At 45.8% G+C, this 63487-nt stretch overlaps 1 protein-coding gene and 1 long non-coding RNA gene across 2 annotated transcripts; both read left to right on the top strand.

Moving 5' to 3' along the window:
* Nucleotides 1-28198: 28198 nt before the first annotated feature.
* On the top strand, nt 28199-31286 carry Hmgb4l9 (high-mobility group box 4 like 9). Its single transcript, XM_063280544.1, has one exon. The coding sequence runs from the start codon at nt 30725-30727 to the stop codon at nt 31229-31231; it is 507 nt and encodes a 168-aa protein (XP_063136614.1). The 5' UTR covers nt 28199-30724; the 3' UTR covers nt 31232-31286.
* Nucleotides 31287-38093: 6807 nt separating this feature from the next.
* Nucleotides 38094-56522, top strand: LOC134484173 (uncharacterized). The gene is made up of 2 exons (XR_010061641.1): nt 38094-39523; nt 55080-56522. It is a non-coding gene; the product is annotated as an uncharacterized LOC134484173 (long non-coding RNA).
* The last annotated feature ends 6965 nt before the right edge of the window (nt 56523-63487 follow it).

Below are 63487 nucleotides of genomic sequence, written 5' to 3' on the forward strand. Positions count from 1 at the left end.
TGGTTTGAGTGTGTGTGTGGTGGGTGTGTGTGGTGTGTGTTTTGTGTGTGTGGTGAGAGTGTGTGTGTGGTGTGTGTGTGTGTGGTGTGTGTATGTGTGTTGAGAGTGTGTGTGGTGTGTGTGGTGGGTGTGTGGTGGGTGTGTGTTGTGTGTTTGTGGGTGTTGAGTGTGGTCTGTGTGGGTGTAGTGTGTGTGGTGAGTGTGTGTGTGCGGTGAGTGTGTGTGTGGTGTGTGTGTTTGTGGGGTGTGTGGGGTGTGTGTGAGTGGTGTGTGGTGTGTGTGTGTGGTGGGTGTGTGTTGTGTGTGTGCTGTATGAGTGATGAGAGTATGTGTGCTTTGTGGGTGTGTGGTGTGTTTTGGGTGTGTGGTGAGTGTGTGTTGGGTGTGTGTGGGGTGTGTGTGGTGGGTGTGTGTGGTGGGTATATGGTGGGTGTGTGGTGGTTGTGGGGTGAGTGTGTGTGTGTGTGCTGGTTGTAGTGCGGTGTGTGTGGTGTGTGTGGGCTGTTTATGTGTGGTGGGTGTTGTGTGTGTGTTTTGGGTGTGTGGTGAGTGTGTGTGTTGGGTGTGTGTGGGGTGTGTGTGGTGTGTGTATGTGTGTTGAGTGTGTGTGTGGTGTGTGTTGTGTGTGTTTTGGGTGTGTGTTGTGTGTTTGTGTGTGTTGAGTGTGGTCTGTGTGGGTGTGGTGTGTGTGTGGTGAGTGTGTGTGTGTGGTGAGTGTGTGTGGTGTGTTTGTTTGTGGGGTGTGTGGGGGGGTGTGTGTGTGGTGTGTGGTGTGTGTGTGGTGGGTGTGTGTGGTGGGTATATGGTGGGTGTGTGGTGGTTGTGGGGTGAGTGTGTGTGTGTGTGCTGGTTGTAGTGCGGTGTGTGTGGTGTGTGTGGGGTGTTTATGTGTGGTGTGTGTTGTGTGTGTGTTGTGTGTGTTGTGTATGTTGTGTGTGTTTGTGGTTTCTGTGTGTGGTGTGTGTGTGGTGTGTGGTGTGTGTTTGTGTGCATGTGTGTGGTGGGTGTTTGTGTTGTGTGTGTGTGGTGTGTGTGGGTGTGTTTTGTGTGTGTATGTGTTTGGTGTCTGTGTTGTGTGTGTGTGGTGGGTGTGTGTTGTGTTGGGGTGTGTTTGTGGTGTGTGTGTGTGGTGTGTGTGTGGTGTGTGTTTGGTGGGTGTGTGTTGGGTGTGTGTGGGTGTGTGTGGGGTGTGTGTGTGGGTGTGGTGTCTGTGTGGTGAGTGTGTGTGTGGTGGGTGTGTGTGGTGTGTGTGTGTGGTGTGTGTGGTGTGTCTGTGTGGTGAGTGTGTGTTGTGGGTGTGTGTGGGGTGTGTGTTGTCTGTGTGTGTTATGTTTGTATGTGGGTGGAGGTGTGTGGTGTGTGTGTGGTGTGTGTGGTGTGTGTCTGTGGTATGTTTGTTTGGTGTGCGTGTGGTGTCTCTGTGTGGTGTGTGTGTATGTGGTGTGTGTGTGGTGTGTGTATTTGTGGTGTGTGTGTGGTGTGTGTGTGTGTGGTGGGTATTTGTTGTGTGTGGGGTGTGTGTGTTGTGAGTGTGTGTGGTGTGTGTGTTGTGTGTGTTGTGTATGTTGTGTGTGCGTTTGTGTTTAGTGTGTGTGTGGTATGTGTGTGTGTGGCGTGTGGTGTGTGTTTGTGTGTATGTGTGTGGTGTGTGTGTGTTTGTGGTGTGTGTGTGGTGTGTGTGCGGTGGGTATGTGTTGTGTGTGGGGTGTGTGTGTGGTGAGTGTGTGTGGTGTGTGTGTTGTGTGTGTGTTGTGTATGTTGTGTGTGCGTTTGTGTTTTGTGTGTGTGGTATGTGTGTGTGTGGCGTGTGGTGTGTGTTTGTGTGTATGTGTGTGGTGTGTGTGTTTGTGGTGTGTGTGTGGTGTGTTTGTGGTGGGTGTGTTTTCGTGTGTGGGGTGTGTGGTGTGTGTGTGTGTGGTGTGTGGGAGGTGTGTGTGTGTTGTGTGTGTGTGTTGTGTGTGTTTTGTGTGTGTGGTGTGTATGTGTTGTGTGTGTTGTGTGTGTGTTGTGTATGTCTTGTGTGTTTGTGGTGTGTGTGGGGTATGTGTGTGTGTTGGTGTGTGTGTGGTGTGTGTGGTGTGTGTCTGTGGTATGTTTGTTTGTGTGGTGTGTGTGTGGTGTGTGGTGCGTGTGTGTGGTAGGTGTGTGTTGTGTGTGTGTCGTGTGTGTGTGGTGAGAGTGTGTTCCTGGTGGGTGTATGTGGTATCTGTGTGGTGGTTGTGTGGTGAGTGTGTGTGTGTTTGCTGGGTGTGTGTTGTGTGTGTGGTGTGTGTATGTGTGGTGAGTGTGTGTTGTGTGTGTTGTGTGTGTTGTGTGTGTTGTGTGTGGTGTGTGTGTTTGTGGTTTGTGTGTGTGTGGGGTGTGTGTGTGGTGTGTGGTTTGTATGGTGGGTGTGTTTGTGGGGTGTGTGTGTGGGGGGGTGTGTGTGGTGTGTGGTGTGTGTGGTGGGTGTGTGTTGTGTGTGTCTGGTGTGTGGTGAGAGTGTGTGTGGGGTGTGTGTGGTGTGTGTACGTGTGGTGAGTGTGTGTGTGGTGTGTGTGGTGTGTGTGTGGTGTGTGTGTGGTGTGTGTGTGTTGTGTGTGTGGTGAGAGTGTGTGTGTGGTGTGTGTGTGGTGTGTGTTTGGTGTGTGTGTGGTGAGTGTGTGTGTTGGGTGTGTGTGGGGTGTGTGTTGTGTGTATGTGTGGTGAGGGTGTGGGTGGTATGTGTATGGTGTGTGTGTGTGGTGTGTGTGTGGTGTGTGTGTGTTCTGTGTGTGTTGTTTGTGTGTGTGTGGTGTGTGTGGTGAGTGTGTGTAGTGGGTGGTGTGTGTGTAGTGGGTGTGTGTTGTGTGTGGTGTGTATGTTGTGTGTGTGGGGTATGTGTGTGTGGTGTGTGGTGTGTGTTTGTTTCTATGTGTGTGGTGTGTGTGTTTGCGGTGTGTGGGTGGGTGTGTGTGTGGTTGGTTCGTGTGGGGTGTGTTGTGTCTGTTGTGTGTGTGCTGTGTGTGGTGCGTATCGGTGGTATGTTTGTTTGTGTGGTGTGTGTGTGGTGTGTGTGTGGTGTGTGTGGTGTGTGTGTTTGGGTGTGTGTGTGTGTGTGTGGTGTGTGTGTGTGGTGTGTGTGTTGTGTGTGTGTTGTGTGTGTGTTGTGTGTGTGGTGGGTGTGTGTTGTGTGTGTGGTGTCTCTGTGTGGTGTGTGTGTGTGTGGTGTGTGTGTGGTGTGTGTGTGTGTGGTGGGTATTTGTTGTGTGTGGGGTGTGTGTTGTGAGTGTGTGTGGTGTGTGTGTTGTCTGTGTTGTGTATGTTGTGTGTGCGTTTGTGTTTAGTGTGTGTGTGGTATGTGTGTGTGTGGAGTGTGGTGTGTGTTTGTGTGTATGTGTGTGGTGTGTGTGTGTTTGTGGTGTGGGTGTGGTGTGTGTGTGGTGGGTATGTGTTGTGTGTGGGGTGTGTGTGTGGTGAGTGTGTGTGGTGTGTGTGTTGTGTGTGTGTTGTGTAAGTTGTGTGTGCGTTTGTGTTTTGTGTGTGTGGTATGTGTGTGTGTGGCGTGTGGTGTGTGTTTGTGTGTATGTGTGTGGTGTGTGTGTGGTGTGTTTGTGGTGGGTGTGTTTTCTGTGTGTGGGGTGTGTGGTGTGTGTGTGTGTGGTGTGTGGGAGGTGTGTGTGTGTGTGTTGTGTGTGTGTTGTGTGTGTTTTGTGTGTGTGGTGTGTATGTGTTGTGTGTGTTGTGTGTGTGTTGTGTATGTCTTGTGTGTTTGTGGTGTGTGTGGGGTATGTGTGTGTGTTGGTGTGTGTGTGGTGTGTGTGGTGTGTGTCTGTGGTATGTTTGTTTGTGTGGTGTGTGTGTGGTGTGTGGTGCGTGTGTGTGGTAGGTGTGTGTTGTGTGTGTGTCGTGTGTGTGTGGTGAGAGTGTGTTCCTGGTGGGTGTATGTGGTATCTGTGTGGTGGTTGTGTGGTGAGTGTGTGTGTGTTTGCTGGGTGTGTGTTGTGTGTGTGGTGTGTGTATGTGTGGTGAGTGTGTGTTGTGTGTGTTGTGTGTGTTGTGTGTGTTGTGTGTGTTTGTGGTTTGTGTGTGTGTGGGGTGTGTGTGTGGTGTGTGGTTTGTATGGTGGGTGTGTTTGTGGGGTGTGTGTGTGGGGGTGTGTGTGGTGTGTGGTGTGTGTGGTGGGTGTGTGGTGTGTGTGTCTGGTGTGTGGTGAGAGTGTGTGTGGGGTGTGTGTGGTGTGTGTACGTGTGGTGAGTGTGTGTGTGGTGTGTGTGTGGTGTGTGTGTGTTGTGTGTGTTGAGAGTGTGTGTGTGGTGGGTGTGTGGTGTGTGTTTGGTGTGTGTGTGGTGAGTGTGTGTGTTGGGTGTGTGTGGGGTGTGTGTTGTGTGTATGTGTGGTGAGGGTGTGGGTGGTATGTGTATGGTGTGTGTGTGTGTGGTGTGTGTGTGTTCTGTGTGTGTTGTTTGTGTGTGTGTGGTGTGTGTGTGGTGAGTGTGTTTAGTGCGTGGTGTGTGTGTAGTGGGTGTGTGTTGTGTGTGTTGTGTATGTTGTGTGTGTGGGGTATGTGTGTGTGGTGTGTGGTGTGTGTTTGTTTGTATGTGTGTGGTGTGTGTGTTTGCGGTGTGTGGGTGGGTGTGTGTGTGGTTGGTTCGTGTGGGGTGTGTTGTGTGTGTTGTGTGTGTGCTGTGTGTGGTGCGTATCGGTGGTATGTTTGTTTGTGTGGTGTGTGTGTGGTGTGTGTGTGGTGTGTGTGTGGTGTGTGTGTTTGGGGGGGTGTGTGTGCGGTGTGTAGGTGTGTGGTGTGTGTTGTGTGTGTGTGGTGTGTGTGTTGTTTGTGTTGTGTGTGTGTTGTGTGTGTGTTGTGCGTGTGGTGAGAGTGTGTGTGGTGTGTGTGTGGTGTGTGTGTGCGGTGTGTAGGTGTGTGGTGTGTGGTGTGTGTGTGTGGTGTGTGTTGTTTGTGTTGTGTGTGTGTGGTGGGTGTGTGTGTTTTGTGTTGTGTGTGAGTTGTGTGTGGTGTGTGGGGTTTGTGTGTGGTGTGTGTGTTGTGTGTGTGTTGTGTGTGTGTTGTGTATGTTGTGTGTGTGTTTGTGGTTTGTGTGTGTGTGGTATGTGTGTGTGGCGTGAGGTGTGTGTTTGTGTGTATGTGTGTGGTGTGTGGTGTGTGTGTGTTGTGTCTGTTGTGTGTGGTGTGTGTGGTGTGTGTGTGGTGTGTGTGTGGTCTGTGTGTACTGTGTGTGTGTGGTGGGTGTGTGTGGGTGTGTGTGGGGTGTGGGTGTGAGTTTGGTGTGTGTGTGGTGAGTGTGTGTGAGGTGTGTGTGTTTTGTGTGTTGTGTGTGTGGTGGTTGTGTGATGGGTGTGTGGGGTGTGTGTGTGTTGTGTGTGTGGTGGGTGTGTGTTGTGTGTGTGGTGTCTCTGTGTGGTGTGTGTGTGTGGTGTGTGTGTGGTGTGTGTATTTGTGGTGTGTGTGTGGTGTGTGTGTGTGTCGTGGGTATTTGTTGTGTGTGGGGTGTGTGTGGTGTGTGTGTGTGGTGTGTGTGTTGTGTGTGTTGTGTATGTTGTGTGTGTTTGTGTTTAGTGTGTGTGTGGTATGTGTGTGTGGCGTGTGGTGTGTGTTTGTGTGTATGTGTGTGGTGTGTGTGTTTGTTGTGTGTGTGTGGTGTGTTTGTGGTGGGTGTGTTTTGTGTGTGTGTGGTGTGTGTGGTGTGTGTGTGTGGTGTGTGTTGTGTGTGTTGTGTGTGTGTTGTGTTTGTGTTGTGTATGTCTTGTGTGTTTGTGGTGTGTGTGGGGTTTGTGTGTGTGTTGGTGTGTGTATGGTGTGTGTGGTGTTTGTCTGTGGTTTGTTGGTTTGTGTGCTGTGTGTGTGGTGTGTGGTGTGTGTGTGTGGTAGGTGTGTGTTGTGTGTGTGGTGTGTGGTGTGTGTGTGTGGTGGTTGTGTGGTGAGTGTGTGTGTTCTGGGTGTGTGTGTGGTGTTTGTGGTGTGTGTATGTGTGGTGAGTGTGTGTTTTTTGTGTTGTGTGTGAGTTGTGTGTGGTGTGTGGGGTTTGTGTGTGGTGTGTGTGTGTGGTGGGTGTGTGTTGTGTGTGTGTTGTGTATGTTGTGTGTGTTTGTGGTTTGTGTGTGTGGTATGTGTGTGTGGCGTGAGGTGTGTATTTGTGTGTATGTGTGTGGTGTGTGTGTTTGTGGTGTGTGTTTGGTGTGTGTGTGTGGTGGGTGTGTTTTGTGTGTGTGGTGTGTGGGAGGTGTGTGTGTGTGGTGGGTGTGTGTTGTGTGTGTGTGTTGTGTGTGTTGTGTGTTGTGTGTGTTGTGTGTGTGTTGTGTGTGTGTTGGGTGTGTGTTGGGTGTGTGGGGTGGTTGAGTGGTGTGTGTGTGGTATGTGTGGTGTGTGTGTGGTGTGTGTGTTGTGTGTGTGGTGTGTGTGGTGTGTGTGTGGTGTGTGTGTGGTGGGAGTGTGTTGTGTGTGTGGTGTCTCTGTGTGGTGTGTGTGTTGGTGTGTGTGTGGTGTGTGTGGTGTGTGTCTGTGGTATGTTTGTTTGTGTGATGTGTGTGTGGTGTGTGATGCGTGTGTGTGGTAGGTGTGTGTTGTGTGTGTGTCGTGTGTGTGTGGTGAGAGTGTGTTCCTGGTGGGTGTATGTGGTATCTGTGTGGTGGTTGTGTGGTGAGTGTGTGTGTGTTTGCTGGGTGTGTGTTGTGTGTGTGGTGTGTGTATGTGTGGTGAGTGTGTGTTGTGTGTGTTGTGTGTGTTGTGTGTGGTGTGTGTGTTTGTGGTTTGTGTGTGTGTGGGGTGTGTGTGTGGTGTGTGGTTTGTATGGTGGGTGTGTTTGTGGGGTGTGTGTGTGGGGGGGTGTGTGTGGTGTGTGGTGTGTGTGGTGGGTGTGTGTTGTGTGTGTCTGGTGTGTGGTGAGAGTGTGTGTGGGGTGTGTGTGGTGTGTGTACGTGTGGTGAGTGTGTGTGTGGTGTGTGTGGTGTGTGTGTGGTGTGTGTGTGGTGTGTGTGTGTTGTGTGTGTGGTGAGAGTGTGTGTGTGGTGGGTGTGTGGTGTGTGTTTGGTGTGTGTGTGGTGAGTGTGTGTGTTGGGTGTGTGTGGGGTGTGTGTTGTGTGTATGTGTGGTGAGGGTGTGGGTGGTATGTGTATGGTGTGTGTGTGTGGTGTGTGTGTGGTGTGTGTGTGTTCTGTGTGTGTTGTTTGTGTGTGTGTGGTGTGTGTGGTGAGTGTGTGTAGTGGGTGGTGTGTGTGTAGTGGGTGTGTGTTGTGTGTGTTGTGTATGTTGTGTGTGTGGGGTATGTGTGTGTGGTGTGTGGTGTGTGTTTGTTTGTATGTGTGTGGTGTGTGTGTTTGCGGTGTGTGGGTGGGTGTGTGTGTGGTTGGTTCGTGTGGGGTGTGTTGTGTCTGTTGTGTGTGTGCTGTGTGTGGTGCGTATCGGTGGTATGTTTGTTTGTGTGGTGTGTGTGTGGTGTGTGTGTGGTGTGTGTGGTGTGTGTGTTTGGGTGTGTGGTGTGTGTGTGTTGTGTGTGTGGTGGGTGTGTGTTGTGTGTGTGGTGTCTCTGTGTGGTGTGTGTGTGTGTGGTGTGTGTGTGGTGTGTGTATTTGTGGTGTGTGTGGTGTGTGTGTGTGTGTGGTGGGTATTTGTTGTGTGTGGGGTGTGTGTGTTGTGAGTGTGTGTGGTGTGTGTGTTGTCTGTGTTGTGTATGTTGTGTGTGCGTTTGTGTTTAGTGTGTGTGTGGTATGTGTGTGTGTGGCGTGTGGTGTGTGTTTGTGTGTATGTGTGTGGTGTGTGTGTGTTTGTGGTGTGTGTGTGGTGTGTGTGTGGTGGGTATGTGTTGTGTGTGGGGTGTGTGTGTGGTGAGTGTGTGTGGTGTGTGTGTTGTGTGTGTGTTGTGTATGTTGTGTGTGCGTTTGTGTTTTGTGTGTGTGGTATGTGTGTGTGTGGCGTGTGGTGTGTGTTTGTGTGTATGTGTGTGGTGTGTGTGTGGTGTGTTTGTGGTGGGTGTGTTTTCTGTGTGTGGGGTGTGTGGTGTGTGTGTGTGTGGTGTGTGGGAGGTGTGTGTGTGTGTGTTGTGTGTGTGTTGTGTGTGTTTTGTGTGTGTGGTGTGTATGTGTTGTGTGTGTTGTGTGTGTGTTGTTTATGTCTTGTGTGTTTGTGGTGTGTGTGGGGTATGTGTGTGTGTTGGTGTGTGTGTGGTGTGTGTGGTGTGTGTCTGTGGTATGTTTGTTTGTGTGGTGTGTGTGTGGTGTGTGGTGCGTGTGTGTGGTAGGTGTGTGTTGTGTGTGTGTCGTGTGTGTGTGGTGAGAGTGTGTTCCTGGTGGGTGTATGTGGTATCTGTGTGGTGGTTGTGTGGTGAGTGTGTGTGTGTTTGCTGGGTGTGTGTTGTGTGTGTGGTGTGTGTATGTGTGGTGAGTGTGTGTTGTGTGTGTTGTGTGTGTGGTGTGTGTGGTGTGTGTGGTGTGTGTTTGTGGTGTGTGGTGTGTATGGTGGGTGTGTGTTGTGTGTGTTGTGTATGTTGTGTGTGTTTGTGGTTTGTGTGTGTGGTATGTGTGTGTGGCGTGTGGTGTGTGTTTGTGTGTATGTGTGTGGTGTGTGTGTTTGTGGGGTGTGTGTGGTGTGTGTGTGTGGTGGGTGTGTTTTGTGAGTGTGTGGTGTGTGTGGTGTGTGTGTGGTGTGTGTGTGTTGTGTGTGGTGTGTGTGTTGTGTGTGTGTGGTGTGTGTGGTGTGTGTGTTTGTGGTGTGTGTGTGGTGTGTGTTTGTGGTGGGTGTGTTTTGTGTCTGTGTGGTGTGTGTTTGTTGTGTGTGTTGTGTGTGTTGTATGTGTTGTGTGTGTGTGGTGGGTGTGTGTTGTGTGTGGTGTGTGTGTGGTGTGTGTGTGTGGTGTGTGTGTAGTGTGTGTTGTGTGTGTTTGTGGTTTGTGTGTGTGTGGGGTGTGTGTGTGGTGTGTGGTTTGTATGGTGGGTGTGTTTGTGGGGTGTGTGTGTGGGGGTGTGTGTGTGGTGTGTGGTGTGTGTGGTGGGTGTGTGGTGTGTGTGTCTGGTGTGTGGTGAGAGTGTGTGTGGGGTGTGTGTGGTGTGTGTACGTGTGGTGAGTGTGTGTGTGGTGTGTGTGTGGTGTGTGTGTGTTGTGTGTGTTGAGAGTGTGTGTGTGGTGGGTGTGTGGTGTGTGTTTGGTGTGTGTGTGGTGAGTGTGTGTGTGTTGGGTGTGTGTGGGGTGTGTGTTGTGTGTATGTGTGGTGAGGGTGTGGGTGGTATGTGTATGGTGTGTGTGTGTGTGGTGTGTGTGTGGTGTGTGTGTGTTCTGTGTGTGTTGTTTGTGTGTGTGTGGTGTGTGTGTGGTGAGTGTGTGTAGTGCGTGGTGTGTGTGTAGTGGGTGTGTGTTGTGTGTGTTGTGTATGTTGTGTGTGTGGGGTATGTGTGTGTGGTGTGTGGTGTGTGTTTGTTTGTATGTGTGTGGTGTGTGTGTTTGCGGTGTGTGGGTGGGTGTGTGTGTGGTTGGTTCGTGTGGGGTGTGTTGTGTGTGTTGTGTGTGTGCTGTGTGTGGTGCGTATCGGTGGTATGTTTGTTTGTGTGGTGTGTGTGTGGTGTGTGTGTGGTGTGTGTGTGGTGTGTGTGTTTGGTGGTGTGTGTGTGGGGTGTGTTGGTGTGTTGTGTGTGTTGTGTGTGTGTGGTGTGTGTGTTGTTTGTGTTGTGTGTGTGTTGTGTGTGTGTTGTGCGTGTGGTGAGAGTGTGTGTGGTGTGTGTGTGGTGTGTGTGTGCGGTGTGTAGGTGTGTGGTGTGTGGTGTGTGTGTGTGGTGTGTGTGTTGTTTGTGTTGTGTGTGTGTGGTGGGTGTGTGTGTTTTGTGTTGTGTGTGAGTTGTGTGTGGTGTGTGGGGTTTGTGTGTGGTGTGTGTGTTGTGTGTGTGTTGTGTGTGTGTTGTGTATGTTGTGTGTGTGTTTGTGGTTTGTGTGTGTGTGGTATGTGTGTGTGGCGTGAGGTGTGTGTTTGTGTGTATGTGTGTGGTGTGTGGTGTGTGTGTGTTGTGTCTGTTGTGTGTGGTGTGTGTGGTGTGTGTGTGGTGTGTGTGTGGTCTGTGTGTACTGTGTGTGTGTGGTGGGTGTGTGTGGGTGTGTGTGGGGTGTGGGTGTGAGTTTGGTGTGTGTGTGGTGAGTGTGTGTGAGGTGTGTGTGTTTTGTGTGTTGTGTGTGTGGTGGTTGTGTGATGGGTGTGTGGGGTGTGTGTGTGTTGTGTGTGTGGTGGGTGTGTGTTGTGTGTGTGGTGTCTCTGTGTGGTGTGTGTGTGTGGTGTGTGTGTGGTGTGTGTATTTGTGGTGTGTGTGTGGTGTGTGTGTGTGTCGTGGGTATTTGTTGTGTGTGGGGTGTGTGTGGTGTGTGTGTGTGGTGTGTGTGTTGTGTGTGTGTTGTGTATGTTGTGTGTGTTTGTGTTTAGTGTGTGTGTGGTATGTGTGTGTGGCGTGTGGTGTGTGTTTGTGTGTATGTGTGTGGTGTGTGTGTTTGTTGTGTGTGTGTGGTGTGTTTGTGGTGGGTGTGTTTTGTGTGTGTGTGGTGTGTGTGGTGTGTGTGTGTGTGGTGTGTGTTGTGTGTGTTGTGTGTGTGTTGTGTTTGTGTTGTGTATGTCTTGTGTGTTTGTGGTGTGTGTGGGGTTTGTGTGTGTGTTGGTGTGTGTATGGTGTGTGTGGTGTGTGTCTGTGGTTTGTTGGTTTGTGTGCTGTGTGTGTGGTGTGTGGTGTGTGTGTGTGGTAGGTGTGTGTTGTGTGTGTGGTGTGTGGTGTGTGTGTGTGGTGGTTGTGTGGTGAGTGTGTGTGTTCTGGGTGTGTGTGTGGTGTTTGTGGTGTGTGTATGTGTGGTGAGTGTGTGTTTTTTGTGTTGTGTGTGAGTTGAGTGGTGTGTGGGGTTTGTGTGTGGTGTGTGTGTGTGGTGGGTGTGTGTTGTGTGTGTGTTGTGTATGTTGTGTGTGTTTGTGGTTTGTGTGTGTGGTATGTGTGTGTGGCGTGAGGTGTGTATTTGTGTGTGTGTGGTGTGTGTGTGTCGTGGGTATTTGTTGTGTGTGTTGTGTGTGTGTTGTGTGTGTGTTGTGTGTGTGTTGTGTGTGTGTTGTGTATGTTGTGTGTGTTTGTGTTTAGTGTGTGTGTGGTATGTGTGTGTGTGGCGTGTGGTGTGTGTTTGTGTGTATGTGTGGTGTGTGTTTGTGGTGTGTGTGTGTTGTGTTCGTGGTGGGTGTGGTTTGTGTGTGTGGTGTGTGTGTGATGTGTGTTGTGTGTGTTTTGTGTGTGTGGTGGGTATGTGTTGTGTGTGTTGTGTGTGTTGTGTGTGTTGTTTATGTCTTGTGTGTTTGTGGTGTGTGTGGGGTATGTGTGTGTGTTGGTGTGTGTGTGGTGTGTGTGGTGTGTGTCTGTGGTATGTTTGTTTGTGTGTTGTGTGTGTGTCGTGTGTGTGTGGTGAGTGTGTGTTCGTGGTGTGTGTATGTGGTGTCGGTGTGGTGGTTATGTGGTGAGTGTGTGTGTGTTTGTTGGGTGTGTGTTGTGTGTGTGGTGTGTGTATGTGTGGTGAGTGTGTGTTGTGTGTGTTGTGTGTGTTGTGTGTGTGTTGTGTGTCGTGTGTGGGGTGTGTGTTTGTGGTGTGTGGTGTGTATGGTGGGTGTGTGTTGTGTGTGTGTTGTGTATGTTGTGTGTGTTTGTGGTTTGTGTGTGTGTGGTATGTGTGTGTGGCGTGTGGTGTGTGTTTGTGTGTATGTGTGTGGTGTGTGTGTTTTTGGTGTGTGTGTGTGGTGCGTGTGTTTTGTGTGTGTGTGGTGTGTGTGTGGTGTGTGTGTGGTGTGTGTGTGGTGTGTGTGTGGTGGGTGTGTTTTCTGTGTGTGGTGTGTGTGGTGTGTGTGTGTTGTTTGTATGTGTGGTGTGTGTGTGGTGTGTGTGTTGTGTGTGTTTGTGGTGTGTGTGTTGTGTTTGTTTGCGGTGTGTGTGTGGTGTGTGTTTGTGGTGGGTGTGTTTTGTGTCTGTGTGTTGTGTGTGTGTTGTGTGTGTTGTGAGTGTTGTATGTGTTGTGTGTGTGTGGTGGGTGTGTGTTGTGTGTGTTGTGTGTGTGGTGTGTGTGTGGTGTGTGAGTAGTGTGTGTGTTGTGTGTGTGGTGGGTGTGTGTGGGTGTGTGCGGGTTTGGGTGTGAGTGTGGTGTGTGTGTGGTGAGTGTGTAAGGTGTGTGTGTTGTGTGTGTGTTGTGTGTGTGGTGGTTGTGTGATGGGTGTGTGGGGTGTGTGTTGTTTGTGTGTGTGCTGTGTGTGTGTGGTGTGTGTGTGGTGTGTGTGGGGAGTGTGTGTATGTGGTGGGTCGGTGTGGTCTGTGTGTGTGTTGCCTGTGTGGTGAGTTGTGTGTGGGGTGTGTGTGGCGGGTGTGTGTGTTGTGTGTGTTGTGAGTGTGTGTGTGGTGTGTGTGGGTGCTGTGTGTGTTTGTGGTGTGTGTATGTGGTGTGTGTGTGTGGTGTGTGTGTGGTGTGTGTGTTTGTGGGGTGTGTGTGGGTTATGTGTGTGTGGTTTGTGTTGTGTGTGTGGTGGGTGTGTTGTGTGTGTGTTGTGTGTGGTGAGAGTGTGTGTGTGGTGGGTGTGTGTGGTGTGTGTTTGTTGTGTGTGGTGAAAGTGTGTGTGTGGTGGGTGTGTGTGGTGTGCGTGGTGGGTATGTGGAAAGTGTGTGTGTGTGGGTGTGTGTGTGGTGTGTGTATGTGTGTTGAGTGTGTGTGTGGTGTGTTGTGGGTGTGTGGTGAGTGTGTGTGTTGGGTGTGTGTGGGGTGTGTGTGGTGTGTGTATGTGTGGTGAGTGTGTGTGCTGTGTGTGGTGGGTGTGTGCGGTGTGTGTGTGCTGTCTGTGTTGTGTGTGTGGTGTGTGTGTGTTTGTGAGGTGTGTGTGGGGTGTGTGTGTTTGGGGTGTGTGTGTGGTGGGTGGTGTGTGTGTGGTGTGTGTGTTGTGTGTGTTGTGTATGTTGTGTGTGTGTGGTATGTGTGTGTTTGGTGTGTGGTGTGTGTTTGTGGGTATGTGTGTGGTGTGTGTGTTTGTGGTGTGTGGGTGGGTGGGTGTGTGGTTGGTTGTGTGGGGTGTGTTGTGTGTGGTGTGTGTGTGGTGTGTGTGGTGTGTGTCTGTGTTATGTTTGTTTGTGGTGTGTGTGGGGGGGGTGTGTGTGTGGTGTGTGGTGTGTGTGTGGTGGGTGTGTTGTGTGTGTGTGGTGTGTGTGTTGAGAGTGTGTGTGGTGTGTCTGTGGTGTGTGTGTGGTCATGGTGTGGTGAGTGTGTGTGTGCTGGGTGTGTGTGGGGTATGTGTGGTGTGTGTATGTGTGGTGAGTGTGTGTGTGGTATGTGTGGTGTGTGTGTGTGGTGGGTGTGTGTTGTGTGTGTGGTGTTTGTGGGGTGTGTGTGTGGTGTGTGTGTGGTGGGTGTGTGTTGTGTGTGTATGTGTTGTGTATGTTGTGTGTGTGTTTGTGGTGTGTTTGGGTGTCCTGGGTGTGTTTTGTGTGTGTGTGGTGTGTGTGGTGTGTTGTGGTGGGTGTGGTGTGTGTGTGGTGTGTGTGTGGTGTGTGTGTTGTGTGTGTGTGAGGTGTCTGCGTTTGTGGGGTGTCAGTGGTGTGTGTGTGGTCTGTGTGTGCTTTGTGTGTGGTGTGTGTGTTTGTGGGGTGTGTGGGTGGGGTGTGTGTGCGGTGGGTGGTGTGTTTGTGGTGGGTGTGTGTTGTCTCTGTGTGTTGTGTATGTCGTGTGTGTTTGTGGTGTGTGTGTGGTGTGTGTGTGGTGTGTGTGTGTGGTGTGTGTGGTGTGTTTGTGGGGTGTGTGTGTGGGATGTGTGTGTGTGGTGTGTGGTATGTGTGTGGTAGGTGTGTGTTGTGTGTGTGTGTTGTGTGTGTGGTGAGTTGTGTGTGGTGGGTGGGTGTTGTGGGTGTGGTGTGTGTGTGTTGACTGTGTGTGTGGTGGGTGTGGGTGTGGTATGTGTGTGGTGTGTGTGTGAGTGGATGTGTGTGGTGTGTGTGTGGTGGGTGTGTGTGGTGTGTGTGTGGTGTGGGTGTGGGTGTGGTATGTGTGTGGTGTGTGTGTGGTGGGTGTGTTTTGTGTGTGTGGTGTGTGTGTGGTAGGTGTGTGGTGTGTGTGATGTGTGTGTTGTGTGTGTGTGTTGTGTGTGTGTTGTGTGTGTGTTGTGTGTGTGGTGTGTGTGGGGTGTGTGTTGTGTGTGTGTTGTGTATGTTGTGTGTGTGTTTGTGGCTTGTGTGTGTGTGGTATGTTTGTGTGGTGTGTGGTGTGTGCTTGTATGTGTGTGGTGTGTGTTTGTGGTGTGTGTGTGGGTGTGGTGGGTGTGTTTTTTGTGTGTGTAGTGTGTGTGTGGTGTGTGTGTGGTGGGTGTGTGTGGGGTGTGTGTGTTGTGTGTGTGTAGTGTGTGTGTGGTGAGAGTGTGTGCGTGGTGGGTGTATGTGGTGTGTGTGTGGTGGTTGTGTGGTGAGTGTGTGTGTGTTTGCTGGGTGTGTGTTGTGTGTGTGGTGTGTGTATGTGTGGTGAGTGTGTGTTGTGTGTGTTGTGTGTGTTGTGTATGTGTTGTGTGTGGTGTGTGGGGTGTGTGTTTGTGGTGTGTGGTGTGTATGGTGGGTGTGTGTTGTGTGTTTTGTGTATGTTGTGTGTGTTTGTGGTTTGTGTGTGTTTGGTATGTGTGTGTGGTGTGTGGTGTGTGTTTGTGTGTATGTGTGTGGTGTGTGTGTTTGTGGTGTGTGTGTTGGGTGTGTTTTGTGTGTGTGTGTTTGTGTGTTGTGTGTGTGTTGTGTGTGTGTTGTGTGTGTAGTGTGTGTGTGGTGTGTGTGGTGTGTGTGTTGTGTGTGTTTGTGGTGTGTGTGTGGTGTGTGTTTGTGGTGGGTTTGTTTTGTGTCTGTTTGGTGTGTGTTTGTTGTGTGTGTTGTGTGTGTTGTATGTGTTGTGTGTGTGTGGTGGGTGTGTGTTGTGTGTGGTGTGTGTGTGGTGTGTGTGTGTGGTGTGTGTGTAGTGTGTGTGTGTGTTGTGTGTGTGTGGTGTGTGTGTGTGGGTGTGTGTGGGGTGTGGGTGTGAGTGTGGTGTGTGTGTGGTGAGTGTGTGTGAGGTGTGTGTGTTGTGTGTGTTGTGTGTGTGGTGGTTGTGTGATGGGTGTGTGGGGTGTGTGTGTTGTGTGTGGTGGGTGTGTGTTGTGTGTGGTGTCTCTGTGTGGTGTGTGTGTGTGGTGTGTGTGTGTGGTGTGTGTATTTGTGGTGTGTGTGTGGTGTGTGTGTGTCATGGGTATTTGTTGTGTGTGGTGTGTGTGTGGTGTGTGTGGGGAGTGTGTGTATGTGGTGGGTCGGTGTGGTCTGTGTGTGTTGCCTGTGTGGTGAGTTGTGTGTGGGGTGTGTGTGTGGGGTGTGTGTGGTGTGTGTGTTGTGAGTGTGTGTGGTGTGTGTGGGTGCTGTGTGTGTTTGTGGTGTGTGTACGTGGTGTGTGTGTGTGGTGTGTGTGTGGTGTGTGTGTTTGTGGGGTGTGTGTGGGTTATGTGTGTGTGGTTTGTGTTGTGTGTGTGGTGGGTGTGTTGTGTGTGTGTTGTGTATGGTGAGAGTGTGTGTGTGGTGGGTGTGTGTGGTGTGTGTTTGTTGTGTGTGGTGAGAGTGTGTGTATGGTGGGTGTGTGTGGTGTGCGTGGTGGGTATGTGGAAAGTGTGTGTGTGTGGGTGTGTGTGTGGTGTGTGTATGTGTGTTGAGTGTGTGTGTGGTGTGTTGTGGGTGTGTGGTGAGTGTGTGTGTTGGGTGTGTGTGGGGTGTGTGTGGTGTGTGTATGTGTGGTGAGTGTGTGTGCTGTGTGTGGTGGGTGTGTGCGGTGTGTGTGTGCTGTCTGTGTGGTGTGTGTGGTGTGTGTGTGTTTGTGAGGTGTGTGTGGGGTGTGTGTGTTTTGGGTGTGTGTGTGGTGGGTGGTGTGTGTGTGGTGGGTGTTTGTTGTGTGTGTTGTGTATGTTGTGTGTGTGTGGTATGTGTGTGTTTGGTGTGTGGTGTGTGTTTGTGGGTATGTGTGTGGTGTGTGTGTTTGTGGTGTGTGGGTGGGTGGGTGTGTGGTTGGTTGTGTGGGGTGTGTTGTGTGTGGTGTGTGTGTGGTGTGTGTGGTGTGTGTCTGTGTTATGTTTGTTTGTGGTGTGTGTGGGGGGGGTGTGTGTGGTGTGTGGTGTGTGTGTGGTGGGTGTGTTGTGTGTGTGTGGTGTGTGTGTTGAGAGTGTGTGTGGTGTGTCTGTGGTGTGTGTGTGGTCATGGTGTGGTGAGTGTGTGTGTGTGTGTGGTGTGTGTGTTGAGAATGTGTGTGGTGTGTCTGTGGTGTGTGTGTGGTCATGGTGTGGTGAGTGTGTGTGTGCTGGGTGTGTGTGGGGTATGTGTGGTGTGTGTATGTGTGGTGAGTGTGTGTGTGGTGTGTGTGGTGTGTGTGTGTGGTGGGTGTGTGTTGTGTGTGTGGTGTTTGTGGGGTGTGTGTGTGGTGTGTGTGTGGTGGGTGTGTGTTGTGTGTGTATGTGTTGTGTATGTTGTGTGTGTGTTTGTGGTGTGTTTGGGTGTCCTGGGTGTGTTTTGTGTGTGTGTGGTGGGTGTGGTGTGTTGTGGTGGGTGTGGTGTGTGTGTGGTGTGTGTGTGGTGTGTGTGTTGTGTGTGTGTGAGGTGTCTGCGTTTGTGGGGTGTCAGTGGTGTGTGTGTGGTCTGTGTGTGCTTTGTGTGTGGTGTGTGTGTTTGTGGGGTGTGTGGGTGGGGTGTGTGTGCGGTGGGTGGTGTGTTTGTGGTGGGTGTGTGTTGTCTCTGTGTGTTGTGTATGTCGTGTGTGTTTGTGGTGTGTGTGTGGTGTGTGTGTGGTGTGTGTGTGTGGTGTGTGTGGTGTGTGTCTGTGGTGTGTTTGTGGGGTGTGTGTGTGGGATGTGTGTGTGGTGTGTGGTATGTGTGTGGTAGGTGTGTGTTGTGTGTGTGTGGTGTGTGTGTGGTGAGTGTGTGTGTGGTGGGTGTGGTGTGTGTGTGTTGACTGTGTGTGTGGTGGGTGTGTGTGGGGTGTGTGTGGTGTGTGTGTGTGAGTGGATGTGTGTGGTGTGTGTGTGGTGGGTGTGTGTGGTGTGTGTGTGTGGTGTGGGTGTGGGTGTGGTATGTGTGTGGTGTGTGTGGTGGGTGTGTTTTGTGTGTGTGTGGTGTGTGTGTGGTAGGTGTGTGGTGTGTGTGATGTGTGTGTTGTTTGTGTGTTGTGTGTGTGTTGTGTGTGTGTTGTGTGTGTGGTGTGTGTGGGGTGTGTGTTGCGTGTGTTGTGTATGTTGTGTGTGTGTTTGTGGCTTGTGTGTGTGTGGTATGTTTGTGTGGTGTGTGGTGTGTGTGCTTGTATGTGAGTGGTGTGTGTTTGTGGTGTGTGTGGGTGTGGTGGGTGTGTTTTTTGTGTGTGTGGTGTGTGTGGGGTGTGTGTGTGGTGGGTGTGTGTGGTGTGTGTGTGGTGGGTGTGTGTTGTGTGTGTGGTGTCTCTGTGTGGTGTGTGTGTGTGTGGTGTGTGTGTGTGTGCTGTGTGTATTTGTGGTGTGTGTGTGGTGTGTGTGTGTGTCGTGGGTATTTGTTGTGTGTGTGGTGTGTGTGTAGTGTGTGTGGTGTGTGTGTTGTGTGTGTTGTGTGTGTGTTGTGTATGTTGTGTGTGTGTTTGTGTTTAGTGTGTGTGTGGTATGTGTGTGTGGCGTGTTGTGTGTGTTTGTGTGTATGTGTGTGGTGTGTGTGTTTGTGGTGTGTGTGTGGTGTGTTTGTGGTGGGAGTGCTTTGTGTGTGTGTGGTGTGTTTTGTGTGTGTGTGGTGTGTGTTGTGTGTGTGTTGTGTGTGTTTTGTGTGTGTGGTGGGTATGTGTTGTGTGTGTTGTGTGTGTGTTGTGTATGTCTTGTGTGTTTGTGGTGTGTGTGGGGTATGTGTGTGTGTTGGTGTGTGTGTGGTGTGTGTGGTGTGTGTCTGTGGTATGTTTGTTTGTGTGGTGTGTGTGTGGTGTGTGGTGTGTGTGTGGTAGGTGTGTGTTGTGTGTGTGTCGTGTGTGTGTGGTGAGAGTGTGTGCGTGGTGGGTGTATGTGGTGTATGTGTGGTGGTTGTGTGGTGAGTGTGTGTGTGTTTGCTGGGTGTGTGTTGTGTGTGTGGTGTGTGTATGTGTGGTGAGTGTGTGTTGTGTGTGTTGTGTGTGTGTTGTGTGTGGTGTGTGTGGTGTGTGTTTGTGGTGTGTGGTGTGTACGGTGGGTGTGTGTTGTGTGTGTTGTGTATTTTGTGTGTGTTTGTGGTTTGTGTGTGTGGTATGTGTGTGTGGCGTGTGGTGTGTGTTTGTGTGTATGTGTGTGGTGTGTGTGTTTGTGGGGTGTGTGTGGTGTGTGTGTGTGGTGGGTGTGTTTTGTGAGTGTGTGGTGTGTGTGGTGTGTGTGTGGTGTGTGTGTGTTGTGTGTGGTGTGTGTGTGTTGTGTGTGTGTGGTGTGTGTGGTGTGTGTGTTTGTGGTGTGTGTGTGGTGTGTGTTTGTGGTGGGTGTGTTTTGTGTCTGTGTGGTGTGTGTTTGTTGTGTGTGTTGTGTGTGTTGTATGTGTTGTGTGTGTGTGGTGGGTGTGTGTTGTGTGTGGTGTGTGTGTGGTGTGTGTGTGTGGTGTGTGTGTAGTGTGTGTGTTGTGTGTGTGTGGTGGGTGTGTGTGGGTGTGTTTGGGGTGTGGGTGTGAGTGTGGTGTGTGTGTGGTGAGTGTGTGTTAGGTGTGTGTGTTGTGTGTGTTGTGTGTGTGTGTTGGTTGTGTGTTGGGTGTGTGGGGTGTGTGTGTGGTGTGTGTGTGGTGGGTGTGTGTTGTGTGTGTGGTGTCTCTGTGTGGTGTGTGTGTGTGGTGTGTGTATTTGTGGTGTGTGTATTTGTGGTGTGTGTGTGGTGTGTGTGTGTGTCGTGGGTATTTGTTGTGTGTGTGGTGTGTGTGTGGTGTGTGTGTGGTGTGTGTGTTTGTGTTTAGTGTGTGTGGTATGTGTGTGTGGCGTGTTGTGTGTGTTTTTGTGTACGTGTGTGGTGTGTGTGTGTTGTGTGTGTGTTGTGTTTTTGGTGGGTGTTTTGTGTGTGTGTGGTGTGTGTGGTGTGTGTGTGTGGTGTGTGTTGTGTGTGTGTTGTGTGTGTTTTGTGTGTGTGGTGGGTATGTGTTGTGTGTGTTGTGTGTGTTGTGTATGTCTTGTGAGTTTGTGGTGTGTGTGGGGTATGTGTGTGTGTTGGTGTGTGTGTGGTGTCTGTGGTGTGTGTCTGTGGTATGTTTGTTTGTGTGGTGTGTGTGTGGTGTGTGGTGTGTGTGGTAGCTGTGTGTTGTGTGTGTGTCGTGTGTGTGTGGTGAGAGTGTGTGCGTGGTGGGTGTATGTGGTGTGTGTGTGGTGGTTGTGTGGTGAGTGTGTGTGTGTTTGCTGGGTGTGTGTTGTGTGTGTGGTGTGTGTATGTGTGGTGAGTGTGTGTTGTGTGTGTTGTGTGTGTTGTGTATGTGTTGTGTGTGGTGTGTGGGGTGTGTGTTTGTGGTGTGTGGTGTGTATGGTGGGTGTGTGTTGTGTGTTTTGTGTATGTTGTGTGTGTTTGTGGTTTGTGTGTGTGTGGTATGTGTGTGTGGTGTGTGGTGTGTGTTTGTGTGTATGTGTGTGGTGTGTGTGTTTGTGGTGTGTGTGTTGGGTGTGTTTTGTGTGTGTGTGTTTGTGTGTTGTGTGTGTGTTGTGTGTGTGTTGTGTGTGTAGTGTGTGTGTGGTGTGTGTGGTGTGTGTGTTGTGTGTGTTTGTGGTGTGTGTGTGGTGTGTGTGGTGGGTTTGTTTTGTGTCTGTTTGGTGTGTGTTTGTTGTGTGTGTTGTGTGTGTTGTATGTGTTGTGTGTGTGTGGTGGGTGTGTGTTGTGTGTGGTGTGTGTGTGGTGTGTGTGTGTGGTGTGTGTGTAGTGTGTGTGTGTGTTGTGTGTGTGTGGTGTGTGTGTGTGGGTGTGTGTGGGGTGTGGGTGTGAGTGTGGTGTGTGTGTGGTGAGTGTGTGTGAGGTGTGTGTGTTGTGTGTGTTGTGTGTGTGGTGGTTGTGTGATGGGTGTGTGGGGTGTGTGTGTTGTGTGTGGTGGGTGTGTGTTGTGTGTGGTGTCTCTGTGTGGTGTGTGTGTGTGGTGTGTGTGTGTGGTGTGTGTATTTGTGGTGTGTGTGTGGTGTGTGTGTGTCATGGGTATTTGTTGTGTGTGGGGTGTGTGTGTGTTGTGTGTGTGTGGTGTGTGTGTTGTGTGTGTGTTGTGTATGTTGTGTGTGTGTTTGTGTTTAGTGTGTGTGTGGTATGTGTGTGTGGCGTGTGGTGTGTGTTTGTGTGTATGTGTGTGGTGTGTGTGTTTTTGGTGTGTGTTTGGTGTGTTTGTGGTGGGTGTGTTGTGTGTGTGGTGTGTGTATGTGTGGTGAGTGTGTGTTGTGTGTGTTGTGTGTGTTGTGTGTGTGTTGTGTGTGGTGTGTGGGGTGTGTGTTTGTGGTGTGTGGTGTGCATGGTGGGTGTGTGTCGTGTGTGTTGTGTATGTTGTGTGTGTTTGTGGTTTGTGTGTGTGTGGTATTTGTGTGTGGCGTGTGGTGTGTGTTTGTGTGTATGTGTGTGGTGTGTGTGTTTGTGGTGTGTGTGTAGTGTGTGTGTGGTGGGTGTGTGGTGTGTGTGTGTGGTGTGTGTGTGTGGTGTGTTGTGTGTGTTTGTGGTGTGTGTGTGATGTGTGTTTGTGGTGGGTGTGTTTTGTGTCTGTGTGGTGTGTGTTTGTTGTGTGTGTTGTATGTGTTGTGTGTGTGTGGTGGGTGTGTGTTGTGTGTGGTGTGTGTGTGTGGTGTGTGTGTAGTGTGTGTGTTGTGTGTGTGTGGTGGGTGTGTGTGGGTGTGTGTGGGGTTTTGGTGTGAGTGTGGTGTGTGTGTGGTGAGTGTGTGTGAGGTGTGTGTGTTGTGTGTGTTGTGTGTGTGTGGTGGTTGTGTGATGGGTGTGTGGGGTGTGTGTGTGGTGTTTGTGTGTGTGCTGTGTGTGTGTGGTGTGTGTGTGGTGTGTGTGTGGTGTGTGGGGAGTGTGTGTATGTGGTGGGTCGGTGTGGTCTGTGTGTGTTGCCTGTGTGGTGAGTGTGTGTGTGGGGTGTGTGTGTGGGGTGTGTGTGGGTGCTGTGTGTGTTTGTGGGGTGTGTATGTGGTGTGTGTGTGTGGTGTGTGTGTGGTGTGTGTGTGGTGTGTGTGTTTGTGTGGTGTGTGTGGGTTATGTGTGTGTGGTTTGTGTTGTGTGTGTGGTGGGTGTGTTGTGTGTTTGTTGTGTGTGGTGAGAGTGTGTGTGGTGGGTGTGTGTGGTGTGCGTGGTGGGTATGTGGAAAGTGTGTGTGTGGTGGGTGTGTGTGTGGTGTGTGTATGTGTGTTGAGTGTGTGTGTGGTGTGTGTGGTGTGTGTGTGGTGGGTGTGTGTTGTGTGTTTGTGCGTGTTGAGTGTGGTGTGTGTGGGTGTGGTGTGTATGGTGAGTGTGTGTGTGGTGAGTGTGTGTGTGGTGTGTGTGTTTGTGGGGTGTGTGGGGTGTGTGTGGTGTGTTGTGTGTGTGTTGGGTGTGTGATGAGAGTATGTGTGTGTGGTGGGTGTGTGGTGTGTTGTGGGTGTGTGGTGAGTGTGTGTGTTGGGTGTGTGTGGGGTGTGTGTGGTGTGTGTATGTGTGGTGAGTGTGTGTGTGCTGTGTGTGTGGTGGGTGTGTGCGGTGTGTGTGTGCTGTCTGTGTGGTGTGTGTGTGGTGTGTGTGTTTGTGGGGTGTGTGTGGGGTGTGTGTGGGGGTGTGTGTGTGTGGTGGGTGGTGTGAGTGTGTGGTGGGTGTGTGTTGTGTGTGTGTTGTGTATGTTGTGTGTGTGTGGTATGTGTGTGTTTGGTTTGTGGTGTGTGTTTGTAGGTATGTGTGTGGTGTGTGTGTTTGTGGTGTGTGGGTGGGTGGGTGTGTGGTTGGTTGTGTGGGGTGTGTTGTGTGTGGTGTGTGTGTGGTGTGTGTGGTGTGTGTCTGTGGTATGTTTGTTGTGTGTGTGTGTGGTGTGTGTGTGGTGGGTGTGTTGTGTGTGTGGTGTGTGTGTTGAGAGTGTGTGTGGTGTGTGTGGTGTGTGTGTGGTCGAGGTGTGGTGATTGTGTGTGTGCTGGGTGTGTGGGGTATGTGTGGTGTGTGTATGTGTGGTGAGTGTGTGTGTGGTGTGTGTGGTGTGTGTGTGTGTGGTGGGTGTGTGTTGTGTGTGTGGTGTTTGTGGGTTGTGTGTGTGGTGTGTGTGTTTGTGTTGTGTGTGTGGGGTGTGTGTTTGTGTGTGGTGGGTGTTTTGTGTGTGTTTTGTGTGTGTTTTGTGTGTGTTGTGTGTGTTGTGTATATCGTGTGTGTTTGTGGTGTGTGTGGGGTATGTGTGTGTGTGGTGTGTGTGTGGAGTGTGTGGTTAGAGTCTGTGGTATGTTTGTTTGTGGGGTGTGTGCGGGGGGCGTGTGTGTGTGGTGTGTGGTGTGTGTGAAGGTGTGTGTTGTCTGTGTGTGGTGTGTGTGTGGTGAGAGTGTGTGTGTGGTGGGTGTATGTGGTGTGTGTGTGGTGGTTGTGTGGTGAGTGTGTGTGTGTGTGTGCTGGGTGTGTGTGTGGTGTCTGTGGTGTGTGTATGTGTGGTGAGTGTGTGTGTTTTTTGTTGTGTGTGTGTTGTGTGTGGTGTGTGGGGTTTGTGTGTGGTGTGTGTGTGGTGGTTGTGTGTTGTGTGTGTTGTGTATGTTGTGTGTGTGTTTGTGGTTTGTGTGTGTGGTATGTTTGTGTGGCGTGGGGTGTGTGTTTGTGTGTATGTGTTTGGTGTGTGTGTTTGTGGTGTGTGTTTGGTGTGTGTGGGGGGGGTGTTGTATGTGTATGTGTATGTGCAGCTAGTTTTATAAAACAGACACTAAAAATATAGGGACTGGTAGCCCCCCCTAAATAGTTGATGATTTCAATACCACATTCTCAAACAGAGAAGCAATTCAGCAAATACATTATAGAATTAACAAATAAAATAGATTTAATGGACAGCTATATATTCTATTCAACAACTGCAAAATACACAATCTTTTCATAAGATCATAGGGTACTTTCCAATATGATCATATTTTAGTCCAAGCCTTAACAAGCATAAAAACCTGAGATTACTTTTACATCTTATCATACTGAAATTAATTAGCAATGAGCAGAAAAGGAAACTGTACTAACATTTGATTGAACACTATATGTTTTGAATGACCAAAAAGTCATTGAGAAAAATCACAGGAGAAATTACAAAATTCCTAGAATTAAGGGCCATTTGAAAAGCAGGGAGGCTGAGGAGATAGCTCGAGTGGTTAAAAGCACTGACTGCTCTTCCAAAGGACCCGGGTTCAATTCCCAGCACCCAATGGCAGCTCACAGATGTCTGTAACCCCAGTTTCAGGGGATCCAATACCCTCACACAGACATATATGCAGCACATGTGAAAATAAACAGATAAATACAAATTGAAAAACAGGATTAGTGTCATATATATACATATACATATATATATATGAAATATTGACACACACTAAAATTGAAGAATCTGATTTATAAATGGGCAAATTAATTGAATGGGAAGTTCTCTAAACAAAGAAATGAAGTGCCCTCCCCCCAATAGAAGACATGGAAATCCTGCATATCATAGGTTGTGTGGGGTGGCATGTGGACGGTTAATCCCTACACTCAGGAGGCAGAAGCAGACTGATCTCTGTGAGGTCCGGGAAAGCTAGTACTATATAATAAAGGAGAGAACCTGTCTCAAAAATAAACAGCATGCCTTTAGGCATTAGAGAAATGCTAGTTAATACCACGGTGAGATTCTGTCCTTCCTGGATCAGAATGGCTATCATCAAGAAAATAGGACAGAATTAAATGCTGGTGAGGATGTGGGAGGAAGAACCCTCAAACACTGGTGCTGTGAATGTAAATTAGAATAGCACCTACGGAAACCAACAGGGGTTTCCCTCCAAGACAGAAAGTAGAACTGTCATATATTCCAGCTGTCCTGTTCCTGGGTATAGTCTCCAAAGGGTTAAAGCCAGCATACAATAGATGTACACCCATGTTCATCACAGCACTGTTGACAACAGCCCAGCCACAGAATCAGCCGGGGAACACATAAATGGATGAATGGATAAAGAACATGGGCAGAATAAAAACAACAAAAGTGTTATTTAGCCATAAAGAATGAAATCATGACATCTTCAGGAAAATAGATAGAACTGGAGATGATTGTGTTACACAAAATAAGCCAGATGGACATGGTAACACACATGGGGTCAGAGGCAGAAGGATTCAGAGTTCAAGGCTAGTCTGGGCTACAAGCAAAATGAAATAACGGAAGCTCAGAGAGACCTGCCTCACTTGTTTTCTCTCACATATGTGACATGTGGGAAGAGTTCAGATAAACATGGAGAGGCAGAGAGTGAGTATAATCAAAGTGTCTTATATGCATGAAAATGTCACAATTTATCAGTACAGTTAAAATATACTAATACCAGGTTTTTAAAGGGGCTTAAAATATCTGCACATGTCATTAGTACACAAAGGAGAAGAATTATGCTTAATATTTTTAGAATGTAAACACTTCACATAGACTGGGGAGTGCAATAGTCAGGGAGCCTCCAAGATAGAAATGTACAGAGAAATAGAACAACTTGCAGGAGTCCAGACATGTACTAGAGTGACATTGTGAGCCCAGCTCATTTTATGTACGGTTTTGGAGGGCTTAGTGCCTAAAAAAATAGAAAGAAGAAAACTAATTTGCTTGAGATTAAATTGAAAATTAATGAACTACTTTCTTTGGTGTGGTGTTGAGCGCACAGCATTAAGATCCTTCTGCCCACAGACCTCCAATGAGAAATATGCTTAAAACAAAACAAAACAAAATGAAACTGTCCTTCCATCCAGACCAGAAAGCTGGGTACTGGAAATGATTAACAGCCTGGTGATCTGCAGTATCTGTTTGGCCAGGCCATGTCAAGCTCCCACAACCAGGACCAGAAATACCTAATGGACTAAATGACCCCTAATAGTCTCAATGACCCTCACATTATCTATATAGCTAGAGATTCCCACAAACTCCCACATTCCGGACCAGAGATGACTTCTAACCTTAATGACTTCTGTGCTGTCTATATGATTGAGACCAGGCCAGAGCCTTCCTTAGGCCCTTAAGCTAGTAGCTCATCTCTAGAGCTCATCTTGGAAGAAAAGACAGGCACGTTGAGTGGAGTTTCTAGGTAATTACAGTTCCTTCTGCACCTGGGATAGTGTCACACCAGGAAACTTCCCCAAATAATCGGTGGAGAATAAGCCACCTGGTATGTGTTTCGAGGTTTGCTCCACTTTCTGGATCCTATAGGCTCCCCCGAGTGCGGGAGATTTAAGACAGCCTAGTATTGATTTTTGTGGTATGGTCATTTGCAAGTCTACAAAGAAAAAGAGTGTGTGGGACAAAAAGAAATATAAAATGCTTAGTTTGAAAAGGAAAAGAGCACCAGGAAATTGAATGTTCGAGCCGAGGCTACTGAAAGAGTTAGGGAGATTGGGAAAAGCCCAATCTGCTTGGGAGTAAGAGAAGCATACCTTGGGGAAAGACCGCCAACCAGTTAAGCTCCCAACCTGTAAAGAAAAAAAGCCTAAGATTTTTTTTTGCTCTTTAAAAGCAACAAGATGGAACAATTACTAGTTAAATGGGTCGCCAGTCTTGAGTGGAACATAGCGTGGGAGATGTTTCCAAAATCTAAGTCTCTTCGAAAAGCCAAAGACCTTGGCAGGCAGGAAGAGCGAATGCGATAACTTGAAGGATGGTACAAGCTGCCCAGAAAATGCTCATTTAGGGCAAATGTTGCAGTTCTAGCTCAGTATTTGCTCTTGTTCTGGCCTAAGCTGATAATAGGAGGCATACATTCAAATCTTTTAGCACATCATGTCTTCTACTGTCTGTCTCCTACTGGATTTCCCCCACATTTTACTTTCTTTTGAAAATTTAATTCAACTATAATCACATCACCTCCTCCCTTCCTCCAATCCCTCCTATGCCTCCTCCCAACGCCTCAAATCCGTGGTCTCTTTTTCTTTTATCATTACATACATGTATGTGTATGAATAAGTACATATATGGAAAAATTGAGCTTGGAGTAGACACTATCAGAATAGATAACTTCCCGTTAGGAGACGATAAATATGCTGAGAGTACAAATCCACTTCGAGTCCAGACTTTTGAGGTAAGAAGAGACGTACATTTTATCTGGATCTTGAGGTCAAAAGACACAGCTTTAATCTGGGCCACACCTTCGGTTGGAAGCCCATATGACACGGAAAAGGGAAGTTTTGCTCTTTCCGAGTGTCCTCACCTTGCTAGCACATCCACTCCTTCACTCGCTTTGGAGCCTCCTTTTTTGGGATTCTAGTGTCTACTGAAGTCCCGCCTTGTGGACTGAGCAACTACTGGATTCTATTCATAGCCAGTCCTTGTTGGATTAGCTGCACTGCACCCTTTAAGTCATTCTGATAAATCCCTTGTGTGTGTGTGTGTGTCCGTTCCTTCACTACGGTGGCTCGGGGACAACTGTACTGTGGGAATGGTCCCCAAAACCTGTAGAGCAAATGAAGATGAGAACTGTCGACATAGGGAAGAGCTTGTGGTATAATTATAAATCCTGGGACTGGGAGTGAGCCCACCAGCAAGTTGTTGAAGGCAACACTTTGAATATCACTGACCCAGATGTTTACCTGGTGTCCTACTCGGGTAAGGGAGAACTAGATTCCTAAGATAAGTGAACCTTTCCCATGTGTAAACACTGCCCCCTGGGTGCAAAGAACTGTGGCGGTGCCTGGACAGTCATATCTGCAAATGGACTGCATTTCCTTTCAAATGCTTCACACAGGGAACGTACACCAGCCAACATGGCAGGTTTCTGTTTACAAAGGCAACTGAGAAATCTCACTGGGATGCTGAACAATTTCATTTCAAAGGACTTAACTAATTAAATTCAGAAAAAAAATTATTGCTGAAGCCAAATAGGCAGTGTACACCTTTGATCCCAGTATTCTGGAGCAGAGGCAGGTGGATCTCTGAATTCAATGTCAGCCTGATCTACAGAGTGAGTTCTAAGACAGGCTACACAGAGAAACTCTGTTTGAATGAAGCAAAAAATTATTGCTGCTTAGATGATGCACGCATATATGTATTTCAATGACATTGAATGTAGACTTCCTATCAGCAAAAATTGCTCTAAATTTGATGATGGTTAAAGAACAACCCCAAAATTCCAGTTCAATCACCAGTCTTTACAAAGTATCTATTTGAACAAGCCACAGATAAACTTGATATTTGATACTTAAGTCATAAAACTATCTAAGATGTACTATTGACAAATACATCTTAGATATAACATGAGGAGACTGAAAAACTGAAGGCATCCAGGAATTTCCAGTCATACCTTTCCCCCTACTAAGCCTAGGTTAATCTTGAGGTAAAAATTTGTCTTTGCAGGTTCCTTAAGAGTCAATCAAGCACTGGAAGAGCTTAAAGGGTCTCGAGACCCCATATGTACAACAATGCCAAGCAAACAGAGCTTCCAGGGACTAAGCCACTACCTAAAGACTATACATGGACTGACCCTGGACTCTGACCTCATAGGTAGCAATGAATATCCTAGTAAGAGCACCAGTGGAAGGGGAAGCCCTGGGTCCTGCTAAGACTGAACCCCCAGTGAACTAGACTGGTGGGGGGAGGGCGGCAATGGGGGGAGGGTGGGGGAGGGGAACACCCATAAGGAAGGGGAGGGGGGAGGGGGATGTTTGCCCGGATACCGGGAAAGGGAATAACACTCGAAATGTATATAAGAAATACTCAAGTTAATTAAAGAGAGAGAGAGAGAGAGAGAGAGAGAGAGAGAGAGAGAGAGAATAGGACCCCCGTTGAAGGAATCAGAGAAAGAACTGGAAGAGCTTGAAGGGGCTCGAGACCCCAAAAGTACAACAATGCCAAGCAACCAGAGCTTCCAGGGACTAAGCCACTACCTAAAGACTATACATGGACTGACCCTGGACTCTGACCCCATAGGTAGCAATGAATATCCTAGTAAGAGCACCAGTGGAAGGGGAAGCCCTGGGTCCTGCTAAGACTGAACCCCCAGTGAACTAGATTGTTGGGGGGAGGGCGGCAATGGGGGGAGGATGGGGAGGGGAACACCCATAAGGAAGGGAAGGGGGGAGGGGGATGTTTGCCCGGAAACCGGGAAAGGGAATAACACTCGAAATGTATATAAGAAATACTCAAGTTAATTAAAAAAAAAAAAGAGTCAATCAAGCTACCGGATGACAGAACCTGCTGGTGATCTTGAAGAAGAATAAGGAACTTAACGGCAGTAATTGCTTCTTCCACACAATCAAGAGCCAGGATGAAGATGTTTTGCTTTGTTTTGTGTTGTTTTCTTTTGGCTTTTGTTTGTTTTTTAAGGCACCTTCCAAACATGGGCTAATAGAAAGGCATGGAGATGTAGGCCTGCATCAAAGCCAGTCAGGGAAACAAATATAGGCTGTTCTCAAAAGGAAAAGTGAAAAAGAAATCTAGGATTTTGTTCAATGATGGACGCTGTGTCTTGTATATACATGACCTGTGCTCAGAAAACATTGACTCATGGTCCAAAAAGAACTATCATCCTTAAAATCTTGGAGGGGGCAAGATCTCTAGAGTTCATGCTGGTCTCAAATTTTCAAGCCTTTCAAGGCGTTTTAGCCTTTCAAGTGTTGCAAAAGTACATGTGTGTACATGCTTGTCCTTACGCAGTCTCTCGTAGGATTTACTTGAGAATGAATTTCAAAATATCACTTATTTTTTATTAAAACATTTTCTTGCACATACAAAAACAACATGAGCTGAGGGGGCTGTCCACTGATGTAGCATTTGCCTGACATGTATGACGCCCTGAGTTCTACCTCCACCATTTTATAATCTTACCACTGGATAGGTGGAGGGAGAGAGGACCAGAAGTTGAATGTCACCCTCATTCATAATAGGATCTTTCCACTGGGGTCATAGAGATTGCTCTCCAAACAGAGAAAAGCTGAACACTTTCCACTATGGTCACATTCACAACATCACACATTTTAGGTTCATATCCAGGAGGAAGCGTCAGTGCATCCAAGGTGAAGTAGATGGAGTATTCTATCATTCCATGTCTTTCCTCCAGGGATGTAATGTAGACCTAAAAACACACATGAGAGAAAAGTTTATCAAGCATAATCTTCACATGGAGGCTCTGGCCCTCCTCGTTCTGGCCCTCTTCACTCTGGCTCTAATCAGCAGACTGCTGCCCGTCCTATCACTGGTTCCCATCCTGTCTGGAACATTCTCAATACCTCAATACCTATGTAAGCCACCCCACGTGCCTGAATCCTACTTGACTCCAATGGGAAGAAAATTTCTTGGAATGTACTCTATAACTCTAAATACTAACCACAGTGGCCATTAACTTCTTAGAATGCAGGTTAAGAGGTGAGGAAGAATTGATGGAAGAAGAAGGGTGGGGAAGAGGACTTTCGCCTGTCACATCCCCTGTGTGTGTGTGTGTGTGTGTGTGTGTGTGTGTGAGAGAGAGAGAGAGAGAGAGAGAGAGAGAGAGAGAGAGAGAGAGAGAGAGAGAGAGAGAGAATGAATATTCAGGTATTCAGGTGTTTACCAACTAGACTTCACTGGCTGGTCAGCAAACCCCACGGATCTTCCTACCTGTGCCCACAGCCCTGGGATTGCAAGTGTATGCTCCATGCCAGTGTTTTTAAGTGGGTGTTAGGGATCAAACTCAGGTCCTCAGGGCTGCACAGGGTGCATTTCATTGGCTGAACCATCCCTTCAGCACCCTACACATGATCTCTGCATCACTGTTGAAACCCAGTGGTCAGTCTCCAGTATCTAAAAAATAGCAAGCTAGAATTGGGGAGCTCTGACTTCCCAGTCTTCCACAATATACTCCCCTCCTTTCTTCACAACCAGTTTTAGTAGGGTAATTGTTTTCCTTCTGAAGAGCTGAGATTAATAATGTGCCAACAAGAAAATAAACTTTGGGGCTGGAGAGATGGCTCAGTGGTTAAGGGCACTGACTCTTCTTCCAGAGGTCCTGAGTTCAAATCCCAGCAACCACATGGTGGCTCACAACCATCTGTAACGGGATCTGATGCCCTCTTCTAGTGTGCATGAAGACAGGGACAGTGTACTCATATACATAAAATAAATAAATCTTTTAAAAAAAAAGAAAATAAACTTTGTAACTAGGAGATAACTTTCAAGTATATCTTGTGTATTATCTCCAAACTATTTCCTTTGGAAAGTCTTGCTACTTCTGTAAGAAAACAGGCTTCTTGGGCTGGAGAGATGGCTCAGTGGTTAAGACCACTGACTGCTCTTCCAGAGGTCCTAAGTTCAATTCCCAGCAACCACATGGTGGCTCACAACCATCTGTAATGAGATCTGATGCCCTCTTCTGGTGTGTCTGAAGATAGCTACAGAGTACTTATATATCATAAATAAATCTTTTTTTTAAAGAAGAGGGCCTTCCTGTAAATGACTGAGCTTGGCTGCCATTGGTCAGCTCAGGGATGACATCACATTTTCCCTTCTTTGACGCAACAATGCCCACCAGCACTGAAAAGGCCGGGCCCTGGCTGAGGCGCACACAGAGGGAAGATTTCACCCCATGGAGGACACTGTCTAGGCTGCTCCTGTAGTGAAGACCAATCGCTGCTCTCCAATCAGCAGGATCGGAATTCGTGCTTCTATAAACATGGGAAAAGACAGCAAAGTAAGACCAAAAGTGAACGTCTCGCCTTATGTCCATTTTATGATGGACTTCAGAAATCAAACAAGGGAGCAACAGCCAAACACCTATTATGATTTTACCGAATTTTCTAGAAAGTGTTCTGAAAAGTGGAAGACCATCTCAAAGAAGGAAAAAAAGAAGTATGAAGCCCTGGCCAAGCGCGACAAAGATCGGTACCAACGTGAAATGAGAAACTATACCGGACCGAGAAGGGAGAGAAGAAGGAGAGATCCAGATGCACCGCGGAAGCCCCCATCCTCGTTCCTGCTCTTCTCCCAAGACCATTTTGACGAGATAAAAGAACAACACCCAAACTGGACTGTGGCGCAGGTGGCCAAGGCTGCAGGGAGGATGTGGGCCAGGTGTTCAGAAGCGGATAAAATCCCCTACGAGGAGAGGGCTGCGGTTCTGAGGGCCAAGTACCTTGAAGAGCGGGAGGCCTACTACCACCAATGCCAGCGCGGGAAGTAAAAGTTCAAGGGATGGGGCAAACCCAATCTGAAACAATAAACCTCATTCAACTGGCTTTCTGGCTCTGGTGTTTAGTGTTTTCAGACTGCCCTGGGATGCTATGCTGTGGTAGTGAGTGGTTTGATTCAGGTCTAGCCTTGGGGAGGATGGCTCTCAGAGAGGCAGCTCTAAGACAGGAAATGGCTGCAGGACCCAAATGGCTAGGTTGACATGGGTGGGCAAGCACATGTGAAAAGCCATTTGTGTACGGGGAGTCAGCTCTATAGCTGCCTTTGGGACCAAAAAGCATAGTGGTCGGATCAGAGATTTCTTAATACAAATCCTAGCTTTTTCTGCGGCTTGCCATCTCATGAGAATGGGGCCAAAAAGACAGCAAATTGTGCTGTCTGTGCAGGCAACCATTTTGATTTTGATTGCAACTCTGGGTTTGGAATCAAGTTATTTGAACTTCGACACATCAAGGTCCATGTGACAGGATAGGTTCCATGTGGGGCCTCCAGTCTCTTGAGGGTTAGGTGCATCTTCTCTGACTAAACCCAGACCCGGGCTGTCGTCTGCTGTATATGTGTTGGGGGGCTCATCTCAGCTGGTGTATGCCTCGTGGTTGGTGGTCCAGTGTCTGAGAGATCCCGGGGGTCCAGGTTAGTTGAGACTGCTGGTCCTCCTACAGGGCCGCCCTCCTCCTCAGCTTCCTCCAGTTTTTCCCTAATTCAACCACAGGGGTCAGCAGCTTCTGTCCATTGGTTGGGTGCACACATCTGCATCTGACTCTTTCAGCTGCTTGTTGGGTCTTTGGGAGGGCAGTCATGAGAGCTCCCTTTTTGTGAACGCCCCATAGCCTCAGTAATGGTGTCAGGTCTTGGGGTCTCCCCTTGAGATGGATCCGACCTTGGGCCTGACTCTGTACTTCCTTTTCCTCAGGATTTTCTCCATTTTTGTCCCTGCAGTTCTTTCAAACAGGAACAATTCTGGGTCAGAGTTTTGACTGTGGGATGGCAACCCCATCACATTGTGGAGAGGAGAGCATCTGTGCCTGGGATTTGACAGCTCATATCATAGGAGCTGGGGAACAGTCTCTGTAGAGTAAGTTAGGTGCTTGATATCTCATGCTGAAGTTTGCATTTTATGGTTGAGAGGGGACGATGTCCCTTAATCTGTAGTATGGAAACACATCATGGGACAGAAATTGTGGGATACGTGGAAGGTTTGATTGATCAGTCAGAGGCTCAGATCACAAGTAGTGTCAGCACATATGGGTCAAGGTGTGTGTGTGTGTGTGTGTGTGTGTGTGTGTGTGTGTGTGTGTGTTGAAAACTGCCCATAGCGTTCCTTCTGCCTTCCACATCTCCACCTCAGTGCATTTGCTTATGGACCACTCTAATGGGGTTAGAGATAGAGCTCAGTGGTAGGGTCCCTGCCTAGCATGTGTAGGGCCTGGAGTTCCCTCCCCAGTACTTCAAATCTACACAACAAACACACAAATCTTTCTAATCAAAAACCACACAGGAAAGGGTAACTCATACAGGAAATATATACAATTCAGCCTAGCCACTACAATGCATTACCGAGCCAGCACAGGGGTCATAATTTTTGATCATTACATGCTCATTTTTGTCCCCAGTCCCCTTCCCAGAGTTCTTCATCCCCTCTCCCCTTCACCTGAAAAGGGCATCTATACCCCCAGGCATCCCCCTTCCCTGTGGCATCAAGTCTCCACAGGATTTGGCAGGTCCTCTCCCACTGAGACCAGACAGGGTCAGATTCCCAGGGCCAGTAGCAACTCTATTAAGGTTCCCATAAGCCTTTATCGTTCCTTAGAGGCAAAAGAGAAAGTCTGTAGAGAAACCAGGCACTCTGAGGGGCTACCTGGGGACTGGAGAGATGGCTCAGTGGTTAAGGGCACTGACTGCTCTTCTGGAGGTCCTGAGTTCAAATCCCAGCCACCACATGGTGCCTCACAATCATCTGTAATGAGATCTGATGCTCTGTTCTGGTGTGTGAAGACAGCTACAATATACTTATATATGGTAAGTAAATGAATAAATAAATGTCTTTTTAAAAGAAAACAGGCTCCTCTTGATAAAGAATACATGTTTTCCAGCAAACCCAAGGGATTTTCTGGCCCAAGACTCATTACATAGACTCACAGAAATGACATCAATGTCCAGTGCAAAACGAAAATTACCTCATGCAGATGCTTGACTCTTGTGGGTTTTGCTGACCATATATGGAGTTTTGAAGTCCCCTGAGACTTGAAGTAATCGACTTCTAGCCAGTCACCTCTATATGGCACAAAACCTGAAGGAGCAGAGGGAAAATGTCAATGTAACTCTTTCTGCTTCTACGGAAGTTACTGTGACTTGCCACTCCCTCTCGTGGTTTGTATTAGATGTAAACCTGCTTTCCCACAGATCTTAACAGATGACCTTAGCCATCTTCTGCCAGAGGGAAATTTATAATCCTCTGGGGTCAAAAGCTTAGACTTTAAGTCTCCTCTCCTCTATTGCCTTACTAGTCAAATGCAAGCATCAGCTGCCCTCAGAGTTTACTACACACGTGTTCATCCCATTTACAAGAGACAGTCTGAGACACAGGTAAAAGCACACGTGTCAATTGCAGTTGAAGTTTGTACAGAGACTTTGCAACCTTGGGGAAGGAACTTGCCATTTCAGAACCTGGGCTCCTTTACTAGGGAAGAGTCACAGTCTTTAGACTCATGCCTGTAGTGGCAATTAGGGATAAATCTCATAGAATGATATATTGATTGCTATTAGGTATGATAATTGTATTTGGAAACAATGTCAAAATGAATTTGTTTCCAAAAGTGTCTGAGTCAGCTGATGTACTTTTTAAGTATATGTGTTTTATTTTCTAGTTGTATAAAACATATAAATATAAGAGCAATACTAATATAGGACTGTAAATATGATATAGAAAATGTATATTACACAATATGTACATAAATATATTCCATTTTATGCTTGTAAATATGTAGTTTTCAATAGAATTTTATTCTGAGTAAAAAGTTCCCAGATAATCATCAGAGAAGCTTCCTCTTGCAACATTTGGGAACAAATACAGAGACCCAGAGCCAGGCAATATGCAAAGAGTGAGAGACTGTGAAACACTTTGTCCTTAATTGGGTTGCCTTCTTTAAATCCCTCCCAGTTCAGGACTCAGGAAACCCTATGGAAGAGGAGGAAGAAAGAGTGTAAGAGCCATAGGGATGGAGGACACCAAGAATGCAAGGCCCTCTACATCAACCACATCAGTCAATATTCATGGGATTCAGAGACTGAGGCAGCATACATAGGACCTGCACAGAGTTGCACAGGTCCCAGCACTGAGAAAGGAAGTGAATACAAGCCTCTATGCCCCCATCCCTAACCTAGGAGCTCTCTCCAATTGATAACCACTTGCAAATGAAAATTAAGTTTTCTCTAAGGGTGTCTCACCAGGGAAATTTTAGAGGTTCCTTCTGGTCCTTTTAAAATTCTGTCTTATTTCTTTTTCTTTTTTTAAAAAAGATTTATTTTATTTAATTTATATGAGTACACTGTAGCTGTTTTCAGACACTCCAGAAGAAGGCATCGGATCCCATTACAGATGGTTGTGAGCCACCATGTGGTTGCTGGGAATTGAACTCAGGACCTCTGGAAGAGCAGTCAGTGCTCTTAACTGCTGAGCCATCTCTCCAGCCCCTGTCTTATTTCTTAACACACACACACACACACACACACACACACACACACACACACCACTCAGACACACTCACCCAAACACACAGACACACACTCACACAAACATACACACATATTCACATAAACACACACACAGAAACAGAAACACACAGATACACACTCACACACACACACACACACACACACACACACACACGCAAACACACACCTAGACATAGAGAGAGACAGACACAGAGAGACAGAGAGTTCTATCTCTTTTACTCCATAGATACTATATATAATGGCTTCCAGTTTCCCAATTTATGGGATTCCTGAGTGTGAGAACTAGTGGGTCTCTGAATCTAGTCTATTGTTATTGAGCTCTTTTCCTTCTTTTGTTTTGTCCTATTCTGATGTGCTAAGTTTTTGTTTTGTCTTATTGTATTTTATTATTCTTCTTTGGAAGCCTGTTTGTTTTTTAATGACAGACCAAAAAGGTTGTGGGTCCAGATGAGTGGGGAGGTAAGGGGTAACTTAGAGGAGTGGATGGAGGGGAACTGTGATCAGGATATGTTATGTGAGGGGAAAAACATCTATTTTCAGTAAAGTTTTAAAAAAGGAGCTGGAGAGATGGTTCAATTGTCAAGAGCAATGGCTTTGGTTTCAAAGGATCCCGGTTAATTCCCAGCACACACATGGCAGCTCACAACTGTCTATAATTCCAATTCCAGGGAATACCACATCCTCACACTGATATACCTGCAGGTAAACACCAGTGCACATGAAATAAAAATAAATTTCAAAAGGAAACAAAAAGAACAAGTCCCAGGACAACAAAGTATCTATGGTAAGTGTAAGTCCCAAACCTATAGGTGTTGACTAGCCAGCCACTTAAGTACTACTCTGGCTCAAGTGAAAACTGAAGTCACTGGCAGGAAGAGGACCGCTGTGTAGATAGATGATAGATAGATAGATAGATAGATAGATAGATAGATAGATAGATAGATAGATAGATAGATTGACAGACAGACAGACAGACAGACAGACAGACAGACAGACAGACAGACAGACAGACAGAAGACTCTCCTGGAATAGGCAACTAGTATATAGCTCTCCCAGAGTGGAGACAGTTGGGACTTGAAAGAGTGCAGAAGAAAACTGGAAATCAAGAAGCATGTGCCCTAAGTAGAAATCCTAGCTTCATTTTGTCTAATCCTATCCTCCAGGCAGACACTCCTTGGTGAGGAGAGGGAATTCTCACAGACCTAGGTTCCTGTCAAAGGGAGAAACGGATAGAGTGAATAATCAGTATCTACAGCTATGGGGGGGATTCTAGGAAGTTGGGGAGGGGGGAACTGCTTAAATCACTGCTTCTGTTTCATCCCCACTAGAATTCTGGGAGAAAGCAGGCCGACTGTGCTGGGAGAGGGTTAGGGACCAAGGAGAAGGTGGGGTCATCAGTCTCTGCCACACAACCTGAGCTACTGGGATTTCTATTGGCAAGTTCTGTACAGGACTCCAGAAGCCTTCTGTTGAGAAGAAGCAGCCTCTAGACAACCAGAGACAATGGCTAAGTCTAGAAACTTCCAGCCATAAGGTAAGTACTGGAGTGAAGTAGAAGCATGGTGACCCTTCACAGCAATGAATGTTTAAATTGACTGAAAACGTGGATCACCTGTGTTCCCACCACACACAAAATAATTGTAAGTAACATCGGGCTGAGGCTATGCAACCTGTTGGGGGCTGCTCATTGTTTCACAGTGTGTGTACAGCTCCAAATGGCACATGGAAAGTGTTCCGCACCTTCAATTGTCAAGCAGGCCTCAGTAGACCTGTGAGGAGACACACAGTTAAAAGGTCTGCAGTTATGTATGAGCAGTTACCTACTTCTCCTTTCCAGTACTAAACTTCAAATCTATCCTCCAATATTTTTATCACTAATTTCAAAATACGGTCAGCAGCAAAACAGTCCTAAGGGCCTCCATCGCCTCCGGCCATGACCACCACATCACTTGCCTAACCTATTTCCTGACTATCTTTGCTGCGGACAGTGCGTCACCCACAGGAAGAGAGTCAGCCTTTCACACTGCCTAGTGAGGCGGGGCTAAATCTGCCCTCTTTTAAGTCTCTCTATTGAAATAAGTTATCATTTATTATACAAAATGATATACGTGAATAGGAGAATGACTAACTTTTTGAGAGACTGAGCAGACATTATTGGCTACATGTCACTGATGAGTATCTAATAAAGAACAGCATGAATTTTACAAATATTTGCCCTTTCGTCTCTTCAATGCCCAAAGTCCATCTCAAATATTGAGGAACCACTGAATGGAGCCAAAAGAAGAAACTATTCCAGTGATAAATATTACCCAGATATTAAGCATTGCATACTCTGAAATATAAACCATACCTTCAGGCACATTGCAGATAGAGAGGCAAATTCTGTTCTCAACGTACAGAGTATTTTTCCTTACATGCGTAACACGACCAACTAAAGTTCTGGACTCATGATATGATTGGCTGGTGATCACAGATTTATCGGGACAACATTCACCTATAGCATAAGAAAACAAGCACTTAAAATACGACCAAGAGTAAATCTATATACCTAAAACATTGGTTCTCAACCTTCCTAATAAAATTCCCCAGGCTGTGGTGACCCCAACCATGAAATTATTTAGTTGCTACTTCATAACTGTAATTTTGATACTGTTATGAATCATAATATAAACATCTGATAAGCAGAAGATCTGATCTGGGACCCTCAAAGGGGTCTCGACTCACAGGTTGAGAACCGCTGGCTTAAACAATGCTATTCAAGAAGTACTTCAAAGCGGGTGTTTTTTCATTGTATGTTCAATGAAATCCTAAGATCCCACTTACTAGGCTACTGAGTATGGAGGACCACTTGAACCCAAGCAGTTCCTGGTTAGCTTGGCAACAGACCAACAGTTTGTCTTAAGAAAACGTTTAGCCTGGTGATGTTGGCTTACACCTTTAATCCCAGCACTCAGGAGGCAGATATGGCAGTCATAAATTCCAGGCCAGCCTGGTCTACACAGGAGTTTCAGGACAGACAAGGCTACACAGAGAAACTGTTTGAGGAGGAAGAGGAAAAGAGGGAGAAGGGAGGAAGAGGAGGGGGGAGGGGGAGGGGAGGGGGAGGGGAGGGGGAGGAAGAAGAGAATTTAGGCTTCTAGGGTGAGACTCCTGCTTGGTTCTCTTTGCTCTGTGTATCTAGGACTTGGCTGAATTTTTGTTTTGTTTTTCTTTTCCTTTTGTAAATAAACATCAAGCCTTGTGTTCCTCCTGCTGGGTAGACTTAAGGCAGGTAGTGGCACAGGCCTCTGATCTCAGCACTCTGGGAGGCAGAGGCAGGTGGCAGAAGCAGGCAGGTGCTCTGTGAGTTCCAGGACAGATAGGACAACACGAAGAGATTTTTGTCTTGAAAAGCCAGAAAACAAACAAAAAAAGGGAAAAAAGGAAAAAATCTCAGGCTTTAAACCCCTTGGTCAGGTTATGTTTCACATAAAAACAACTGGCCACAAACTAGAATTCATATGACTTTGAGCACAGACACCATCTACTCCAGCAGTGGACTGACCTCCAATGGCTAACTTGCACCTATCTTGCCTCAATGCCCACTTTCTGCCAAAGTGAGAATGCTAACATGGGTTTGCTATTGTTCTAGGCACAGCAGAAGACTGACTGCCCTTCTTGCGGTCAAACATAAAGCCCATGAAAAGCAGGGCCAAATGCTCGCACACATTGGGAAGCTTCCTTCTCTGTCTTTATACCGACCGACTTGGGGATTGTACGGGCCAGTTGGTAATTCAGTTCAACAGGACTTAGTAGATAAGAGTTGGTTCAAACTTGGGACCTCTGACCCCGAGTAGTTTTAGGTATATATTAAGCACTGCACAATTTGATAAAATCTTTTTTCCTGGCTATAAAAACTCAATCCCATGTGCACAATAACATTTAAGACATGACTACAATGAAGCTTTTTTAAACAGTACCTGTTATATCATCCATAAAAGTGGGTTCTATAGATTAATGAGAACATTCCATACAAAGATAGGTTCTATACATTGACAAGCTAACGGTAAGGGTGTAGTAAGAGGATATAGTGTTCTCACAGATAACAGGCTATCTTTTTTTTTTCTTTTTCTTTTTTTCGGAGCTGGGGACCGAACCCAGGGCCTTGCGCTTCCTAGGTAAGCGCTCTACCACTGAGCTAAATCCCCAACCCCAACAGGTTATCTTTTAAGGGACAACTCTGTGTGCTTAACATTCCTGGCTGCACTAACACTTATCTGGGATCTTGAGGATCTCCATGAAGCTCTGTAAGGAACGGTGTCCTAGAAAGTCCACTCCAGATGGTGACAACAGTTCCACCCTCCTAGTCATTAGGTCTCTGTGAGTGCCAATGTGTTTCGAATGGAAGACAAGAAGAAAAAATGAAATACCTTGAAGACAAGTCTGTTCCCTTTCCTGGCCGTCTCTTCTACTGGTCCATCCCCTGAAGAAGGCTGAAATCTGATTCAGAAGCCTGAACATACTGTCAGCACTATGGGTCAGCTTAAGTCTGCAGGCAATCAAGAAGCAGGTGAGTTCCTGGGACTGGATGCTAAGTTTCTGTTTTGACCTTTTGAAGCCATGTTCCTCTGAATGGGTAATAAAATATACTAAATATGGAAACATGGCTCATCCCACCCATTGTGTACTACCCAATAGGAAAGGCTCAGATAAAACACTTGGGAGCTGATGCCCTGAGGGTCCTCAGCATCCTGGAGGTGGGGGGTGGGAGACAAAATGACGTGGGAAACAAGGAGACAGAAATTTTAAGTAGCTAGGTTGATGAAGGACCTCAAAGGACACTATAAGCTTTTGGCTTTTACTGTATGTGTTGGATGAAGTCCCTGAAGAGTTTGGAGACCTAGAAGGATAGCTTCTAGATGCTGTGTTCCTTAAAGGTGTTTATGATGAAACGATAAGAGATCCCTATATCTGGAAACACGTGTATATGATTCCTGGGCTCTGCTCCATATGAATTATACCTCCATTTTGTTTATGTTGAGGTGGTTGTTGGGGCATCTTTGCTATCATTGCTAAGAGAGGGAAATTGTGGCCATGGCCTTGGTAGTGCAACCTCCTAGCAGGAATATGTGTGCCTTAAAGAGACACTTGTTCCCCTCTTTGGATATCACACTATTGAAATAATGGGTCCTAAGAACTTGAAATTTCTTCAGGAGTCTCATGCGGAGAGAATGCAGAAGGCCTGACCCATGGTGTCAGACATAGAGGGCTTTGTCTCCTGGAAAGATTTTCACATCTTTCTGTCAAATTGTCAGATCACCTTACAGGAAACAGTGGTGTGGGACAAAACCTTGACCAGACCTGTTTGTATATATATATGCCTCAGGCCCTGAATGTCCCTTCAAACCTCAGACAATGGCCTTGATGTTGGGGGGTGACTACGGCCACTGGCTGCCTTTTGTCTTCCCAGTGTGGCAGCAAGCAATAAACACTTTCATCCAGTTTTTTTTTTTCAGTATAGTTTGTTTATTTATATAATTGGCCTGTAGAGAATGGGTGGCCAAAGTTAAGTTCTTTGATCTGAAAAGGGCTCCAGGGTCGAATCTTAATAAATCCACTCATTGTAAGAAAGGAAATATCTTTAAGAGAGGTATTCTGTCCCTCCCTTCAGGCTCCAGTCCCTCCCTTCAGTTATCAGCCCATTGAAACAATGCACTTCAAAGAATGGAAACGGACAGGTGGCCTTTCAGGGCCTTTCCTCTCTGCCTTGTAAATTGTAACAGCACTACAGTAGAAGGAGCAGCTTACAAGTCTTTCTCCCCACCCCACCCCATCCCCAGGTGTGCCAAACTATAAACTATATTCCTTGATCAATTTGTCTGATCCTTTTTTTAATTCATGAAAAACAATGAGGTGCCAGAATAGGAGGAGCTCCTGTGCCCTGACCTTCCCCCATAATGCCCATGTAGATGTGTAACACACACACACACACACACACACACACACACACACACACACACACACACGAAAGAGAGAGAGATACAGAGACAGGGAGACAGAGAGATAGAGACAGGGAGAGAACACAGAGAGACAGAGAGAGACACAGAGACAGAGAGACAGAGACAGAGAAAGACAGAGGGGGGGGACTGCTATTGTTTGAAAACATCCTTACTCAGGCCTAACAACTAACAAAAAGTGAGATGAAAGCATGCATTTCTTCTCCTTCCCTGTGCTTCAACCTGTTTACCCTTTCCTATAGAAGTGTTAAACACTTCAGGAGTGTCTGTGATACCCAGCTTAACTCTTTAACCCCTGAAGGCACAGAGACAAGTCAAGTTCACAACAAAACCTATGCCCAGTAAGTACATAAGAACAATTAGGTGCGATGGAGAGGCGTCACCCAGGACCGGAGTAGCTGGCAGCTAGTAGAATGATGCCCTCTAGTAAAATAATGCATTAACAGTTTCAGGAGGCACACAATTTCTTGAGACTTTATGTGCTATATAATGTGTGTGTGTGTGTGTGTGTGTGTGTGTGTGTGTGTGTGTGTGTGTGTGTAAATATGATCCCAGAAAGGATATAAAATGGCAGGAATGTATGTATTTGTGATTCCATCATTGTGGAAACAAGAATAACGATTTCTAGGTCTTGATGGCCAACCTGCCTAACCTAATTAGTGAGCTCTGGGTCAATGAGAGATCCTGATTCACAAAGCAACACAGATGGCTCATGGACACTAGGGGTTATCCTCTGGCCTCCACAGGTGCACACATATATACCTTCACACACAATAACATAAACACAAATAATCAAGGAAATCTCAAAATAACGTAGGTACTAACAGCTATGCATGTCTATTTTACAATGGCCTTTCCTATCCTGCAGAGAGGTTCAGATATGCCGTTTTTCCATTTTCCTTTGATTCTAAGAAATTTGCAATATCCCCTGTGATTTCCTCAAGGACACCAGAATTAAAAGTGAGTGCTGCCATCCCCAGATTTTTTTTTTTTTTTGGTGCTCGGGGGGTTGGTGATGGTAGGACAGGGTTCCTCTGGAACCCTGCCTGTCTTGGAACTCTGTAGACCAGGCTGGCCTTGAACTCAGAGATCCACCTGCCTCTGCCCCTCTGCCCCTCTGCCCCTCTGCCCCTCTGCTCCTCTGCCCCTCTGCCCCTCTGCCCCTCTGCCCCTCTGCCCCTCTGCCCCTCTGCCCCTCTGCCCCTCTGCCCCCTGCCCCTGCCTCTGCCTCCGCTCTGCCCCTGCCTGAGCCTCAGCCTCAGCCTCTGCCCTCTGACTCTGACTCAGCCTCTGCCTCCCAAGTGCTAGGAAGGAAGGCATGTGCCACTACAACCAGCATCACCAGCTTTTTCAGATGGGTTCTGTGGGTCTGAATACATGCCTTATGCTTTCATAACAGCAGTTTACAAACTCTTCTATTTCCCTGACTCTACAACTTTAAAAATTATATTTGCCAGACACACACACACACACACACACACACACACACACACACACACACACACACACAAAACATACCTAAGATGCATTGAGGTTGCCCCTGTTTATGCTCTCCTTCTTTGGCTTTCCCATGTCAATGAGCTGAAGCAAACAATTCCTTTAATTTGTGCTCATAATAATTTCACCTCACTTATACTTCCTGCTTTCAGCCAGTCCAAATCATTTGTTTGGGACAGAAAATTCCACTTCCCCTTCTAGTTTCTCATTCTGCATGCCTATAGTTATAACATAATCTGTCTTTTTCCTTTTTTCATTATCTTTTCTATTTTTCTTTTATTTAAAATATATTTTCTCCTACAATATATTTTGATTATGGTTTCCCCTTTTCCATCCACTCCCAGATCCTCCCCTCCCCTCTCCCATGCAAATCTCTGTCTCACTTTCTCATTAGAAAGTAAACAGGCATCTAAAAATAAAAAGAAATTAGATAAAACAAAGCCAGAATAAAACAAAAATATCTTACAGTTATGACACCATCTTTTTTTCTTCTTTAATTAATTGATAAATTTTCAATGTTTATGTGTGTGAGTGTTTTGGCATCATGCATGTAAGTGCACCATCTGGGCCAGAGGTCAGTGCTGAGTGCCCTGGAAATGGAATTACAGGGCGATGTGAGTTGCCGTGTAGGTGCTAGGAACCCAACTCAGGCCCTCTTTAAGAGCAGCAAGTTATTAATCACTACTCCATCTCTCCAGTTCCACCTCAGACACCTTTTCTGTGGGAACTCTTCTCTGCCCTGCTATGTCTAGGTTTGGTGCTTTGCCTGTGGCTCCCACAGTGCCCTAGACCACATTCATGTTACCCCTTACTGTGCTGCATAGCATAGCAATTGCCTGTTAGCTGTCTTTTCTACCAATGGCTAGGGACTCCTTAGGTCATCTTTGTGATCCTCTGTCTCATCAATATCCTGACAAAACTTAGGAATAAATGAATAAATCAATCACATTTTCCTGTGAAATTATATAGCACCTGCCAGGCAGTGGAGGTGCACACCTTTAATCTCAGGACTCAGGAGGCAGATGCCAGCCAATTTCTTAGTTCAAGACTACCCTGGTTTACAGAGTAAGTTCCAGGACAGTCAGGCTACACAGAGAAACTATGTCTTGAATACACACACACACACACACACACACACACACACACACACACACACACTTTATATATATATATATATATGTACATATATATATATATATATGTATATATATACTTTTTTCTTTCTGAAAGATCTTGCTGGGTTCTTGGACCTGGATTAAAACAAGTGTGACCAGAATAGAGGTATAAGAAGTGGGGTGGCTGACATTTGAGACGTGGCCTGGTATTAAGGTTCTTGTGGAGATGTTCTTAGACTTCATTGTCTTAGGAATGAGGAGATAGGACAGGAAACTTAAGGATCATTATTCTGGTATCAGACAGTGGGATGGGTTTAAAAATTATCTAGGCCAGTTAGAGAAAATGAGGGCTTGATCAGAGGAGATAGAAGTGAGGAAGACCAGATGATAATAGGAAATTTTGAATGTTCATCAATAGTTATTCATCAAATGTTTTACTCCTGGTAAAAGAAGCTCCAGGGTTTTGTTTTTTGAACTAAAAAGCAGGGAACTGCCCCTCAGAACACTTTATCTGATTGCTACAGTTCAGTTTTCAAATACAAATGAAATTGAGTTTACATTCACAGCAAGTGGACCCTGTTTTTTCCTAAGGTCCTGTCTTATTTAACTCAGACTAGCTTCAAACTTCTTAAAGCTAAGGATGACTTTGAACTTCTGTTTCTGCCTCTACCTCGAAAGTGTTGAAGCTACAAATATGCATGAATGTGTGCACACCACACATACACACACACGCGCGCGCACGCACGCACGCACGCGCATGCTCACATACGCCGGAGTGAACCCCTTACACCCAACTGTTTTGATAGGGATGAAACTGGAGCTTTGTGCTTGCTAAGCAACCGTCTACCAACTGAATTATCTCCTCAGGCCCTTTGTTTTGGGCTTTAGTTTCTTAGTTCAAGAAACAAAACCCTGGAGCTTCTTTTACCAGGAGTCAGTTTATTATGCTGATAGGCTTCTAGCAAATTGTTACCCAGAGGCTAGAGTCCGGAATGTTACAGGGTTGGTGCCTTTATACATTTTTGGCTCTCTTATTTCCTACATATGGTTGCACATATTTTGATGGTGTGTTTTCAGCCATTAGAATGAAAAGAGGAGGAAGGGGATACCGGAGAGACGTTTGCACATACACTCAAAAATACTGACCAGTCTGCAATCACATAAGGCCAGCCAACATGTCTGTTTCCTGTTTTCCAATTAGCACCCCCCAAACACACCTTCATTAAGAGACTCTTAAGAGTCAAAGAGCCCCCAGGCCTCACTTCATAAAAGTTCTACAGCCTCTCAGTAGAGCACCATTAGCTGAGAACTGAATTCAAAACATGATCTTGTGGGAGACATTTTATATTGAAATCATAATAAGTATAATTACATAGGTCTGGGGATTTCTGTAATGATTGGTTGGCAATCTTTTATAATCACCTAGTGCATTTAAAAAAACTAGTCATATTCTAGACCTGGAGGGGTGGCTCTGTGGTAAGAGCAATGGCTGCTCTTCTGGAGGGTGCACATTCGATTCCCAGCACCGACATAGTGGCTCACAACTATCTGTAACTCCAGTTCCTGGGGATCTGACACTCTCTTCTTGACTCCAAAAGCACTGCATGTACTTGATGCACAGACATACATGCAAGCAAAACACCATAGAAATAATTTTAAAATTAAAACTAAAAAAGGAAAAATATGTGTGTACACACAAACACACACAAAGAAAATAATACACAAACAGTCATATATAACCACGATGGACTGATGTGAAGTTTCGTTCAACTGCGTTTATTTTTCAAAAGGTCTTCTCCTGCTCATAATTAATAATTAAGATCATCTAAGAAGTTGCTGTTTCAGCTGTCATTTTTATCTTTTCATATTCTTAGAAATGACCTATTTAGACTCAAATACTGGCTGCACCTTGATTTACTCATCTGTAAAATGGTCATAAAATTATTTTTTTCTCATAGAACCATGAACAGGATTAAATGATGCTCTTATATTATCTTGCAGAATTATGATTTCCTATGTATGTATTACCTTCCCAGTAGAGTACAGCACGTGTCACTGAGGGAGAAACTGTGTCCTACTTATCAATGCCTAGTTGGTATACACATTATTGATTAAGGGGGAATTTGATGTCACATTATTTTCTTCATCCATCGATTTTGACTAACATAGATTGATCTTTTCTATTTGGGCTGGAAGTAGGTCCTCTGCCACTATAGCTTTATGTAATAAAAGAAGACACTTCTCACAGTAATCTAACGTGTGACATGAAATGGTGGCCTTTGCTTTGAAGAGTTCCTAAAAAGGTTGAAGTGTTTTTACCAAGGAAATTTCTGCTGTTGCCACAGAAGTCTTAAGAATTCGAGACAGGACATAGTTGAGAGACTGTGTAATTGGTTTCACGTGGCTCTATCTTGATTTGTTGCCTAGTGATAGCCAAAGGAAGTAGTTATGCTGGGGTCAACCACATGTCTGCTTACCATTATGGTTTCATACAGAACAGGCTGGAGCAGAGAGTGTTCTGAAAAGAAAACAGTCCCAGTGTGAGTTAATTTTAACTAGGTAATAGGAGCGTAAAGTCCTCAGAAACACTAGGTGAGGCACAGTTGTTTTAATGTCTTCTTTTTGTAAGTAGGATGGCTAGACTCGAGTCAGGATAGTTCCTATCTATTCTTGTTGCTGTGCCCAGGTCATACTTTATGGATTCTTAGCCTGGATTTCATTTGTTGGGTGAAACTGAACATTATAATGTGATACGTTTGGCAACAAGAGTCTTCTGTTTCCTGGGGTTGTTGCTGTGCACTGCAGACTGTGGGATGTTTTACTTTGGGTTTGGATTCAAGTTTATAGTTTTCCTTTTTGGAGACAGGGATTCACAGCCCAGGCTAACTACAAGCTCACTGTGTAGACAAGGATAGCCTTCGACGCCTACTTGTCTTGCCTCTACCTCCCCAGTGCAGGACTGTAGTGAGGCATGAGCGCACAGGTTCGTTGCTGGGGTTTGTTGATTGTTGAACAGTGTTTTGGTGGTGACTTTATCTATTTTGGGCGTTCCCTGAACTCCCTGTTCTGTTAGCTTCACAGTTCACTAAATAATCAGACAGGCTTTCTGATAGGTTTAGAGACAAAAATGCTCACCTGGTCTTTGTTAGATTGTCTCTCTGGGAAGGTTTTCTTATCTTTTCATATCTCGTGCTTGCTGAGAACTCAAAGGTTAGGTAGAGGTAAAAGCTTGGGGTGTTCTAGAGTGTTCTCTGGGAGGGCATCCTCAGATACATGCATAGGTTTCTCAACTTCTCAGTTTATTTAGCCATTTTACAATAACCCATTCCCACGTGCATGCCTCTGAGCAGCCTCAGACTGTTGGCTCTCTCTGCTGCTTGTTCTGTCTGACTCCCGGCCCCAGGAACACATGGCTAGTATATTTTTCTTTAAATTCTCTTTTTTAAAAATACAAAATGTTTTTATTGGTTACTTGGGAATTTCACATCATATACCCAAATCACATTCACTTCTCAGTCCTCCCAGGTCTGATCCCCACTCCTGTGACCTCCCCCACCCCACCCTGCCCCTGCAAAAAATAAAAAAAGAAGAAGAAGAAGAAAAAGAAAGAAAACTACTAAACTACTATGGCCAATTTGTATTGATCCTGTCTTCAGGCTAAACTTCCTCACACAAGAGAGCTTCTGTTGCCATTTTCAGGTGCCTCTGTTCACAGTGGGTTTTTTAGTCATTTTTAAATTTTTATCGATGGCTGACAACTGTATATTCATCAGTCTCATTAATGTGGGTACATTTAATTCTACATGTATAGAATTAAAAGGAGTGGGCAGGGGGATTAAATATCAGATGCCAGGGGTAGAGAATCTTTCATTTTGCCTATTTTTCATTATGTACACACAAAATATTAATCAAAGTTGAACTATTTCGATGGCAATGAAGTTGCCCTCAGCTATCTATGTAGATAGCTCTATGTTGCTGCTTTGGTTTGTCTTTGGTTTTGTTTTGCAGGGGGATTTCTTCGTGAAGCCCTGAGTGTTCTGGAACTCACTCTGTAGACCAGGTTGGCCTCTGCCTCTCAAGTGCCTCTCAAGTAAAGCTGTGCACCCCCACCACCCAGCAGAAATGAACATGTTAATTCCAAATATTGACCTCAATGTGCCTGGAAGCAGTTTTCTGTTGCACATTTACTATTTTCTGTATTATGGACTGTGGGAAATGTGCTGTCTTTTCCATCAAAGGGTTAAATAAGACCAGAAGCCATTCAGATACTTGTTAGGAAGCCACTTGTCAGATATTAAAATTCTGCCAGGGTCAACACTTCTTGAAATAAAAATACATGCCCAAGGCTGCACATTCTAAAAAGTTTCACTTTGAGTTAGCCAACTGCTGAAAAATGTGGCCAAGCCCTGACCACTATGTGAGACACAGAAACCTTTGGCTTTAGGGATAAAAACCCAGCAACAAGGCCAGGTGTGGTGGTGCAGGCCTTTAATCCCAGGACTCAGGAAGCAGAGGGTGGTAGATCTCTCATGACCAGCCTGGTCTACATAGAGAGTTCCAGGACAGCCAAGGCTACATAAAGAGACCCTCCCCCTCCAAAGAAAACAAATAACAGACAAGAGCAAAACCACAGCAGGCCCCCATCTGGGTGCATTTGCCTGCTTGATTTGACATCACTGAGCACTGTACTGGCAATAATAAACTTTTTGCTTTTTGGAAATACTTTTGTGTTCTGTTTTATAAAAAAGAAAGAGCCAGGTTATATATTTTGGTAGAGGCATGGCATGGTGAGGTGGGAGGGGTGCCCCTGCAGGCCCACACTGAGATATCCCTTCCCCCTGAGGTACCAGCCATACCACGGATATAGTATGGAACAGAGTTTATTTAGGGCATGGGAAGGGGAGAAGTTGAGGAGGGAGTAGAGACAGAGAAAGGCAGAGAGAGAGGAGAGAGAGACAGAGACAGACAGAGAGAGACAGAGAGAGAGAGACAGAGAGACAGAGAGAGACACACAGAGAGAGACAGAGAGAGACAGAGAGACAGAGAGAGAGACAGAGAGAGAGACAGAGAGAGAAGAGGACTGCCAGGAACACATGAGGGAGGGGGAGGGGGAGAGAGGGAGAAGAGGCAAGGAGTAAGAGAGTAAGAGGGTTAGAGTGTTCAGTCCCCAGCTCCGGAAAAAAAAAGAAAAGAAAAAAGAAAGAAAAAAAAAGAGGGTTAGAGTGTGAGGAGGGGGCAAGTAGCCCCTTTTATAGTGAGTCAGGCACACCTGGCTGGTGCTAGGTAACTGTGGGACAGAGTCTAGAAGGAATGCTAACACTTTGGCTTGTGACCTGAGATCCATATTTTAAAGATTTGTTTTTATTATTATTTTTAATTCTCTCCATGTTTATCTGTTGGTCTCTGTCTCTCTGTCTGTCTCTGTCTCTCTATTTCTCTCTGCCTCTCTGTCCATCCCTGTGTGTGTGTGTGTGTGTGTGTGTGTGTGTGTGTGTGTGGTGTGTGTGTGTGTGTGTGTGTAGGTATTTGCATATGAGTGCAGGTGTCTTCAGAGTCCTGAGGAATCAGATCCTTCTGAAGTTATACAGGCTGATGGACTAAGCGGCCTGATGGGGTTGCTGGGAATTGAACCCGGGTCCTTTGGAAGAGTGGTACACACTTTTAACCACTGAGGCATCCCTCCAGACCAATGAGACCCATTTTTCACTGGAACCAGTGAAGAGCACCAGGTATTTATCTGCGGCTAGACAACTGAAGGAAAGAGAATTCAGGAGAATGGCTTTCAAGGTTCTAACCAACAGTGTAGTACAGAAATGTTCTTATTTAGAAGTTGAGTCCAGCCAATGTGAGGTCATGTATCAGATGAGCGATGCTATCCAGGACGGTAAGCTCTGGCCCTGTTACTTTGGAGAGATTAGAAACCCTTCCTTGTCCTGTGTCTGGCTGTGGTTCTGATTCGCAGGCTCTCTATACCATTCACCACGTTTATGTGTGAGAGCCTTGTGTTGAAACCCCACCCCTACCTCTGGTTTTGAGTTTAGCACTTCATGGCTCTTTTCTGTTTCTTCCTGTGTGGAGTGTCCTCCATGCTTGGCAGTGGAGTACAGGGATTGGAACTGTGCATGGTTCTCTATTTCTGGTGGTCCTTCCAGTTTTCTTTGTGGTCAGTCTGGCCACAGGAGACCTGTACCCACCACAGGCCTTTGCAGGGCCAAAGGTTTCATGACCCACCCACAGGAACTCATTCAGTTACATGATCCCCAGAGAGTTTTGTTTTCTGAGGTGTAAGAAGCTGGGACGGGCTGGAGAGATGGCTCAGTGGTTAAGAGCACTGACTGCTCTTCCAGAGGTCCTGAGTTCAATTCCCAGCAACCACATGGTGGCTCACAACCATCTGTTAATGGGATCTGATGCCGCCTTCTGGTTGGTCTAAGAAAGTGACAATGTGGGGGGCTGGGGATTTAGCTCAGTGGTAGAGCGCTTACCTAGGAAGCGCAAGACCCTGGGTTCGGTCCCCAGCTCTGAAAAAAAGAAAAAAAAAAGAAAAAAGAAAGTGACAATGTACTCATATACATAAATAAATCTTTAAAAAAGAAAAGAAACAGCTAGGAACAAAGGCACATATTGTAATCCCTGACAGCAGCCCATACAGTATGGGATTGCAGGAGCACTGTGACGTCAGTTCAGTTCCTTTTTCATGGGGTAGTAAGATATGCAATGGGAGCTGGTTGGGACATTGTCCTCTTTTCAGAGGAGCTCCAGCTAGAACTCTAGTCAGAAAAAGGATACTCTGACATGGCATGAACTTGATGAACGAGAGGGCAAGACCGAGCTTCTCACTTGATGGTTTCTGTACCCATAAAGGAAAAGAAGGTGATGGGAAGTAAAGGGTGGGGTGGCCCACTAGTCAGCAGCCCCACCATGGGACAGTGATCAAGGAATGAGAAAATCAAAGAAGAAACCTGTGCTGATACCCAGCAAGCTGTTGAGTATAGGAGAAATTGTTAGCATTTTGTCTAAGTTCCGCCCCACAGCTATCTAGCAACAGCCAGGTATGCTCCTTCTCACAGTTACCTGGCAACAGCCAGATATGCCTGGACTTACTATAATAAAAGGGGGTGCTTGCCCCTCCTCACTTGCTTGTGCCTTCTTTTATATTTTTAGATTTATTTATTGTATAAGAGTACATTGTCACTGTCTTCAGACACACCAGAAGAGGGCGTCGGATCCCATTACAGATGGTTGTGAGCCACCATGTGGTTGCTGGGATTTGAACTCAGGACCTCTGGAAGAGCAGTCAGTGCTCTTAACCACTGAGCCATCTCTCCAGCTCTACTTTTGCCTTCTTGTTCTCACTCTTTCCTCATTCCCTTCCCCATCCCTCTCCATTCCCTTCCCCCTCTCCACCTGGTCATGGCCTGCCTCCTCTTCCTCCTCTTCTTCCTCTCTCTCTCTCTCTCTCTCTCTCTCTCTCTCTCTCTCTCTCTCTCTCTCTCTCTCTCTCTCTCCCCTCTTTCTCTGTGCCTTTTTCTGCCTCTACTCCTTCTTAACTCTCCACTCCATGCCCTGAATAAACTCTATTCTACTCTATTCTATACTATACTGTCGTGTGCCTGGTCCCTCAGGAGGAAGGGATGCCTCAGCCTGGGCCCGTGGAGGCACCCCCTTCCCCCACACCTCCACCAAAACATATTTCCCCCCCTTTCTTTATCTTTTTATAAACACATCAGAAATGCTCATATTTTGGAAACGCTGGTTACTAGGGAATATTCTGTCTCCAAAGAAGATGTGTGAATAGTGTCTGTCCCCACCTGCAGGGACCCAGTTATTCAGGGTCCCGAAGAGGCTTTCTACCTGTGGGCCAAAATGGGGGTGAAGAGAAGAAGGAGACCAAGCAAAAGTTCTGTTGTCAAGGTCTCGTTTATTGGGGTAAACGTTACAGCTTTTAAGGCTTTCGGGTAGGGGGAGTGTCCTTTGTGAAACACAGAGGAGGGGGAGGTGCGGATATAGGTAGTGATAGCTGGAGGCAAAGAGGTCAGGCGGTAGACGATGAGGTCAGGCGGTAGAGACACTGGGTGTTGATTCAGGAGGTAACAGGTATCTGCTAAGGGAGCTGAGGCATCCCTTGAATGTTATCTTCCCGTGCCGTAAATTCATGGGAGAGGCTTTCATTCAACAATCTAAAGACTTAAGGCAGTCATCTTAGGGGTGAGTCTCTGTGGCCAAACGGCCCAGAGTCACCTAGTCACTTTGAACCATGCAGTCAAAAAGCGGCTAGGCCCAAATCCAATATGGCTCCGTGCAAGTGTCTTCCCTCCGAACCTGAGTAGGAAGGGCAGTAAAAATGGGGACCATGGTGGAAAGGCCAACTATTTTGTATGTCACCTCATCTTCCAACATTTGTCCAATTTCAGCCCTTGACACTGGGTTTTTAAAAATGTTTTATTAAATTAGTAAATATGCGTGCCTGTGTGCATACACATGAAAGCTGTGCTCGTATAGGCCAGAAGAGGGCGCCAGAACTCTTGAAGTTGGAGTTACATGTAGTTGTGAGCCTTGTAACTTGGTGGTGGAACTCAACTCGCTTAGACGAGCACTAGGTTCTCTTAACTTCTGAGCTATCCCTATAGCCTTATTTTTTTATGCATACATGTGTATACCTGAATGGATTTATGTGCACCACATGTAGGAGCCTGTGGAGCTCAGGAAATGGGTGTTGGATTCGCTGGAAATGGAGTTGTATTTGTGAGCCACCATGTAGTGCTGGGGGCAAGACCTCGTCCTCTGCCAGAACAGTAAGCATTGTTAGCCCCGCTGAGCACTCTGCAGCCTCTGGCTTCTTTGTTACTCTTTCCTTTACATTTCCATAACAAAACTGCAGTTTGCTACTGCTGTTAATAAATCAGAATATCCGCACCGGTAGGGAAAGAGCACACCAAACCAGCACCAACACGGTTCCATGAGGTGAGATTTTAATGGGGGAAGGAGACAAAGGGAAAGGGTGAGAGAAAGAAGAGAAAAAGAGGCCTAGGGGACAGGGAATTTGCCTTTTATTTGGAAGGTTCCCAGGTGGAGGTGCGAATTGAGCCAAAAGGTCTTCTGGGAATGTATGGCCATTGCCATGGCGACGGTGGCCAAAATATGTCACAGCTAGGGGCAATTCCTTACACCAACAGCTACCCTCCCGCCACCACACACACACACACACACACACACACACACACACACACACACACACACACACACACACCAGTTTTTTGGGGAGAATAAATGCGTTTTGGACTCTAAACTTAGATTCAGGACCAGTATATAAAGATTTGTGGTTCTTCTGATTTCTGTTTTCTCCTCTTCAGTTTTGGTTTGTAACACAAATAGTTTCAGTGTTAAAGGCAGCTTTGAAGTTTGGTTCTCTTGGCTAGTTCCCACAGAGCTTAGCATCCTTTAGCTATTACACTCACAGGATGAAAGGTAATGTGTAAAAGAGCTTTTGGATTTGTTTGTTTTTCAAGACAGGGTTTCTCTGTGTAATAGCCCTGACCATCCTGGAACTTGCTCTGTAGAGCAGGCTGGCCTCAAACTCTGAGAGCTGCCTAGGCCTGCTTCTGGAGTGCTGGAATTAAAGGTGTGTGCCACCACTGCCCAGCTCAAAATAGGCTTTTAAAACTCTGAATGACAGGGCTGGAGAGATGGCTCAGTGGTTCAGAGCAGCAACTGTTCTTCCAGAGGTCCTGAGTTCAATTCCCAGCACCCACATGGTGGCTCACAACTATCTGTAGTGGGATTCGATGCCCCTTTCTGATATGTGTTAAGAGAGCAACAGTGTACTCATATACATAAAGTAAATAAATAAATCTCTTAAAAAGTAGAAAAAATAAAAATCTGAATGACAGTAAAGTCTGTCCTAAGGCCTGAAACAAACTTCTCCTAAAAGTATGGTTTAGCCATATCTGAACAGGTCATATTTTCTTCAGAACCAGAGTTTGTAGTCAACTGTATTTTAAGAAGTTGACAGTGTCTTTTGCTATGTTGTTCCATCTGGTTTTTAGAATATTTTATTATGTGAGGAACAGAGAGGAAGGAGGTTAAGTATACAGTGCAGAATACATTGTGCCAGGACTTGGGGTCACAAGTGTGTGCAGTAGGATACCATTAATAGCAAACCTTTGAGGACCAAATAGCGGTTTGACACTGTGGTGGAAGATACGGAAGTGCAGGCTATGCCTACAGACTCCTCCCACACTGGAAGCTGAGGACCTCGTGGGTTCCTAGTCCCTCCTGGATTGGGTCGGAGTAGATTGCAGGTGAGAACCATATAGGACTACAATAATCTCTTCATTCAAATGTAGTGATAGATCTAATTATAGATCACATGGTCTTCAGTGGACCCCAGAGTGCAATACTCTAAATCCTGACAACCCCTCTCCCCAATGCAGTGAGCCATGGAGAACCATAGGTGAATATCCAGAGGGAATAATGCAAGAAGAGGTTTTCACTAATAGACAGCCCTATCCCTCCATAAGTGAGCCTTTTATATATATTCCCCACAAGAATATATACTGGGTGTTGACAGGCTTCTGGGACATACGGCACAAATGTGTTGCCTCTGTTTCCCAAATGGGAACATATATGACCTATTAGCAGATACAGGGATTGTTATAGGAAAGACACTTGTGGCAATATTTACCATTCAAGTGCATCAAGGCCTTTCTTGACTGGCTGTATCTATGATACCTGGACTGCTTTCCCTGCAAATCTGCCAGCTTTGGAAATTCATGTGTTGTCTCCATGCCCTGCTCATACCTCAGGTGCAGACACTGGATGCTTTGATTCAGATCAAGGCTCCAATGATAATTGGAGTCATGTACTCTCGAATACTATATCCGCCATTAGAGGATGAAGTATTTCTATGAACTGCCCTGTCCCTATAGAATAGCACCTCAATGTTCTATTCTTGGCAGGCAACTATAATCATTGTGGAAAAAGGAGACAGAATGTAAGACCCAATGGAGAGAGTGAGATCTGATGAGACCTGTTCTCTGAGTCTCGGTCCTATTTAGCTGAAGTGACTCTATCTGGCAATGAGGCACCATTCAGCTGTACTGCCTCAGACTGAAACAAAAGAAGCCATCTTTCCCAGGACCAGATGAAGTTTGCTGAAGTCAGCTAATCACTGCAGTAAAAGGGCAGTGGCAGAGTATACAAAGCCAGAACTTTGCCAGCGTCAGGTCTGTGTCTTGTGCTTCCAGAGCCTATAGCTACCTTTGCTGCATTGACACTGGGTGCTGCTATAGCTTTAGAAGCCTATAAGATAGGCTCCTGGAAGGTAAATGCAGCTTGCTGGCTGGAGCTCTCTACTAAGTCAGTACCTCAAGCAACTTTGCTCATTTTATTTGTTAGCACAAACATACACAAGCCATTTGGGGAGCTGCATTGTGCTGCCCCAGTCTGGGGACAAATAGAAGCTAATTATAAATCTCTCAGCTTACACTTTTTACAGGCTATCATGTATCCAAGCCAAATCTAGGAGTGCGTATGCAGCGGAGGACCACCTGGAACTTCCGATCCTTCTGCCTCAGTGACAATGGAAGAAGATGCATGCTGGCTGCAGCTGCCACCGCCCCCCCCCATGAGCTAAGGTCCTGAACATGGTGAAGAGAAATAGAAAAGTAACTCTCACGCCCTTTTCTAAGTAATGTGGTCCCCTCTGGATCCTGACAGTAAGAAGTTCAAGCTCTTCCGATCATCATGCTACCTCCAAAGAAATCTTATATACCACGAAGCTTGAAATTGTCTTGAGACCGAGGAAGGTTCAGCTAGGAAGGCCTAAAGAGAACTTATTGTCTAGACCCAGAAGGTACCAGGTTACTTAGAAAAGTGTGTGACAGTTACATTGACCTAACAGAACACATGTTGCACTTACAGTTTGGATACTGTGTGTCTGTGGGAAAAATGGGATAAAGGGAGAACAGAAGATCTCAGAGAAGTGGAATGGAGAAGGGAAGGGATTACACTGTGGGGAGAGCAACAGTCAGAGACAGTGAGACAGAAATAAGATCTTGCTATGTAGCTCAGGCTGACTCGAAATTTACCATATAGCTCAGGCTGAATGCAGACTTCTGGTCCTCCAACCTGAGTGTCCTGGGGGCTGTAGTTATGGCATCTGCCTGGGATAGTTTGATGAAGGGCTGATGCTAGCTAGCTACAGGACAACATCTTCACGTGTCCATACTTCTTAGTTGTGCAGAGTGTATGGTGTAATCACAAAGATAAAATGTGGAGTAAGAATCTCTTTTAGGACCTGGAAAGATGGTTTGTGGTTAAGAGCACTGGCTTCTCTTTCAGAGGACCCAGAACCCATTCAGAGGTTCACAGCCCTCTGTAACTATAGCTACAGGGGATCCAACACTCTTTTCTGGTCTCCATTGGAACTTCGAACCTAGGTATTATGTGTGTATATGTATGCATTTATTCACACAAACATATATATGAATAACAAAGATATATGAGTAATACATATGCAAAACATTTAGACATCAAATAAAATGTTTGGAAAGAACCTTGGCTAAAAGGTAATTTAATCAGAGAAGATACTTTCTACATATAGGGGAGAGCTGGTACACCTTAACCAATGATACTAATTTGTCTAAAATGCACGTATGTAATGTATCTGTGTGACAGACTGGTTTTTGTCTAGCATGTGCAGTATTGTCTAAGGGCCAGAGGGTGAATATCACACTGAATTATTATACTCCTACATGTAAAATGAATGAGAGAAGACACATACAATCAGTGTTTGTGATGGAGTTACAGGCAATGGACTATTTTTTCTGTATTATTTTCTGTATGTTCCTAGATCTCTGTGAAACCTGTACAATTTTTATAACTTAAAAGAAAATGCAACTTTAAGGCTTTTTATGTTAATTAAAAAGTGGTTTGAGAACATTTCTCTGGATCCTTGAAGCCCACCTCCTGCCCTGGTCTCTGTTGACAGCTACGTAAGCTAGTAAAGTGGCCTACACCAAATATGGGGTAAAGGAACTTGTTCTTGCTCTTTCCTTTAGGAAATGTAGAGACAAAGGCATTGACAGATGACATCTGTTTTCAGTTTTAGAAAGAATAAGGGACCCTGATCTGTCTTGTCCCACTTGACACATAAGATGCAGGCTCTCTCTCTCTCTCTCTCTCTCTCTCTCTCTCTCTCTCTCTCTCTCTCTTTCTCTCTCTCTCTCTCTCTCTCTCTCGCTCAGCAAGCTTTATAGAGGGTTCAATTGGTTACTTTTTACCTATGAAATCTATAATTTTGTTGGTTTTAACCCTTATACATTTTTTGGTTTTGTTTTGTTTTTGCTTGTCTTAGTTTTATTTTGCATCTCATTCTCTACATCCCTTGGTTAGATATTTAATTGTCTGTTTCTCATCTTCTAGTTATTAGGTGTAAACCTGAAGGCTACGATTGACTTTGGACTATGACTGTCCATGTAATTGTTTTTATACATGGTAGCCTCATATTCAGTTTGTTAAATGGTTTACAATTGCAAAAAAAAAAAAAGATACAGGATTTCAGGAAGAACGGAGACAGAATTTACATCATCCTGAGGAGAACGGCTTCCGTTCTGTTCTACCTCAAATAACTTTGCCCTTTCTGTAGGAGGCCACATCCTTTAGCAGCGGAGATGAAGTGGAGAAGCCTGGCTTTCTCTGAGGACAGGAACTCTCAGGCTTTGATGACAACTCCAAATATATGCACATTCTGTACTCCTCTAAGCCTCAGGTAAAATGCTCTGAGATGATATCTCATTATCAGGGTCAGACTCCTACCAGTACACAGTGTGGGGCTCAATGGTGTGGGATGTAGTGCCCAGCTGTTACTATTAGAACCTCTCAATCATTTCATTTCTGAGCTCGCCTTTTAGAATTGGAGTCACGTGCAACAACTGAGCGAGCACGGAACAGAAAAGACAGACCATGTGGACGAGCAGCTCTTTTCTTCCAGCCTCATTTATACACAGCGCTTGCAACACTCCAAGACTGCAGAATTCCAGTTGACCTACAGTACTTGTGAGGCCAGCATGACTGAAGAGGAGGAGTACAAGGTTAGCAAGTCCCAGCTATAACGTAGTGAGGTGGGACAGAGCACAGAGGTAATGGTGACTCACTGGAAAAGGAACAATTTCCTTTGGAGCTAGACCTTGTTCCCAAAGCAGGAAGCATGTGAAACCACGTTGCAAGAGCCATGAAAGCTAAGAAAACCTATCCAGTGACAGTAGTGGCCTCATCAGTTACTAAAGTCTAGAAATAAATGGCTCATATGTTTTAAACTATGTGCCACCCCAAGTTATGTGACAAAATCTTGCATCAATCTTTGTGGTCCTTCTGGAATGTAAATCATTCCTTTGTCTAGTTTCCTGCTCAGTGGTCACTTAGTAACCTTTGAGATCATCAAATTGACCCTTATAGAACTGCTGTGTTTATTGATGAAGTCCTTAATTTTCTTCATAAGAATGCAAAATGGGAGAGTAATGATCCTTAAAAAGTATAAGCACATATTTTCAAACTCGCTCTATTTTACTATCACGTCTTATTTTATGGATTCAACTTTACTATAGGTGTGTATGAATAGAAAAGGCACAGTATGTATAGGGTTCAATACTATTCTAGGTGTTAGGCATCCATTGGTGGGGGAGGGGTTCATGGAACAAAGGACCCCTGTATGCTACAAATGATGGCATAGAAGCAAAGGAAAGGATAGTGCATCCCTTCGTTTTCATCCTAATGCACTTATCAGAAAGCTGAGCACAGAACACTGACTGCTAGGATGCCCACTGAGGCGAAATAAGGAAACAGCCCCATCACTACAGTATGAGCAACAAAGAGTGGGAGTGGTTTTGAGGCTCTATATGATTTGCATTTTATGTGAGTACACTGTCACTGTCTTCAGACACACCAGAAGAGGACATCAGATCCCATTACAGATGGTTGTGAGCCACCATGTGGTTGCTGGGAATTGAACTCAGGACCTTTGGAAGAGCAAGTCCGTTCTCTGAACCGCTGAGCCATAGCTTCAGCCACCATTATTTGCATTTTAAACAATGCCTTGTACAACATAAAGAAGAAGGGTGAAAAATCAAAATCAGCCTAACAGGAACCATAAGTATTTTACTTAGTGTGATAGGCAACAGAAAGTAAAACATACCAGGGCAAGCCAAATAATAAGAAAGAAAGAGAGAGAGGGGGGAAATGCTTTAGAGCTACACACCTTTGAACAGCTCCTTTATCCTGCTTTTTGATCAAAGAGCCTCCCAACTGCATTTTCACTGACCGTTATGTAGCTCACCCTATTGAATATTCATTTGACATCCCTGATACTTTTCTACTGTGGTCTCTGTGCACTAAATGCTCTTCGTGGACCACACTGATTTCATTAACCCTAATAGGTTATGACGGGTGTCAGGTAAAACACTGAGTCGCCCATTACACTACACACTTACCATCCTCTTAAATATTTTTCTCCTCAAATAGACCAGAGGCTTTGACGAACCTCCTATGCTTTTCCTTGAGAAGGCTAATCAGTGGGAGCATCAAAGTCCTTCCTAGGGCTGCCTGCCTGATGGCTGCCACAGAACCCCTAGGCCTTAGATAAATGGCTTTTTGATCTTGCTCGCTGTAATTCATCAAAGTGATACTTCAGTTCAATTTACCCCAAGGCTCTCCCATGGACTTGGTGAATAAGTCATCTAAAATGAAGCTTAAGTCAGTTATGCCAGTAGGATCACCAGACAAGTTTGCACAGTGGGTGACTCGTTACCGTGGCAAAATACAGGAGGAAAGCAAGGTGAGGAAAGATTGGTTTCTTTGGCCTTACAGTATATAGTCCATCATGATGGGGCAGTTAAGGCAGCAGGAGTCTCAGGATGCTGTGTCCCTTTCAACCACACTCAGGACCCCAACCCACAGGAAGCTGTTTCCCTCTTCAGTTAATCACTGCTTTCAACTTTCCTGATGCTGCCACTCCTTAATACAGTTCCTCATGCTGTGGTGACCCCCAACAATAACATTATTTCATTGCCACGCCATAACTGTAAGTTTGCTAAAGTTAGAAAACATAATGTAAATTGTGTTTTCCAATGGTCTTAGGTGACCCTTGTGAAAGGGTCCTTTGACCCACAAAGGGGTCACAACCTACAAGTTAAGAACCACTGGGTTAGATCAGTGCCCTAATAGACATATCCAAAGGTGTTGCCATGTTGACTCTAAATCCAGTCAGGATGATGAAATTAATCATAACAATTGGTGACAGATATTAATGCCCCACAAACCAACCTCCATCTTGAATAAAACCAATACTGTGGTAGTTCCGACCACAAACTTGGGACTCAATTAGATTAGATAGGCCTGCTCTTCTGTTGGCATGCAAATTAACCCTCTTGCATATTATTTTCCTTGGATTTTTTTAAAGATCTATTCATTTATTATATATAAGTACACTGTAGCTGTCTTCAGATACACCAGGAGAGGGGATTGGATCTCCTTACAGATGGTTGTGAGCCACCATGAGGTTGCTGGGAATTGAACTCAGGACTCTGGAAGAGCAGTCAGTGCTCTTAACCACTGAGCCATCTCTCCAGCCCCTCCTTGGATTTTTTTGAAAAGACCAATCCTTTCTAAATGGTAGGTGTTGTTACTATTTCCATGGAAAGCTTTTTAACATCCAGACACCTTTCTCAGATAACTTTATTTTTTAAAAGATTTATTTATTTATTATATGAGTACACTGAGCTGTCTTCATGCACACCACGAGAGGGCATCGGATCCCATTACAGGTGGTTGTGAGTCACCATGTGGTTGCTGGGATTTGGACTCAGGACCTCTGGAAGAGCAGTCAGTGCTCTTAACTGCTGAGCCATCTCTCCAGCCCTCTCAGATAATGTTCTTACTTTAGTATTTGGTCCATCTCGGACCATTGTTCTTATGTGCCTTGTTTAGTAATTTTAAATGGGAGCACTTGTTCACTTGGCCATATTTCACAAATGCATGAAGACATTTTTCATACTACACCTGGGGATGAAGAGGAGACAGTAGGTAGAGATCAGAGACACTGCTAAGCACCCTAAAATACTCAGTACTCACATACATCACACAATTATACAGTCCAAAAGGCCTGTATTGCCAAGGTTGCAACTTAGACTATCACCTGCTGGAAAGCACCCTACTTCTTTAATATTTTCAACACTTGAATGCACTATCCCCATGACACCTATCTTCCAGTTTTCGGAGCTATTAGACCAGGGCAAATTTTGGTTCCCTTATCTCATAGAAAACAATGAAACCATAAATGAATGAGATCAGACCTTAGCCTAATAACTAACACATTCTTTTTTAGGAGGAGACATGCTGTATTTCTTTACATAGTCCTGGCTGTCCTGGAACTCACTATGTAGACCAGACTGGCATGGAACTCACAAAGATCTGCCTATATCTGCCTCCTGAGTGCTGGGATTAAAGATGTGCACCACCATTTCCAGCTGCATTCAAAATTCTTGGGGCTGGGGATTTAGCTCAGTGGTAGAGCGCTTACCTAGGAAGCGCAAGGCCCTGGGTTCGGTCCCCAGCTCCGAAAAAAAAAAAAAGAAAAAAAAGAACCAAAATTCTTATGCCTTATTTTTTTTGAGACAGGGCTTCACTCTGTAGACTTGGCTGGCCTGGAGCTCAATATATAGACCAATGTGACCTTGAGCTCACAGAGATCTTCCTGCCTCTGCCTACAGAGTACTTGGACTGAAGGATGTCCCACCATTCCCAACAGTATTCCTATGCATTGCATTCAAGATCTCATTCAGTTCCTATGGCATATTCTAGATAATGACATTGAGGGTCAAAGCCGGACTTGCAATCTATGACGTACAATCACAGAGGCCAGTTTCTTGCAACTTGAGAGATTAACTTTGCTAATCAAACATAAGCACTGTGCCGTGGCATAATTCAACTTGACTGGCTGAGTATAATTTTAAAGTGCTGCATTTCTCTGGTTGTGAGTTACTTGCTTTTAAGATCTTATTTTGGAATCAATTCAAAATAGATGTTACAAACTGTCAAACCTAAAATCTATGAAATGTCTAGAGGCAAGCATAAAGACAACACTTCAAGGCCCAGACATAGGCAAGCAGATACTGAATAGGACAACGTAGCACAGCGATAGCAAGAATTGCCAACCATATCACATCAAACATCGAATTTCATACAGAGCAAAGAAAAATTAACAGCCTGAACCTTGCAAGCTATGTAACACAAAGGACTGGTATCTAAAATATGTATATATGTGTGTACATATGAAGTACAAAAGTTCAGCACCAAAGGGAAATATACTCCAATCAATAAATGGGGAAAGAAATTGAACTAGGATCTCAAAATAAGTAAAAATGACCAATAGATACATAGGGGAAATAGTCAATATTTTTATTTATCTTGGAAATGTGAAGTAAAACTATATTGAGATTCCATCTCAACCTAGTCAGAATAGTCAGCAAGAAAAGAAACAATAGCCTTTAAACCCAGCACTTGGGAAGCAGAAGGGGGGGGGGATTTCTGTGAGTTCAAGGCCAGCCTGGTCTACAGAGCAAGTTTCAGGACAACCAAGGCTACACAGGGAAACTCTTAAAGTATGTGTGTGTGTGTGTGTGTGTGTGTGTGTGTGTGTGTGTGTGTGTGTGTGTGTGGTGTGTGTGTGTGAGAGAGAGAGAGAGAGACAGAGACAGAGACAGAGACAGAGAGAGGGGGGGGAGAGAGAGAGAGAGAGAGAGAGAGAGAGAGAGAGAGAGAGAGGAGGGAGAAGAGAACAAAACAGAACAGAAGAGAAGAGAGAAGAAAACCTAACCAAACTTAAATGCTGACCAGGATGCAGGGCAGGGTGGGTGTGGGCTCTTCTACATTGCTAGTGATACACAAATTCATTGTCATCCAGCTACAGCACTCCTAGGTCTAAACCTGGAAAAAAAAAATCAGCACGCCAACATAAGTATAACTGTGCATCCATGTTTGCCATAACTCTATTCACAATAACTGTGATGTAGAATCAGCTAGTGCTCATGAACAAATGAAAGAATGAAGAAAATGTGCTGTATGTATACAAGGAAGTCTTACTTAAACACAAAGAAGAAAATCATGTCATTTGTAGGAAAAGAAATAGAGCCAGAGGCTATCGTGTTATATAAAATGAGGTACACCAAGAAACACAAACTTACCATGTTTTCTGTCATGGATGCAACTTAGAGTTTGTAAAGACATGGGAGGGGAAGGGGAACTATTTTGGAAGATAGAGTTGATGAAGGAAGGGAAAGGGGAAATAAAAGCACTGGATATTATTAAAGAATGTGAAGAAGTCTTAGTAAAACCTACTATTTTGTCTAATGCTTAACAGTAAAGCAGAGACAAACACTTTGAGTAGAGAAAAACTTACTGAATTTCATTTTGACACTTTAAAGGTATTTTGAATTCATTTTTGTGGATGTGGAAATACAATGTTGTGGGTGGAGAGGACAATTTGTAGGAGTTGGCTCTCTCCTTCCACTGTGGAGTCTCGAGGATGAACTCAGCTTGTCAGGCTTGGCAGCAGACACGTTTACCTCCTGAGCCATCTCACTCACCCTTGTTTTTATGCTTTTAGATAGTCATATATTGACAGGAGTCATGAGTGCATGTACCACTGAATATAATTAGATTATTAATCGTTTGAATTCAACATTAAATATTTATCTCTACAGAACAGTGTAGCAATTATCAAGGTGTGACCTGACATTTCCTGATAGGCACGTAGTGGAATATGTGGTAAAAGCTAATATTAGGATATTAAGATACTCCTTGCCTTTTCCACGATGTCGAAGTTTGCACTGGTGACTAAGGCAGTGATTA

Source organism: Rattus norvegicus, chromosome X (genome assembly GCF_036323735.1).
Source record: "Rattus norvegicus strain BN/NHsdMcwi chromosome X, GRCr8, whole genome shotgun sequence".
NCBI classification, from domain to species: domain Eukaryota; kingdom Metazoa; phylum Chordata; class Mammalia; order Rodentia; family Muridae; genus Rattus; species Rattus norvegicus.

Bases quoted from the DNA above. Each gene is read 5' to 3' on its own strand.
- Hmgb4l9 (XM_063280544.1), top strand. From the start codon at position 30,725: ATGGGAAAAGACAGCAAAGTAAGACCAAAAGTGAACGTCTCGCCTTAT.